We start from the raw sequence: 62,284 nt of genomic DNA, 5'->3' as shown, positions 1-62,284 counted from the left end.
GGACATCACTGCCGCCCCGTCATAACGCTGCCCTATACATGTGTTCTTATCAATAACACACTGGGCGAGTGTCTGTTCAATGCTTTTAAGAAGCGACTCTGTGTCCAACTCTTCTGCTGGAGTGAAGTGCAAGAATTCTTCAAGCACTGTTTTGTTATTCAAATACCGCACCACCACTGATATTTGCTCCTTTTTACTCAAGTCTTTACTTTCATCCACCATGATGGCAAAATGTCCAGCCTCCTTGATTTCTGCACTTATTTGTTGTCTGACCATATCTGCCATAATACCCATAATTTCATTTTGGATATCGTGATGGGTGTTTTTTGCATTTCCAGGATTGTCCTCTATTTTTTAAGCTACAGTCTTATCACACTGTCCAATTACAATGAGCAACTCAACAAAGTTTCCCCTATTGCCAAATCCATCATCCTCCTGGTGTTCTCGCTGGGCAATGCCTTGTCACGCAGTATAGCGTAGATACTCAACCACTGCTCTCATATACTCACTATTTTCTAGGACAATCTTTGCATGTCCTTTGTCTAGCATATTTCCCAATCTTGAACCGTCTTGTTTTCTCAGTCTGAATTCGGCCCATGCCTCCATCGCAAACTTATGAGCTGCACTTCCATGCTGGGTTTTGAAAGCTGTTGTAGCTTTCCGCCAGTTGCGGTAACCGGTGACAGTGAAAGTAGACTCAGAATGGAAGCCATGTCCCCCACACAGGAAATGCCTGCATGCGAAGCAGAACGTAGCATATTTCGTGATGGAATATTCCAGCCAGGAGTACAGGTCAAACCAGCCACGAATAAAACTCCTTTGCTGACTGCCAAACTGTTGCGAAGGGTACTTTTTCACTGCTGGCCGACGGAGTCCTTCTTCAGGCTGCTGGCTGACACTAACAGTATTCCCACTCGCACCAAGGGCAGCTTCATCCACCTTCTCTTCCGAATCCCGCTCCATTTCTTGTTCCTCTACTTCGCCCTCACACTCCTTCGATGAACTGCTGTCGTCCTCATCCCCACTTACTCCTTTCTGCATGTCACATTCAATTAAGACAGGCTCAGGCTGAGACACCACTGATTCCTCTGGATGAGGTCGTTTTCTGACTAAAAATCGATCTGTTCTTCACGCCGACAAAATAATGCACGTGTCAGACCAACGCTCGCTTGTAAAAGCACTACGTGCACGTGTGGCATCCGTTCGTCTCGCGAGACCTCGGATCTGCGCCTGGATGTACTCCCGCGTGAGTGAGAGTGAGTGACGTCACCACCTTACGTGATCTTAGTTCAGTTTAACTGATCTGAGGATGGCAACGGCAAGACATTGACAATGAACGAAGTGTAGAGTGGATCTGACAGAGTTTATAACTTTTTTGCTGCGTGGGTGCTATGGTAATTGGGAGCGCTGTTTCACTAAATCAACTGGAGAAACAAGCTGTATTCAAAACTATACAGAGAAAGCAAAGCAGATGCAGTTAATTTCTTGGTGGGGCTATTGCAATTTCTGCTGGGGCTATAGCCCCACCTAGCACCACCTTAGCGCCGCCCCTTATACTGACTGACAAACAAAACCTCATTTAAAAAAATGATCCTGGTTGTGACTGAGCCCATTCTTCTATTGCCGGCTCCTGGTGGTTGAGGGTGACCAGGGTGAAGCCGATGTAAATTAGTAATCCGATCAGGATCCAAGATACCCCGGAGTGGAACCCAACCCGTTTCCTCCGGACCATACCCTCGCAATGTACTAAGCACTGTAACTGCCCCTTAATTTACCGGGAGTCAAGCTATTTGTATACAGTGTAAACAGGTGCTCCGTCTGTGTTCCTAGGAGGAAGGGGAGATTTTGGAGAAGGGGCTAAAGGACTACTGAGTAGGAGTTTAAGTTTAGATGTGAAAGGTCGGATGGATTCGGAGAGACCAGGGAAACTGTAATCTATAAATTACAGGATTGATCCTTTTAACAATCCTATGCGGAGCTAGCTTCTGGGTTAGTCTTGCGTAGCGAGCCAAACCCGCTGACTCACGCTGAAAGAAGGACCCAAACGCCGCCTACTGTTAGGAACTGCTACCACCCGGAAGCAAGTTTCAAACTCTCTTGGCGTGAAGCCATCGCTGTCCGCAGCACTAGGCAAATTGTTTAGCGGACAGAACACCGACCTTCACTTTCTGCTCAGAAATCAAGACAACGAAGAGTGGGTTCCAAATGCTTGTTAGTCCTCTCGCTCTGTCCCTACGTTTGGAGATGTAAACCAGAAGAAAGGCTAGAAGTAGCTCCAATAAGTTACAATATGCTTGCCAAAAAAAAATGGACGTAAATTGTGGACTCCTGTCAGACAAAACATCGGAACGAAATCCATGTACCCCAAAGTCATGTTGCAATAGAAGTTCCGTCGTTTGTTTCACGAGCTACGGGCAATTTAGTGAGCGGAAAAATAACAAGCCCAGGAAAATCGATCAACCACGACTAAAATAAAATTAAAGGGGTGTGAAGGGGGCAAGCCGGTGGTAAAATGCAACGAGAGAGATGGGACCAGCGGTGGAAGGGGCGGAGAACACCCTGAGAAGGATAATTGGAATCAGTGGAACGGGCACAAACATCACAGGCTTGAAGACATCCCTTTTAGTACCAGGCCAGTAATACGTCCTTTTATGAATTCTAGCGTCCGTGAAATCACAAGTTGTGCTGCCCCCATTTGAGGACTTACAACCTGAGTTCGGTTGGCACAAAAAGATGACGTGAGGGAACATTACTGGGAATTAGATCGCTCCCTTCGAGTGTTTGTCTGACTTGGGAATCAATATCCCAAGTGACAGGAGTGGCCAAACTGTATTCTCCGCAAGTATCGACTCCGGCCCGTCCATCATCTCTAGCCTCTAGCCTCAAGCCCTAAGACTCCAGTCTCCTGCCTCCTGCCAATCCTCGTCTCTAGCCTCTAGCCTCAAGCCTGAAGACTCCAGCCTCCTGCCTCCTGCCAAGCCTCGCCTCTAGCCTCAAGCCTAAAGAATCCAGCCTTCTGCCTCCTGCCAAGCCTCATCTCTAGCCTCTAGCCTCTAGCCTCAAGCCTGAAGACTCCAGCCTCCTGCCTCCTGCTAAGCCTCGCCTCTAGCCTCAAGCCTGAAGACTCCAGCCTCCTGCCTCCTGCCGAGCCTCGTCTCTAGCCTCAAGCCTGAAGACCCCAGCCTCCTGCCAAGCCTTGTCTCTAGCCTCTAGCCTCTAGCCTCAAGCCCAAGACTCCAGCCTCCTGCCAAGCCTCGTCTCTAGCCTCGAGACTCAAGCCTGAAGACTCCAGCCTCCTGCCTCCTGCCAAGCCTTGCCTCTAGCCTCAAGCCTGAAGACTCCAGCCTCGTCCTGCCTGCCTGCCAAGCCTCGTCCTTGCCTAGTTCTGGGGTCCAAGCCAAAGGCAAGACCCAGGCACTGGGTCCTTGTCCAGTCTCTGGCTCAGAGTCCAAGCCTGGGCTCCTAGCTCTCTTGTCCAGTCCTGTTCCGGGTTCCCAGTTTTTGTGTCCATGTCCTTGCTCTCACCCTGTATCCTAGTCCTGTCCCTAGTCCTTCAGTGTCTGTGTCTTGCACTTGGGTTCCATTCCCAGCCACTGCCGTATAACAGGGAAAGAAATGAAAGAGGTGAGAAATGGGTAGAATGGTGCAAGATGAATAATCAGGTCATTATGAATACCCACTTTAAAAACCATCCTAGACGCTTTTGGACCTGGAAAAATCCAGGTGATAACACTAGAAATCAAATTGACTTTATTACTATAAACCAAAGATTTAGAAACTCAGTGACTCAACGCAAAGCATATCCAGGTGCAGACTGTAATAGTGACCATAATCCAGTAGTATATCATGTAAAAGTAAAACTTTAAAAACTAAAGAAGCAAAAACCTGAACAATCCCTTGACTACTTGCAATTAATTAAAGAAGAAAACTTAAGAAAAAAATTTACAATTGAAGTAAGGAATAGATTTCAAAGTCTAAAAATAGAATCTGTTGAAGATGATAGCAATCATGTAGAAATGAAATTTAACTCTCTAAAGGATGCCTCGGTAGTATCAGCAAAGACAGTGATTCCTAAAAAAGAAAAAAAGTACAAAGAATAAATAGATGACAGATGAAATCAAAAATCTAATGGAAGAAAGGAGACGGAAGAAAGCAAATCCTATAGAATATAAGTCCTTAGATAAAAAAGTTAAAAGCTTACGTCAAAAAGCCAAAGAAGAATGGTTAAACCAGGAATGTGAGCAAATAGAAAGAATCCCTATTACTGATCCAAAAAGGTTACATCAACAAATCAAGAATATCACTGGTAAAAAGCTCTTCTGTTCTTCAGGTGGATGTTTGAAAGCAAAAGACGGTACTGTTATCATGGAAAAAGATGAGATTATGAACAGATAGACTGAGTATATTCAGGAATTGTTTGAAGATGATCGAGGTGAAAAACTAGAAATTAACAAAAACATTGAAGGTCCAAGTATTTTAAAATCTGAATTTCGTAGTGCAATAAATAAGATGAAGAAAGGAAAAGCAGCAGGTCCTGGTGAATTAGTAATAGAACAAATTATCGCCCTTGAAGATTATGGAATTGAAAAACTTACTGATTTAATCAATGACATTTATGAGACTGGAATAATACCAGAAGAGATGAAAAAATCAGTATTTATCACTCTTCCTAAGAAAGGTGGAGCAGTAGAATGTGAATTACATAGGACCATAAGTTTAATGAGTCATATCACCAAGATACTTCTAAGAATTTTGGTGACAAGAGCTAAAAGTAAAATACAAGCTGAAATAGGCAAAGAACAATGTGGTTTTGTGAGAGACAAAGGTACAAGAAATGCAATATTGATGTTAAGCATACTATCAGAAGGAACTATTCAAGTGCAAAAAGACTTGTTTGTTTGTTTTATCGACTACACAAAAGCATTTGATAAAGTGAAGCACAATAAGTTATTTGAAATATTACAGAAAACTCTAGATCTAGATTCGAAAGACCTCCGCCTAATCAGAAATCTGTACTGAGAACAAACTGCTGCTGTAAGAATAGATGGGGAGGGAGTCAGTTTACGAAAATCAAGAGAGGTGTTAGACAAGGGTGTGTTTTCTCCCCTGATTTATTTAAATGCGTACAGTGAAACAATAGTACAAAAAATAAGAGATATCTTGGGAATCAAAGTTGGCGGTGAAAACATCAATAATTTCAGATATGCAGATGACACTGTGTTAATTGCAAATAAATGGGGAAGACATAAAACAAGTACAGAACTTTTGCTACCTAGGAAGCTGGGTGACATCAGATGGCAGGTGCAACTTGGACATCAAAAGAAGAATAGGGATGGCAAAAGACACCTTTACGAGAATGAAGAGTATACTGACCAATACTAAACTAGGCATGACAACCCGCCTCAGAGTACTAAAATGTTATGTTTATCCAGTTATGTTATATGGCTCAGAATGTGGGACAATATCTAGTAACATGAGGAAACGAATTGTGGCAGCAGAGATGTGGTTTTTGAGGAGGATGCAAAGAATATCATGGATGAAACGAATATCTAACATGGATATCATGAACAGAGCAAATACAAAAAGAGAAATAATGAGATCATGAAAAGGAAAAGTAACTTCATTGGACATATGATTAGGAAAGAGCAGTTAGAATGCATGGTAATTATGGGAAAGATTGAAGGGAAGAAAGCAAGAGGAAGACAAAGACAAATGACGATGGGGACAGCAGCCAGAGAACTGGAGATGAATACCAATGAATTGATCCACTTGACCCAAAACAGGAGTGTGTGGGCCATTCCAGTCAAAGCTCAAACTGGGCATGGCACCTGATGATGATGATGATGATGATGATGGTGATGATGATCTCAATGGAGTGGCCAGCAATGTTCAGTGGAGAGTGGTCGCTCTGTGCTCTCCTGAAGTCAACAACCATCTCTTTTGTTTTGTTCACATTCAGAGACAGGTTGTTGGCTCTGCACCAGTCTGTTAGCCGCTGCACCTTCTCTCTGTATGCTGACTCATCAATCTTGCTGATGAGACCCACCACGGTTGTGTCATTGGCGAACTTGATGATGTGATTCGAGCTGTGTATTGCTGCACAGTCGTGGGTCAGCAGAGTGAACAGCAGTGGAATGAGCACACAGCCCTGGGGGGGCCCGTGTTCCATGTGATGGTGTTGGAGGTGCTGCTTCCAATCCAGACTGACTGAGGTCTCCCAGTCACAAAGTCCAGGATCCAGTTGCAGAGGGAGATGTTCAGGCCCAGCAGATTCAGCTTTCCAATCAAGTACTGAGGAATGATTGTGTTGAATGCTGAACTGAAGTCTATGAACAGATGGAGGGTGGTGGCAATGACGGCCTCTGTTGAGCAGTTGGGACGATACGCGAACTGCAGAGGGTCCCGTGAGGGGGGAAGCAGGGTCCTTATGTGCCTCATGACGAGCCTCTTGAAACATTTCATGATGATGGGTGTGAGAGCAACAGGACGGTAGTGGTTGAGGCAAGACACTGAAGACTTCTTCGGCACGGGGACGATGGTGGTGGCCTTGAAGCACGTTGGAATGATGGCGCTGCTCCGGGAGGTGTTGAAGATGTCAGTGAGAACATCTGCCAGCTGGTCTGCACATCCTCTAAGCACTCTGCCAGGAATATTGTCTGGTCCAGCAGCCTTCCGTGGGTTGACCCTGCATAGAATTTTCCTCACATCAGCCATGGTAAGACACAGGCACAGCACCTGGTCATTGAGAGGAGGAGTGGTCTTCCTCGCCACCACGTCATTCTCCACCTCGAAACGAACGTAGAAGTTGTTCAACGCATCTGGGAGGGAGGCATCACTAAGACAGGTAGGTGATGTTGTCCTGTAGTTGGTGATGTCCTGAATGCCCTTCCACATGTGCCACATGTCGCTGCTGTCCTGGAAGTGGCTGTGGATTCACTGTGCGTGTGCACGCTATGCCTCTCTGATGGCCTGGGACAGTTTGGCCTTCGCTGTTGTTAGGGCTGCCTTGTCGCCTGCTCTGATGGCGGAGTCACGGGTTCTCAGCAGCCCAAGCACCTCCGTGGTCATTCATGACCTCTGGTTAGAGTGTGTAATGGTGGTCTTGGACACAGTGACGTCATTGATCCACTTGCTGCCGGATTTATCCGGATCCATTGATCAGCCTCTCTGGGAAATAACAAATCCTAAAAAGAAACATGAAATTCACACTTCTCTAGCTGGACAAATAAGTTGTTTTCTAATAAACCCTGAAGAACCTGACGAAGATGGAATTTATGTTCCTGATATGAACTTGAAAAATCAAAATATCGTCTATATACACAAATACAAATCTCCGCCTGCCTTGGAAGCCACCAAACACGGTGAGCTCTTTCTCCTAGCGTTGGGGTTTTTCTTATAAACAGTAGCCAGTGCGCAGGCCTGGCCAACAGCAGTGGCATCGGCGGCAGCAGAAGGCATGTGGAGCCACCTAATGTTCTTTCTCCTTGCCTGGGGATTTTGCTTATTTTTTTAAACTATAAAAGAGAGATCGGGTCTAGCAGACCGGCCACTGTTGAATTGGGTGCTACAGATGGAGTGGCTTAGAATTAGAGGCTTTGACTTAAGAGACTGTTCCTGTGGCCTTTCCCATCAACAATAAGTATACTGTTTTGGATACTGTTGGTGGGGATGACCTACCAGGGACAAGTTGTAGTGGTCGCGTCTCTGGCACCGACCACTACAATTCAGAAAGGGAGGAGGGAAAAGAGGAGAGCAGTAGTGATAGGGGATTCGATAGTTAGGGGGACAGTTAGGAGGTTCTTGGGAGAGATTGAGAATCCCGGATGGTCTGTTGCCTCCCTGGTGCCAGGGTCCGCGATATCTCGGGTGGAGTTCTTGGTATTCTCAAGAGGGAGGGTGAGCAGCCGGAAGTCGTGGTCCACTTGGGGACCAATGACATAGATAGGAGTAGGGATCAGGTCCTGAAGAAGGAATATTGGGAGTTAGGAAAGAAGTTACAAAGCAGGACCTGAAGTGTGGTAATCTCAGGACTGCTGCCTGTGCCATGAGACAGAGAGGGTAGGAACAGGAAGTTATGGCTGACGAGTTGGTGCAGGGGGCAGGGGTTCAGATTTCTGGATCATTAGGATCTCTTCTGCGGAAGGTCTGACCTGTACAAAACGGACGGCTGCACCTGAACCGGAAAGGGACCAATATCCTGGCGGGCAGGTTTGCTAGAGCTGTCGGGGAGGGTTTAAATTATTTTGGCAGGGGGGTGGGAATCAGAATGTGAGTGCAGAGATTAGGGTAGAAGGACAAAGGCATGATGCTATGTGTTCTGAGTTGCTGAGGAAGGACAGGCAGGAGACAAAACATAAATGTAGCCAGTTAGAGGGGATGAAATGTGTCTATTTCAACGCTAGGAGTATTAGGAATAAAGGGGATGAACTTAGAGCATGGATCAGTACGTGGAACTACGATGTTGTGGCTGTTACTGAAACTTGGCTGGAGGAAGAGCAGGATTGGCTGATGCAGGTACCAGGGTTTAGGTGTTTTAAAAGGAATAGGATGGGAGGTAGAAAAGGGTGGGGGGGAGGTAGCATTACTGGTCGGGGATAGTATCATGGCTATAGAAAGGGAGGACGCTGCAGAGGGAGTGTCCACTGAGTCGGTGTGGGTGGACGTCAGAAATAGGAAGGGATCAATCACCGTGCTGGGAGTTGTCTATAGGCCCCCAAATAGCCCTCGGGACACCGAGGAGCAGATAAGCAGGCAGATTTTAGAATGGCGCAGGAAATACAGGGTTGTAGTTATGGGTGATTTCAACTTCCCTCATATTGACTGGCACCTCCTGACTGCAAGGGAGATAGATGGGACTGAATTTGCCAGGTGTGTTCAAGAAGGATTCCTGACACAGTATGTGGACTAGCCGACGAGAGGATAGGCCATACTGGATCTAGATCTGGGTAATGAACCTGGTCAGGTGGCGGACCTCTTGGTGGGGGAGCATTTTGCTGAGAGTGACCACAACTCCCTTAGCTTCAGCATAGCTATGGAAAAGGATAAAAACAGACAAAATGGGAAAGTGCTTAACTGGGGAAGGGCTAACTACGAAGGGAAGAGGCAGGAACGAGCAGGAGTAAATTAGAAACAGATGTTCAAGGGTGAAAGCACAGAAGTAATGTGGAGGAAGTTTAGTGACCACTTGTGCTGGGTTCAGGATAGGTTTGTCCCACTCAGACAAGGAAAAATGGTAGGAAAAGGGAATCATGGCTGACGAAACACGTGAGGTAACTCGTCAAGAGGAAGAAGGAAGCATATGTTCGATATAAGAAGCAGGAAGCAGGAGGGGCTCATGAGAAATATAGGATAGCCAGGAAGGAGTTTAAGAAAGGACTTAGGAGAGCTCGAAGAGGGCATGAGAAGGCTTTGGCATGTAGGATTAAGGAGAACCCCAAGGCGTTCTATGTGTACGTGAAGAACAGAAGGATGACAAAAATGAAGATGGGGCCGCTAAAGGATAAAGAAGGCAACATGTGCCTGGAGGCAGAGGAGTTTGGGGAGGTCCTAAACGAATACTTTGCTTCAGTATTCACAAGTGAAAAGGACCTTGATCAGGGTGAGGTTGAAATAGAACAGGCCTGTGTGCTGGACAATGTGGAGATTAAGGAAGAAGAAGTGTTGGATCTTCTTAAAAACATCAAGATTAATAAGTCCCCAGTGATATACCCTAGGGTGCTGAGGGAAGTGAGGGGAGAGATTGCTGGAGCAATAGCTATGATCTTTGAATCCTCTTTGGCTGCAGCGGAGGTGCCGGAGGATTGGAGAATGGCAAATGTAGTTCCCTTGTTTAAAAAAGGTAATAGGGAGAATCTTGGGAACTATAGACCAGTGAGTCTTACGTCGGTGGTCTGCAAACTATTGGAAAGGATTCTTAATAGGATCTATGAACAGTTGGAGAAGTACAGTCCACTCAAGAATAGTCAATATGGCTTTGTGAAGGGTAGGTCGTGCCTCACGAGCCTAATTGAGTTTTTTGAAGAGGTAACAAAAGAAACTGATGAGGGTAGGGCAGTAGATATGGTCTACATGCTAGGCAGTTGACAAGGTCCCCCACGAGAGACTCATCCAGAAAGTCATGAGGCATGGGATCAGTGGAACCTTGGCTGTTTGGATAAAAAATTGGCTTAAAGGAAGAAAGCAGAGGGTAGTGGTGGAAGGAAAGTATTCTGCCTGGAGGTCGGTGACTAGTGGAGTGCCACAAGGATTTGTCCTTGGACCCCTGCTCTTTGTGATTTTTATAAGTGACCTGGAAAAAGAGGCGGAAGGATGGGTGAGTAAGTTTGTGGATGACACGGAGATTGGAGGAGTTGTGGATGGAGCTGTAGGTTGTCGAAGGTTACAAGAGGATATAGACAGGATGCAGAGTTGGGCAGAAAAGTGGCAGATGAAATTCAATCTGGATAAGTGTGAGGTGATGCATTTTGGAAGGACAAACCAGAAGGCTGAGTACAGGGTTAATGGTCAGTTACTTAAGGAAGTGGATGAACAGCGGGACCTTGGGGTTCAAATCCATATATCCCTCAAAGTCGCTGCACAGGTTGATAGGATAGTTGAGAAGGCCTATGGGAAGCTGGGCTTCATTAATAGGGGGATTGAGTTCAAGAGTAGAGATGTCATGTTGCAACTCTACAAATCTCTGGTGAGACCACACTTAGAGTATTGTGTTCAGTTTTGGTCACCTCATTATAGGAAGGATGTGGAAGCTATGGAGAGGGTGCAGAGAAGATTTACCAGGATGTTGCCTGGATTGGAAAACAAGTCTTATGAGGAAAGGTTAGCAGGGCTGGGACTTTTCTCTTTGGAGCGTAGAAGGATGAGAGGAGACTTGATAGAGGTCTACAAGATTATGAGAGCATAGATAGGGTGGATAGCCAGTACCTGTTTCCCAGGGCAGGAATAACAAACACCAGAGGGCATATGTACAAAGTTAAGTGAGGGAAGTTTAGGGGAGACATCAGTGGTAAGTTTTTTACACAGAGGGTTGTGGGTGCCTGGAATGACTTGCCAGGGATGGTGGTGGAAGTTAAAACATTAGGGGTATTTAAGAGCCTCTTGGACAGGCACATGGATGAAAGAAAAATAGAGGGTTACGTGGTAGTGTGGGGTTTAGTAAGTTTTTTAAGGAATACATGGGTCGGCACAACATCGAGGGCCAAAGGGCCTGTACTGTGCTGTAGTATTCTAGTGTCTAGGCTTCGACAGGAAGAGGCAGAGGTCAAAGAAACGGGTAAGAAGGGTAGATTTTTCATAGAAACATAGAAAACCTACAGCACAATACAGGCCCTTCGGCCCACAAAGCTGTGCTGAACATGTCTTTACCTTAGAAATTACCTAGAGTTACCCATAGCCCTCTATTTTTCTAAGCTCCATGTACCTATCCAGGAGTCTCTTAAAAGACCCTATCATAACTGCCTTCACCACTGTCACTGGCAGCCCATTCCACGCACTCACCACTCTCTACGTAAAAAAACTTATCCCTGACGTCTCCTCTGTACCTACTTCCAAGCACCTTTTCTTTTCGTTTTTCCTTTCATTATTCCCGATTTGGTCTTGATTTCTCACAGTAACGTGCAGGTGGGATAGCAGACATGGCAGTAGAATACTCTTCCCGTAGCATGTGGGAATTCATTGAACCTGATAGTCTCCCTGATTTTTGCACCTGCAGGAAGTGCAGCCAACTCCAGCTCCTGAAAGACTGCATTAAGGAGCTGGAGCTGAAGTTGGATAAACTAAGGATCATTCAGGAGGCAGAGCAATTGATAGATAAGAATATTGAGCGGGTGGTTACACCCAGAGTGCAGAATTCAGGGAGTAGATGGGTGACCACCGAGAGAGGTAACGGGAGAAAGAAGTCAGTGCAGGGTCACTGTGTGGCCATTCCCCTTAGCTGCAGGTATACCCCTTTGGATACTGATGATGGGGATGATCTATCTGGGCAAGGCAGGAATTGTCATGGTCCAATCCGTGAACTCCAGATTCCGGTTCACGGTCTGGTCCATGGTTCCTTATTCCAGGTTTTCTGGTTTTCCCTTTTCTGTTGGGTGCTTTAATTGAGGCAGCTGATTCACATTTTGGGCTGGCTACATAAATAGCTCCTTGGTTCAGCTTCAGTTGCTGGATTGTTCCTGTCCAAACCTCCTGTTGCTGCCCTTGCCTTGCCACATTTGCCTGCACTGCTGTCAAGTTCAACTGCTGGAGCAAGATAAGGAACTGTTGACTGTTGTTTTGAACTGTCTCTGTGTCCATGCCTTCACTAGGTAGGTCTGGCCTTTTTGCTGCTACTTTGTGTTGGGAACAGTCTCTTTGTGCCCTCGCCTCTGCTGGGTAGGTCTGGCTGTTTGTTCCTACCTTGTGTTGGGAACAGTCTGTTTGTGCCCTCGCCTCTGCTGGGAAGGTCTGGCTGTTTGCTGCTACCTTGTGTTGGGAACAGTCTCTTTGTGCCCTTGCCTCTGCTGGGTAGGTCTGGCTGTTTGCTGCTACCTTGAATGGAGATCTGTCTCTCAGTGTTCTGTGTATGAGTCCTGGCCCTAAGTCCCATTTCCAAGGAGTGGTCCTGGCTCTGTGTTCTAGGTTCCTGCCTCTCCCTTGACCAAGGCTCTGTGTACCTGCCTTTCCCTCGACCAAGCCTAGGCTTTGGGTTCCCGTCCTGTCCATGTGCCTTGTCTTGCCCAGGAGTGTCTCATTCTGTCCTGTAGCCTCACATAGTCCTGTCTCCCAAGACCACGTTATGTCTTTGCCTTGTTCTGGAGTCTGAGCCCAAGTCAAGACCCTGGTTCTGGGTCCTTGTCCAGTCTCTTGCTTGGAGTGTGAACCCAGGCCTTGTCATGTGCTAGCCATGAAGAACCCAAACCATGTCCAGTCCTGTAGCCACGTCATGTCCTCGCCTGATTCTGGGTTCCGAGCCTGAGTCAAGACCCAGGTTCTGGGTCCTTGTCCAGTCTCCGGCTCGGAGTCCAAGCCCAGGCTCCTAGTTCCCAGTTCCTTGTCCTGGTCCCACCTGCCTAGCCAATGCCCTAGCCCAAGTCTGTGTTCTTTTCCCAGCTCTCTAGTCAAGTCCTGTTCCTAGTTCTTCAGTGTCTGTCTTGCATTTGGGCCTGTTCCCTGTGTCCCCCTTTATGACAGGAATAGCCAGACCAAGGTCGGCTCTGAGCCTCAGAAGGGTAGGGTGAAGTCAGCAAGAGGAATAGTCATAGGAGACTTGATAGTTAGAGGGACAGATAGGAGATTCTGCAAAAGAGACACCAGGATAGTGTGTTGCCTCTCAGGTGCTAGGGTCCAGGACGTCACTGAGCAGTTGCAGATATTCCTGGAGGATGAGCAGTCAGAGGTTTTGGAACATATTGGTACCAATGGCACTGGCAGGAGAGGGGTAGAGGTTCTGTGCAGTAAGTTTAGGGAGTTAGGAAAGAGGCTGAAGAGCTGGATCTCCAACGTGGTCATCTCCAGATTACTCCTGGTGCAACAAGCTAGGGAAGGTGACAACAGAAAGATGGTGCAGACCAATGAGTAACTGAGGAGATGGCGCAGGTGGGAAGGTTTCAAGTTCTTGGATCATTGGAACTTTTCTGGGGAAGGAGTGACCTTCACAAGTGGGATGTGTTGCATCTGAACTGGAGGGGAACCAATATCCTGGGTGGGAGGTTTGCTAATGCTATTTGGGGATGGTTTAAACTAGATTTTCAGGGGGCTGGGGACCAAATTGAAGAGGCAGAGGATGGGGTAGTTGGCACACAAGTAGAGACTGCTTGTAGGGAGTTTGTGAGGAAGGATAAGCAGATGATAGAGCGAAGATACACTGAGCCAGATGGTTTGAGATGTCTTTTTTAATGCAAGGAGGATGAACTTGGAGCATGGATCGATATGTGGAACAATGATGATGTGGCCAGTAGAGACTTGGCTGTCTCGAGGACAGGAATGGCTGCTGAGTGTGCTGGGCTATAGATGTTTCAAAAAGGACATGGAGGGAGGCAAAATAGGTGGGGACGTGGCATTGTTAATCAGGGATAGTATCACAGCTGTGGAAAAGGAAGTCATGAAGGGATTGTCTACTGAGTCAGTGTGGGTGGAAGTCAGAAACAGGAAGAGGGCAATAATTCTACTGGGTGTTTTTATAGACCCCCCCCCAATAGTAAGACATCGAGGAGCAGATAGGGAGCCAGATTCTGGAACAATGCAATAATAATAGGTTTGTGATGGGTGATTTTAACTTTTGAATGGCATTTTCTCAGATCAAAGGGTTTGGATGGTGTAGAGTTTGTTAGGTGTGTTCAGGAAGGTTTCCTGATGCAATATGTAGATAAGCCAACTAGAGGAGAGGCTGTACTTGATCTGGTATTCAGAAATGAACTTGGTCAGTTGTCGGATCTCTCGGTGGGAGAGCATTTTTGGGGTAGTAATCACAACTCTATCTCCTTTACCATAGCACTGGAGAGGGATAGGAGCAGACGATTTGGGAGAACATTTAATTGGAGTAGTGGGAGATATGATGCTGTTAGGCAGGAACTTGGGAACATAAACTGGGAGCAGATGTTATCAGGGAAATGCATGGCAGAAATGCGGCAAATGTTCAGGGAACATTTTGCATAGCATTCTGCATAGGAATGTTCCATTGAGTCAGGGAAAGGATGGTAGGGTAAAAGAACCATGATGTACAACATCATTAGGAAAATTAACCTGGTAACTTGCAAGTTACTATTTCCCCGCTCTGAGAATTTATCCCACCTTTCACATATCCACGTTGCTCCCTTTACTTTGTAGTCCCTTGGCCCCGATTCCAGAGCCACCACTCCCAGCAAGGATCATAGATGGTGAAACTGTTCACACAGTCCGCAGACTGCTCTATTCACGAAATTAAGGAGATGGCTACAATACTTGGTGGACTGGGAGGGATAGGGTCCAGAGGATCGGTGTTGAGTTCCTTCCAAGGATATTTTGAATTATGACCTTATTTCAGAATTCCATCATTTGCATTCAAATAATCCTGGGCAGTCAGGTGCCGACTGTAGGGGGAGAGATTCTGTCAAGGCCTCGGATCATTGTTAGAGTATTCTGAGGGCTCTGAGTTGTTGCCTGATATTCTTCTGTATTTTCTGCATTTGGTTATTATAAGTTATCTGTATTGTTCCCCTTTGGGTTTTTATGTGTTAAGTTTTATCTGCATTTAAGTTGCAATAATCCGTGATTACTTCCATTTAATTCTCTGAGACTTTTTAGGTGTCAAATTAAATATCCTTGGATTTTTTTCTCTTATTAGAATAGCTCAAAGTTCAAAGTAAAATTTATCATCAGAGTATATACATGTCTCTACTTGAAAGAATGAGACTCAAAGGAAAAACTCCACTGGTTTGGAAAAAGAACTGTTGATTTTAATTAGAATTCTGGGATTCTTTTTCTGCCAGCATACTTAATGAATCTATAGAACAGTAACCATAAACATCAGAAACTGTAAACAAACTGTGCAAATGCAGAAATGAATCAACAGTAATAAATAATGAGCATGAAATAACAAGTGAAAAGAGTACCTGAATGAGTGCAGCTATCCCCTTTGGTTCAAGAGCCTGATGGTTGAAGGGTAGTAGCTGCTCTTGTGCCTGGTGGTGCAAGACCTGAGATAAGATGAGGACTCTCTGATCTACGGGCTGTTCCCGGGGACGCACACGGAGACCAACATCCGGTGCTGCTGGCAGATCATCAACTCGGTGAAAGACGCTCTTTGGTCTGCCCGAAACTTGACAATCTACCAGCACATGGAGATGTCCGTGGGAGAATGCAGCCGACTGGCACATTCTCGGCTGCAGGAGTACGTGCTGAGGGACGCACTGAAACTCGGTGCAGCCACCGCAAGGGCCCGGTGGGGAAGGACCAATGTATAGGTTTCTCCACCCATGGGAGTGGGAGGGGTCAGGGGGGCAGGGAGTATACCCCTCAACTGAACTGAACTACTGGAGTGCCACGTGGGTGGCTATAAATACGGATATGTACTGACTATAATGGAAACGTATGTAAAGGATGGAAAGGTATTGAATGCTTTATTGTATATATTTATTTTTGAATAAAGTATATTTTGAAATAAAAAAAACCTGTATCTTCCACCTGATGGCAGCAGTAAGAAAAGAACATGGCCTGGGTAGTGAGGATTTTGATGATGAATGCTATTTTTTTACAGCAACGTTTCATGTAGATGTGCTCAGTGGTTGAGAAGGTTTTACCTGTGATGTAGTGGGCTGAATCCAATACCTTTTGTAGAATTTTCCACACAAAAGCATTGGTGTTCCCATACCAGCAGTAATGAAGCCAGTCAGCACATTTTCCACCACACATCCATAGAAGTGTGCCAAGGTTTTTGATGACATGCTGAATCTCAGCAGACTGCTGAGGAAGTGAAGGTGCTGTTGTGCTTTCTTCACGATTTTATTTTTATATATATAAAATTTATATATATCAACCTGCGCAGGTTGACTGTGTGGTTAAGAAGGTATACGGTGCATTAGCCTCTATCAACTGTGGGGTTTGTTCAAGAGCTGAGAGGTAATGTTACAGCTATATAGGACCCTGGTTAAACACTACTTGGAGTACTGTGCTCAGTTCTAGTCACCTCACTACAGGAAAGACATGGAAACCATAGAAAGGATGCAGAGGAGATTTACAAGGATGTTGCCTGGATTTGGGAGCATGCCTTGTGAGAATAGGTGAGTGAACTTGGCATTTTCTCCTTGGACCAACAGAGGATGAGACGTGACCTGATAGTGTATAAGATGATTTGAGGCATTGATTGTGTGAATAGTCAGGGGCTTTTTCTCAGGGCAGAAATGGCTAACATAAGAAAGCACAGTTTTAAGTTGCTTGGAAGTAGGTGCAGAGGAGATGTCAGGGGTAAGTTTTTTACGCAGAGAGTGCTGAGTACGTGGAATGGGCTGCCAGCGATGGTGGTGGAGGTGGATACGATAGGGTCTTTTAAGAGACTCCTGGATAGGACTATGGGTAACCCTAGGTAATTTCTGAAGTAAGCACATGCTCGGCATAGCATTGTGAGCCAAGGGCCTATATTGTACTGTAGGTTTTCTTTGTAAGTTTGTCAAACAGTACCTGCTTTTGCTGAATTCATACTGCGTCTGCCTGATGCATCCATTTCTTTCCAGATATCTCACTATTTCTTCTTTTATGATAGCTCCAAACATGCTCCCAACCACAGATGTTAAACTAACTGGCCTATAGTTACCTGTCTTTTGACTGCATCCTTTTTTGAACAGTGGCACGACATTCATTATTTTCGAATCTGCCAGGACCTGCTCAGTCCAGAGAATTCTGCTAAATCATCACCAAAGCCTCAACTATAACTTCTGCTATTTCTTTCAGTACCCTGGGATGTATTCCATCAGGACCAAGGGATTTATCTCTCTTCAGACCCACAAGTTTACTCAGCACTACCTCTTCAGTGATAGCTATTGTATCGAGGTCCTCACCTCCCATTGCATCCATAACATCTCTTTGGCATGTTAGATGTGTCCTCCACCATGAAGACCAACACAAAATAGTCTTTCAAAAGCTTGGCCATTTCTACATTACCCAATATCCATTCCCTCCTCTTGTCATCCAAGGGACCTACATTTACTTTAGCCAACCTTTTTCACTTTACATAATTATAAAAATGGATTGTAAAACTTTTTATATTTTGTGCCAGTTTATCTTCATAATCTAACTCTCTAATCTTCTTGATCCTATGCCAATTTGCATGTGGCTTGGGTAGTAATCCAGAGATTACTCCCTACTTGGTTCTGCTTTTTAATTTAGTCCCTAGCTGCTCAAATTCCCTCTGAAGAACCTCATTTACTCATTCTACCTATATGTTGTTGGTACCCACATGGACCACAACAGCTGGATCTTTCCCCTCCCACTGCAAGTTCCTCTGCAGGTCAGATAAGATGTCCTGAACCCGGGCACCAGGCAGGCAACACAGTCGTCAGGACGCTCTATCCCTGCGACAGAGAACTCTTGTCTATTCCCCTGACTATATTATCCCCAATTACCACTACATTTCTCTTCACTCCCTCCTCTTGAATGGCTCCCCGAACTAGAGTGCCACAGTTAGTTTGCCCATCCTTCCTACGGCCCCCACTCTCACCCACATGGGGAGCAAGACTCTCAGACCTGTTGGACATGCTCAAGGGCTGAGGCTTCTCCAGCACTGTCTCTTGGAGTCTGTAGGAGGCAAAGAAATTATTGTTGAGGGTGAGGAGCAGTTCTGCCAGATGGAGGATAGTAGTCGTATCGGGGAGCTGGTTAGTTCTTTTGTGGAGAAAGAAGTGGAGAGCTTTGAGACCTTCTTGATGAGGATAGAAGTGTACAGGGACTGGACATACATGGTGAAAATGTTGTGGTCAGGGCCAGGGAACTGAGAGCTAGTGAGTAAATCAAGAGCATGAAAAGTGTCATGGATGCAGGTGGGAAGGAACCAAACCAAGGGGAACAGAATGGAGTCAAGGTCTGAGGACTTGTGTTCATTGAGGCAGGAGCAGGCAGAGACAACGGGTCGACGTGAACTGTTAGGTTTGTGGATCATGGGTAGGAGGTAGAAGTGAGCAGTGCAGAGTAAGGGAACTAGAGCTTGGTGACAGTGAATAGGAGTTCTCCAGAGTTGATGCGCTTGATAGTGGAATGCTCCTCTTGCACGATGTGGGGAGGCAGGGAGACCTCCAGTGTCTCTGACAACCACACCTCCAATAAGTACATCCATCTGCAGTTTCTTTCAGACCATGTTAAGGAACTGGAGCAGGAATTGGATGATGATTCTGGGGGCTGAGAGGTTGACTGACAGGACACAGAGGGAAATATTTATACCCAAGGTTCAGGTCACAGGTAACAGGGTGACTGTCAAGAGGGGGAAAGGAGATAAGCAGGCAGTGGAGAGTACCTCTGTCTGTTCCCCTCAACAACAGGTACACCACCGTGGATACTGAGGGATAACTAGCAGAGGATAGTCAGTGGTTTGGTCTCTGAGACTGCATCTGGTTCTGTGGCTCAGTAGGTCGGGGAGGAGAGGAGTGCAGAAATGACAGGGCAGTTTGATATTTGGAGGACCGGACAGGAGATTTTGTGGACATGAAAGAGACACCCAGATGTTGCCACTCAGGTGCCAGCATCAGGGATATCTTGGATCAGGTCCAGAGCATTCTTAAGGGAGAGGGTTCCCAGCCAGAATCATGGTACATATTGCTAAGAATGACATACAAGGGGTGATTGATAAGTTTGTGCCTAAGCTAGCAAGAGTCAATTTTTGAAAACCTAGCACATTTATTTTTCAACATAGTCCCCTCCTACATTTGCACACTTAGTCCAGCGGTCGTGGAGCATACAGACCTCCAGAAAGTGTCCACAGTGGGGGTGATTGATAAGTTTGTGTCCTAAGGTAGAAGGAGATGAGTTACTCTGAGTGATTATGCAGAAAGTTTGAAGTTAATAACTCATCAGGGATGATTGATAAGTTCGTGGCCTAGGGTAGAAGGAGATGAGGGGATATGTTGAAAAATAAATATGCTAGGTTTTCTAAAATGGACTCCTTCTACCTTAGGCCACAAGCTTACCAATCACCCCTCGTATGTTTTGTATGTTGTCTGAATCTACATGCCTGTGATATTGCTGCAACTTTTTCATTGTATCTGTAATTCACAATACTTAAGCATATGACAATAAACTTGACCTGGAATCAGTATGTAGGCCACAGTGTCATGTAGTTTACCTACTGACTTTGAAGGGTTGAATGTCAGATGAGTAAACAATAGAAACGACATGAGTGAGTGGTATAATGTTGAGTTATTCCCACCGTCTCTCTCTTTGATTATCAGTTTGGTCAGGAGATTTGGATGAGGCTTTTGCTCTGTCAGGTTTTACTGTATCTAGACATATGCCAAAGACCAAGAATTGTTTGCAAAATTGACAAACAGTTGGTTGAATTGATTTTTGAACAGACAAGAGGTTTTCATGTAATTGTGTAAAGGTATTTATGGGCCCATTTCTTCTTCTGCAGACTAGTCAGTTTTGTAAAATTTCATTCCCTGCAACTATTCCAGTGTATCCACCCCACATCCTTTACTTCACTCCCATGTGCGGTGGTCTGGACCCAACACACCAGGTGTAGATGAAGTGAAAGTTAATCTATGCCGAATTCTCCTCAGTTCAGCACTAAGTACAGTGATGAGTAGGAAGCAACACGAAGGCTACTGGAAACTGGACTCACACAGTAACAAAAACACAGCTCAGGATGTAATTCTCTTTATTATTGGCTGAGAAACTAAACGGTACAGTCACCACATACACCGAGTGCAACAAAGAAGAAATCATGGCACTGAATCCATCGCTGGAAAGGATGAGTGGATGGTTCTGGAGTCTTCTAAATACAGTGAAGTTTGTAGGCACAAATAAAACCTTCTTCCATATTACAGGCAGAATCATTCCACTCTGGAGAACCTTGAAGCAGAGAAAAGGAATCCAACATTGACCTGTTAGTCTACAAGTATAATGTTGCAGATGCCAAAAATCTGAAAATAATTCTGGAAATACTCAGTAGGTTAGGCTGCAGGTGTGGAGAGAGAAATGGGAAGGTCATTAATGGAAACTTAATCTCGGTTTCTCTCTCCACAGATGCTGCCTCATCTTCTGAGGATTTCCAGCATTTTCTCTTTTCTGTTTAATCTAAATGTTTCCTCTTCTTGAGTCACTGTCTGTGAGCCATGGATAATTCCTGTCCTTGATACATGAGTTCGCCTTGTAAATAAAGGAAGTCACTTCCTGTTGTGGTCCATGTGCAGTCAGTGTGTCCTGCTGAAACTTGACATCTCACTAAATTCACTGAGAATTTGGATTGTTTAAGACTAAAGTGGCTGGGCTCATCCTGGGCTGGATCTCCCTGTGAACTGAGCAACAAGCCTGTCCCATCAGACATACACTAAGCCCTCACCATTTCATAAACCTCCAACTGTAAGCAGAATGAGGAAACTCTGGAATGTAGAAGATGAATGTAGTATATCTAGTTTCAATTTCACTGTGAAAAGTTTTATTTTTCATTTATGTTATCAGAAGGAAACTAGAGGCTCCTGACCCAGTCTTCATCAGGCGATCAGAGGTGGAGAACTTTATATTCTTGGTGTTATCTTTTCAAAGAATGTGTCCTGTAAGCTAGCAAATAAATGCCATTATAAAGAAGGTATGGCAGGACCTCTGCTTTCTTTGAAGTTTGTGACAATTCAGTGTATCATCTAAAAATATGACAAACTTCAAAAGATGCCCAATAGGGAGTATACTGACTGGTTGCATCACAGCCTGGGATAGAAACACCAGTGCCCTTGAACGAAAACCATCAAATCGTAGTGGATACAGCCCAGTCCATCACACGTAATGCTCCCTCCACCACTGAGCACAGTTACAAGGAGTGCTGTTGCAGGAAAACAGCTTCTATTATTAAGGACCTCCACATGCTCTCTTCTTGCTGCTGCCATCAGGAAAAAGATACAGGAACCTTGGGTCTCACACCATCAGGAACAGTTATTACTCCTCAACCATCAGGCTCCTGAACCAGAATCAATAACTTCACTCAGCCCAACAGTGAACTGATACCAAAACCCATAAAATCACTTTCAAGGACTCTACAACTCGTGTCTCAATATTATTTATTAGTTATTTACCTACCATTATTATTTGCTTCTTTCTTTTGTATTTACACAATTCATTGTCTTTTGCACATTGGTTGTTTGTCCATGTTTCTGGGTATTTTTCACTGATGCTATTGGCTTTATTTGTATTTACTGTGAACGCCCAAGCAAATGTATCTCAGGATACTTTATTGTAACATAACTGTGCATTGATATTAAGTTTACTTTGACCTTTACTTTGTTTCTTTATCTGCAGTGACACAAACCTGATATGCATCCCTTGTATGTTGTTCCACCTACAAGCTCACATTGAGATGAACCTGACCAAGGGTTTTCACTGTGAAATATTAACTCTGTTGCTCTCTCGGTAGATACTGCCTGAGCTGTTGAGAGTTTTGAGAAATTGTCTGTCTTTTTTCATCTTCATACACTGTCTGTTCCCCTGTCTCTGCATTACATCCCATTAATCTCCTCTGACTGCTGGGCAATGAGTCCAGTTCAGCTGAGCATGGGGCTGGTTCATTCCTTCCGTTGTGACAGGCCTCTTCAATACTGTGTCTGAAATGGATTGCAAAGAAAATAACATTTCTCTCACTGTTACACTTACCTGGAATATGATGAATGTTCACACAGTCTTCATTGCCATGGTAACTATTAGGTTCATCTGCAGCCCATCCTCCATAAGTGTAGGAAGTTCCATCAATCCATGTGAAAGTCCCTTCCTGTGGGATATAAATCAGTGATTATTTTTGTGGGAACACTGAGTAACCTGTCACTTACTGGTACAGGGAGGAGCTAGACCTGATCCAGAGTGAGACCGGAATATGAGCAGCCAGGACAAACAGGGCAGTGAATGACCTTTTAACTGACAGACTGTCAGGGTGGGGGAAATCTCATGGAAGTAACAGAATCCTTGGAACAAAAGAAACCGGATCTGAGAGTAAAAGTCAGGGAGAAGGAATAATGACAACTCTGACAATGAGTCATTGAGCACAAATACACAGACTGATCTCATAAACACCAGAAGGACTTGCACAGCACATGAATGGACACAGACTACAAAACCAAATGGGAATTGGAGATGGGACTTTAAAAGGGAGCTGAGGACAACATAATTGCACAAAGGGTAGTGGTATGTGGAACTAGCTGCCAGAGGAAGTAGTTGAGGACAGTACAATTGTGTCTTTTAAGAAGAACTTGAACAAGAACAGGCAGGGATGGAGCTTGGAGGAAATTGGGAGCAGCTGGCTCGGCACCATGTTTGACATGGACTAGTTGAGTTGTAGAGCCTGGTTCCATGCAGTCGTCGTCATCATCATCATCAGGTGCCATGCCCAGTTTGAGCTTTGACTTCCATGGCCCACACACTCCTGTTTCAGGTCAAGTGGATCAATTCATTGGTATTCATTCATGAGGAAATCTGCAGATTCTGGCATTTCAAGCAACACACAAAAGTTGCTGGTGAACAGGCCAGGCAGCATCTCTAGGAAGAGGTACAGTCAATGTTTCGGTCTGAGACCCTTCGTCAGGACTAACTGAAAGGAGAGCCAGTAAGAGATTTGAAAGTGGGAGGGGGAGGTGGAGATCCGAAATGATAGGAGAAGACAGGAGGGGGAGGGATGGCACCAAGGGCTGGACAGTTGATTGGCAAAATGGATACGAGAGGATTATGGCACAGGAGGCCTAGGGAGAAAGAAAAGGGGGAGGGGGAAGCCCAATGGTTGGGCAAGGGGTATAGTGAGAGGGACAGAGGGAGAAAAAGGAGAGAGAGAAAAAGAATGTGTGTGTATATAAATAAATAACGGTTGGGGTACGAGGGGGGGGATGTGGGGCATCAGCGGAAGTTTGAGAAGTCAATGTTCATGCCACCAGGTTGGAGGCTACCCAGATGGAATATAACGTAAACACGAGGAAATCTGCAGATGCTGGAAATTCAAGCAACACACATCAAATTTGCTGGGGAACGCAGCAGGCCAGTCAGCATCTCTAGGAAGAGGTACAGTCGATGTTTCGGGCTGAGACCCTTCGTCAGACGAAGGGTCTCAGCCCAAAATGTCAACTGTACCTCTTCCTAGAGATGCTGCCTGGCCTGCTGCGTTCCCCAGCAAATTTGATGTGTGCTGCTCAGATGGAATATAAGGTGTTTTTCCTCCAACCTGAGTGTGGCTTCATCTTTACAGCAGAGGAGGCCATAGATAGACATATCAGAATGGGAATGGGACGTGGAATTAAAATGTGTGGCCACTGGGAGATCCTGCTTTCTCTAGTGAACAGCGCTATGTCATTTGTCTTTGTCTTCCTCTTGCTTTCTTCCCTTCAATCTTTCCCATAATTGCCATGCATTCTAACTCCTCTTTTCCTAATCACATGTCCAATTAAGTTACATTGCCCTTTCATGATCTCATACATTATTTCTCTTTTTGTTTGCTCTGTTCATGACATCCTCATTAAATATTTGTTTCGTCCATGATATTCTTTGTATCCTCCTCAAAAACCACATCTCTGCTGCTTCAATTCGATTCCTCATGTTACTAGATATTGTCCAACATTGAGTCATATAACATAACTTGATAAACGTAACCTTTCAGTACTCTGAGATGGGTTGTCATGCCTAGTTTAGTATTGGTCAGTGTACTCTTCGTTCTCATAAAGGTGTCTTTTGCCATCCCTATTCTTTTGATGTCCATGTCGCACCTGCCATCTGATCTCACCCAGCTTCCTAAGTAGCAAAAATTCTGTACTTGTTTTGTGTCTTCCCCATTTATTCTCAGCCTGCAGATAAGATTCTCCTTCTTTTTGGATATCACTGTAGATTCTGTCTTTTTGCAATTGATAGATAGACCCATTTTTCGCACTTCCTTCAACAATTATATCAATTAAGTTTTGTAGTTCTTCCTCCGTACTTGCAATTAACACAGTGTGATCTGCATATCTGAAATTACTGATGTTTTCGCCGCCAACTTTGATTCCCAAGATGGTTCTTGTTTTTTATAATATTGTTTCACTGTACACATTACATAAATCAGGGGAGAGAAAACACCCTTGTCTAATGCCTCTTGATTTTTGTAAACTGACTCACTTCTCCATCTATTCTTACAGCGGCAATTTCTTCCCAGTACAGATTTCCGATTAGGCAGAGGTCTTTCGAATCTAGATCTAGTTTTCTGTAATATTTAAAATAACTTATTGTGCTTCATTTTATCAAATGCTTTTGCATAGTTGATAAAACAAACAAATCTTTTTGCACTTGAATAGCTCCTAATAGTATGCTTAACATCAATATTGCATTTCTTACACCTTTGTCTTTCACAAAACCACATTGTTCTGTACCTATTTCAGCTTGTATCTTACTTTTAGCTCTTGTCATTAGTGTCCATGCAGTATTGTTCTCCAATCCTATAACTCTGTAATCCTGGTCTGACCAGACCTGCTGTACGGTGAATTGTTCCATTTTACTGTTACATAAAGAACTGAGAGGGTTTGGAGCAGTGAACTGATCACAAAACAGAGGTAAGGAAAATTCAACAGGCCGAGGCTTTTTCTCCACAAGAGAGGAGATTGCGGTGTGAGCAGCCGAGGGTCATCCTCACTATGAAGAATTTATTGGGTGGATGTGAAGAGGATATTTTCTCGTGTGTGAAACCAGGTTTACTGTCTCCCCGGGAGGGGGGAGAAGATGGCGGCACAACAGCAGCGCGCGCGGCCACTTCAGTGATGATATCTGTTATCTGTCAAGTAGGGGACCATGCACAATTCTGATTTGTTGGAGACGGATGTGAGAGCACGGAGGAACATCTGGAAAACTTCTGAAATGCCCACTTCGCTGCCGCTGCTACTGTGTGGTAACCGGAACCTCCAGAGCTGAAGGCCCCGAAATCCTCGGCTTTGCGTGTTTCAGCGGCCGGGGAGAGGTTGAAGGCGCTTGGCAGAGGATGGCGCTCGGGAGGCTGTATGGGAGGGGCTGGTCGGAAGCTCGAAGTTTTCGGATGGATGGACTCGGGGTTGGCTGCTTCCAAGGTATCGGCAAGTTGATGGTGCCTGGAGGTTTATGGCAGGGAGTTTTTCCCTTTCGCCGCCTGCTATCAGGGACTTGGGAGTCGATCGACTCGGGACTTTGAGACTCTTTTGTTACTGTGCCCATGGTCTGTTCTTCATCAAATTATGGTATTGCTGTGCACTGCTGTAACTATATGTTATAATTATGTGGGTCTGTCAGTTTTAGTCTTTGGTCAGTCCTGTTTTCTGTGATATCATTCCGGAGAAACATTGTATTATTTCTTAATACATGTATGCATTTTTAAATGACAAAGAGGACTGAGTGTTCTCATAATCTTAAATAAATAAAAATAAGTCAAAGAGAAAACAGATGTAAATCTTCTTGACTTGATTTTGGTGGGCATGTGGAGCGCTGGACCACAAGTAATTAAAGCAGAGAGCACAGAGGCACTTAAGAGAGGGTAGGTAGAGAAAGGAACAGATGGAAGTGTTGATGGGTTTGGATGGGGGGGGGGAGGCTCCTGAGGAGCAGCAACATTACCACAGGTCCCGTGGGCCAAGTGTCCTGTTTCTGTACTCCACATGCAGGGGACACCCTCATTCCACAAACACTACAGGTATCAGAATACACAGTGGTGTACAATTCCCAGGTTCTGGAATTAAAACAGTTATGGAAGTCCAGCTCCAGAGATTCTGGATTCTGTCCCCATTGTCTACGGAATGGGAAGGGTTTAGTTTATCTCTGATGGTACAGGCATGTTGTCCAGTCCACATGGGGAGTTCCATTCAGAGTGAGCCCAGACAGTTCAGTCTGGAACTGTACAAATGTCCTGTGAACATTGAGGTGTCAGGTTTCAGCAACACACTCTGACTGCACATGGACCACAACAGGAAGTGACTCCCTTTATTTACAAAGCAAATTGCCTGATCATAGTCGGGGAAAATTCATGGCTCACAGACACGGACTGAAAATGATGACACATTTAGATTGAACAAAAAAATGCTGGAAACACTCAGGTTTAGTTTGCCAAGTATCTTATCGCTTTGATTAATCTTTTTTCATTGATTTACAATTACTAAGTTTCCCGGTGATTTAATGTTAAAGGGTTCCTTGCATTCTTAGGTCTTTTTTTGGGGTAAGGTGATTCATGAGATTTATTTCAATTTCATATCCCCACAATCTCTGAATTCTCAAGTTCTATATTCAGTGAACAGAGGCATCACTCTGCACACCAGCATTGTCCATTTTGGGAACAAAAATGCATTTGCTACAGGGAAAGGTTTAATTAAAACCTAAACATTGAGAATCAGACAGAATGAAGGGAAATGAGAGTTGTGTTAATCTGAGATCATACCATCACAGTAGAAGAACAGGATAGATAACAGATCAGGTACATCAGTGAGGAGATCAGGGTTCTCACCAGGTACCCAGCACAGCCACATTGTCTGTCTACATATTGAATTTCCATATGCAGAGCATACGGCACTGATTCCATAAGGCCCCTGCATGGGAACACATCCTAACTCTAAAATGAGTTTCTAACATATAGAACAGTGACCCTCAGAATCACTAGTTTCAATAACTGTAAGGCACAACTACAATTAATATTCAGATGTTAGAACCAGATGGTTGTGTCTAGGGTGGCCAAGGAGATCATTTGGATTATGGAGGATCACTTGACTCGGCATAGAGAAATATTTCTATTTGTGGAAAAAGCAGGGGGAAGTTACTGATCAATCTAGTTGATGCCTGATAGGAAACACTCTTCTCCTGAGTCACTGATAAATCCAGCAGCTACCTGGAGAGAAATCCTTTCCTCCAAAGTGTTTAAGATGTGACTCACAGGGCTTGTTTAAGAACATTTAAGGAACAACAGAGATACTCATGAGGGAGAAAGGAAAGTCACACTAATCCTGTCAGATGCAGGATGGAGAGAGGAGTCTCATGTGGAGATAAAGAATGACATAAACATGTGGGATTTATTTGTTCACAGGACGTGGTGACACCGGTCAGACCAGCATTTATTGTTCTACCCTGATCATCCTCTGACCATTTCAGAGGGCAGGGAAGAGTCAACACATTGATGGATCTCTGGAGTCACAGTGAGGCCAGACTGGGGAAGGATGGCAGATTCCTCATCCTGAAGAACAACAATGAACCAGATGAATTTTTACAATAGTTAGGTAGTTCCATTGTCATTATTTATGATTGCATTTTATTTACTTGGATCCAAATTCCCTGGCTGCTGGGATGGAATTCAAATTCATGTCCCAGGATCATTAGGATATATGCAATAACTTAACCACTACACAGTCTCACTCTTGTTACTCTGCAGGATGTCCGGTGTAATTCTTTCTGTGGTGGTAATGTAACATGTCATATTAATCTCACCTCTAATCTGTCATTCATGCCAATCCATGCCCTTGGCTTGCTTTCATCCACAGCACTGACCACATCAGAAGTGAAGTTGTTATGGATGCTTGACATCACTGATGCCAGATGTCCAGAATGTGGGAGCTGATTGCAGAAATCCTTTAAACAAAATAAATACTTTCTTTTGTTGCTGAGAATCACCATTCTTCACTCTCCGAGACATCCCTCTGTAAATCAACCAGCCTGATGTTGGAAATACAACAACTTTGTTCACATGAAACAAAGTTCTTTGTTGTCAAACCCACATTGTGTAAACTCCTGGATGTGGAGTTTCCCCTAAAATCCAAATATTTCGCCCATTAACCAACTGATAGAAACCAGCGCCCACAGCTGCAGTGAAACACCCTGGAACACAGGGACTCATCATGGACAATTCAACTAGAGGCTGCGCTGTGAGTTCATGGGAATGAACCAGCAGAGCCCAATATTCACCAGGCCTCCCACAGAAATCACTTATTCCAGGGACTTACCTCAGCTGCCATCCATGCCTTTTTGTCACTGAAAAACCGGTAACAGGAGTTTAAAGGAGGAAAATAAAACCAGTTTTCATCACAGGGTCCTCTGGATAGTCTATAGTTTTGAAGGTCCCGCTGAGTCCTCTTCAGAACCAAAGAATTGTTTGTCCCTTTCAGTGAAAGAGAATTAGAATTTAAACCAACTACAATCACCAAAGTGCCAGTTACAAACAGTCACAGATTTTGCTGTTTCACAGCACCAGACCTTGACGGACACACAGAAGGTCAGGGTTCAAGGGGAGGAAGGAGCACCGGCTGTAGACCTAATGTGATCTCCCCCAGTCCACCTCTTGCAAAAGGGGAAAGGGACAGATGGAGGAACTGCAGGCTGATCGGCCTGACACAGGGAGTGGACAAGGTGTTGGGAAATGATCTGAGTGACAGCACAACTCGTCATTTAGAGCGGTGTAGTTAATCAAGGTCAGACACACAGAGATGTGAAAGCAAGGTTGTATTTGACTAACAAATGAACAGGCAGTGTTCATGTGCTGTGCTGTTTACTGCATTCCAACTGGATCTACGGAAATGTTGTCCAAAGTCCACAAGGTTTTGCATTCAGATTAATGAGAGCCTTGGGATCCAACAGAGAGTGACATGTTGGATTATAAAGCAAAATACTGCAGATGCAGGAAATCAAAAATAAAATCAAACTTCTGGAGCTAAAAGGTGACGCAGAGAGAGGGCAAAGAGGGAGATCAGTCAGATTGTGGGCTGTGCAGGAGGGAACACAGCACAAGGCACTGGCTTGGTTTTATTGAGGGAGCAACTCACTGAGGGTGTGTGTCCAGGGAAGATGTGTGGAGATCTGAGACATGCAGGGTAAAGGCAGCCTCAGGACTGGTGACAATTGTGCATTGGTCTGTGTGTGAGCGTGTCATACTGGGGAGAGGTGCTCGGAGCTGGGAGACACAGGCTGCATCTCTCTCCACACTCCCTGTTTACGAAGGTGAAATCTTGTAGAAGTTACAGAGCTGAAAGAGCCTTGTGGGCACAACTCCTCCATGTGGCTCCTTTCACTCCCCCTGTTCTTTACCTTATCTCACCCTGTAATCCCCGGTTGACCGGCTCACTGGCTGCAGTAAATTGCCCCCAGTGTGGGAGGGTGCAGGGGAGTCAGAGTGGTCAGAGAGAGGATGGACTGTGGAGAGACTGGAGGCTTTGTGGCCAGGTTTGTGGACAATGTGAAGATAGCAGAAGGAGCAGGAAGTGTTGAACAAGCAGGGCATCTGCAGAAAGATTTAGACATTCGGAGAATGGGTGAAGAAGCGGTAGATGGAATAGAGTATAGTCACGGTGTATACTCATGCACTCTGGGAGAAGGACTAAAGGCATAGATCATTTTCTATTCAAAAATCAGAGGTGCAAAGGGACTTGGGAGTCCTCGTGCAGTATTCCCTTGAACAATAACTTACAGCTTGAGTCTATGGTCAGGAAGGAAATTGAATGTTAACATTTATTCTGATAGGACTAGAATAAAAGCCGAGGAAGTAAGTCTGCGGCTTTATAAGGCATTATTCAAATTGTACTTTGAGTATTGTGAGCAGCTTTGACTCCTTGTCTTAGAAAAGAGGCCTCTATTTCACACTCCAATTCAATAACTTTGAGACAAAGTGTCAGACAAAAGACATTCCCTGCTGCTGCCATCCACAAATTCCCAGATTCTATCATCTATCCCACAGCCGTACACTCATTCTGATCAGCTATTTATATCTGAAAACAATAGAAGCATCAGCCGAGCCTACCTTCACCGTCACTGTTGGCCAATTTGCTCAGCAACAGAAACAGCAGCAGCAGCATCTCCACAGTGGAGTTCCGTTTCTCCGGCTCGAAGCACAAAAGGTTCAAAATCAGAGCAACAGTTCCAAAGGGATTCTGCTGCCTTCCCTCCTCTCTCTCCCACTGAGCTGACCAAAGATGTGTGTCTGATATATATACATATACGTGTATAGATCCCAGATTGTGGTGACATTTGCAACCTGGAAATTTGATTCCTTCAGCCTTACCAAAATCTATGCAAAACATTTGCTTTGAGGTGCAACTGATACATAGAGTAAAATCAGATGAAATGCAACTCATTAATTAAAAGGATTATTACAGCATCCCCTGGAGTGGAGTGGAAACCAGGGCAACACTTTGTGAGCTCTTTGTCAGTCAGGACATCGTGTGGGGTAACTGGCCACTGAGAAATGCTTCGTAACCTATTGGCCAGCCAGTGAGGAATATATAACACCGAGATCAATGAATATTATCAGTAAGAATATTGTGATGACTGTGTTTCTGGGGTGCAGATCCCAACTCCATTTTTGCAACATCCAACTTCCAGGTCTATGAGTTGCTGCCCTTCCTCCAGTTTCTGTGTTTGATTGGACTGGTTCAGCAGCAGGAAACACACAATGAGCTCCACATATTCACAGGGTGTGTATTGCAATGCAGCGGAATTGATGCAGGAATCTGGAACACCGGGAGCACTGTGTCTTCCCATTTCTGCACACACATTCCTTCACCGAGGAACCTTGTGAGAAAGATCTGGGAAATGAAGCTTAACATGTGAGCAGCATATAATGGCTCTGGGCCTGTGCTCACGAGAGTTTAGAAGTAGGAGGTGGGAATCTAATTGAATCCTACTGAATATTAAAGGCCTACATAGAGTGGATGTGGTGAGGATGCCTCTAATCGTGGGAGAGTCAAGAACGAGGACACAATTGAAGGAATTCCCTTCAGAACAGAAATGAGGGAAATTTGTTTAGTTTTGGGGTGGTGAGTTTATGGAATTCATTGCTACTGATAGCTGTGCAGACCAATCATTGGGGTATATTTAAAGGGGAGGATGATAGATTCTTAAGTAGACCATAGACCATCTGCCCATTAAGTGTGATCTGCCATTCAATCCTGGCTGATCCTTTTTTCCCTCCACCTCAACCCCAGTTCCCGGGCTTCTCCTGTAACCTTTGATGCCGTGTCCAATCAAGAACCTATCAATCTCTGCCTTAAATACACCCAACGACCTGGCCTCCACAGCTGCATGTGGCAACAAATTCCATAGATTCACTAACCTTTAACTAAAGAAATTTCTCCGCATCTCTGTTTTGAAGGGGCGCCCCTCTATCCTGAGGCTGTGCCCTTTTGTCCTAGACTCTTCCATCATGGGAAACATCCTTTCCACATCTACTCTGTCTAGGCCTTTCAACATTCGCAAGGTTACAATGAGATTCCCCTCATCCTTCTGAATTCCAGCGAGTACAGAACCAGAGCCACCAAATGTTCCTCGTATGATAACCCTTTCATTCCTGAAATCATCCTTGTGAAACTCCTCTGGACCCTCTCCAGTGCCAGTACATTTTTTCTAAGATGAGGGGAACAAAACCGTTCACAATACTCAAGGAGAGGCCTCGCCAGTGCCTTATAAAGCTTCAGCCTCACATCCTTGATCTTATATACTAGACCTCTTGAAATGAATGCTAACGTGACATTTGCCTTCCTCACCATCTACTCAACCTCCAAGTTAACCTTCAGGGTGTTCTGCACAAGGACTCCTAAGTCCCTCTGCATCTCAGATTCCTGGATTTTCTCCCGGTTTTGAAAATAGTCCATACATTTACTTCTACTACCAAAGTGCATGACCATGCTTTTTCCAACATTGTATTTCATTTGCCACTTTCTTGCCCATTCTCCTAATCTGTCTAAGCCCTTCTGCATCCTACCTGTTTCCTCAACACTACCAGAAAAGGATCCGTTAATTCCCACTCACTGCCTCTTACCAATCAGCCAATGCTCTAACAATGTTAGTAATTTTCCTGTCGTACCATGGGCTCTTAACCTGGTACACAGCCTCATATCTGGCACCTTGTCAAAGGCCTTCTGAAAGTCCAAATATACAACATCAACAGCATCCCCTTTATCTATCCCACATGTAATCTCCCCAAAGAATTCCAATAGGTTCATCAGGCAGGATTTTCTCTGAAGATAACAATGCTGACTTTGTACTACCTTGACCTTTGTCACCAAGTAGTCTCTCACCTCATGCTTAACAATTGATTCTAACATCTTCCCAACCACTGAGGTCAGGCTAACTGATCTATAACTTCATTTCTGCTGCCTTTCTCCTTTCCTAAAGAGTGGAGTGACATTTGCAATTTTCCAGTCCTCTGGCACTATGCCAGAGTCCAATGATTTTTGAAAGATCATTTCTAATGCCACCACAATCTCTAACGCTACTGCTAGGATGCAGTTCATCTGGTCCGGGTGAATTATGTACCTGTAGGTACATAATTGCCATTTGAGCACCTTTTTTTTTTCTTTTTCAATCTTTTTATTAAATTTCAGATTAATGTACATAACAATACTAATGATGCAAAGAGATCGGTGTAACATTGAAAATGGTTAACATTTACAAACATAATTCGAGTAAAATATATCATTCAAGCCTCCCAATCTCTGAGTAATTGAATATGAAAAAGAGTTTATAAAGAACCCCCAAACCAAAAAAAAACAAAGACGGGGATGTCCTATTCCCTCAGATAAGAACATAATTTGTCATTAACTCCACTCCTCCATAAATAAACAAAAAATTATTTTTAAAAATGGAGTTCTGAAAGGGACAGCTTACATCATATGAAAATGTTGAATAAACGGCCTCCAGGTTTCTTCAAATTTAACTGAAGAATCAACCATTCCACTCCTAATTTTTTCCAGGTTTAAACATAGTATAGTTTGAGAAAACCATTGAAAAGTTGTAGGAGGATCAGAATCTTTCCATTTAAGTAAGATAGATCTTTTAGCTATTAATGTAACAAATGCAATCAAACGACAAGCTGAAAAGGGTAAATGACCAACATCCATCACTGGTAATCCAAAAAACTGCAGTAATAGGGTGAGGTTTTAAATTAATATGCAAAACTGTTGAAATAATATCAAAAATATCTTTCCAATATTTATCTAAAAGAGGGCAAGAACAAAACATATGTGTCAGAGAGGTCACGTCAGAGTTACATCTGTCACACACAGGATTTATATGTCGGTAAAAACGAGCTAATTTATCCTTAGACATATGAGCCCTATGGACTATTTTAAATTGTATCAGTGTATGTCTAGCACACATTGAGGAAGTATTAACTAATTGAAGAATTTTCTCCCATTTCTCTGTAGGTAAAGATACCTGAAGTTCTCTTTCCCATTCATTTTTTATCTTATCAGATGTACCTAGATGTATTTTCGTAATTAAATCATACAAAACTGCTATTAAGGGCTTCTGATAGGGATTTAAACCTACATTTTTTTCTGTTATATTAGTTGGATGAAATATTGGAAAGTTAGGTAAAATAACATTCAAAAAACTTCTAATCTGCAGATATCTGAAAAAATGTGAACTTGGCAACTTATATTTATTAGATAATTGTTCAAACAACCTGAAACAATTATCCATGGATAAATCACGAAAGCACGCTATTCCCCTTGTTTTCCATAAAGAAAAGGCTTGATCAATTCTAGGAGGTTGAAAGAAAAAATTAGGTATAATAAGACTAGAAAAAATAAATTCGTTCAATCCAAAAAATTTGCAAAATTGAAACCATATTCATATTGTATGTTTAGTTATCGGATTAATTATTTGTTTATTCAGTTTGGTTAATGCAAAGGGGAGTGAAGCTCCTAAAATAGAAGCTAATGAGAAGCCCTGCACAGACTCACCCTCCAGGTTCACCCATCGTGGACAACGAGTTTCATCCCAATCTTGCGTCCAAAACATTAAATATCGGATATTAATTGCCCAATAATAAAATCTAAAATTCGGCAATGCTAAACCATCATCCTTTTTTGATTTCTGTAGGTATTTCTTACTCAATCTAGGTTTTTTATTCTGTCATATATATGAAGACATTTTAGAATCAATAATATCAAAAAAGGATTTAGAGATAAAAATTGGTACCATTTGAAATAAATACAGAAATTTAGGTAAAACAGTCATTTTAATAACATTAATTCAACCAATCAATGATAAGGACAGTGGGGACCATTTAGTAAATAATTGTTTAACATGGTCAATTAAAATTACTAAAAAAATATAAAGATCTATTTAAAGTTAACTTTTTACCTTTGACACCCAAATAAGTGAAATAATTTTTGCGATGAATACTGGAAAAGCACCAGGTTTGGATGGATTTACAGTAGAATTTTATAAATCTTCTTCAAATTTACTTTCATCATGGCTATGTAAAATTTTTAAGGATGCTTTACTTGTAGGTAAATTACCACAATCCTTTTATGAAGCATCCATTTCTTTAATTCCTAAAAAAGATAAAAGACCTTACTGATAGTACATCATACAGACCTATACCCCTGTTGAATGTAGATTACAAAGTTTTTCTAAAATAATAGCAAATAGATTGGAAAAGTTACTGCCACAAATTATTTCTGATAATCAGACAGGATTTATTAAAAATCTTTTTTCGTATTTCAATGTTAGGAGGTTAATGAACATTGTATATACTCCTTCATCTAAAATTCTGGAATATGTTATTTCTCTCGACGCCGAGAAGGCATTTGACAGAGTTGAATGGAAGTATATATTTAGTGTGCTTGAGAGATTCAATTTTAGCCCAAAATTTATTTCTTGGATTGAATTGATATATCATTCACCTTTGGCTTCCGTATATACCAATAATCAGAGATCCCCCTTTTTCAGGCTTTTCAGAGGTACTAGACAGGGTTGTCCGTTAAGTCCTTTGTTACTTGATATAGCTTTGGAACCCTTGGCGATTGCCTTTCATGATTCACTCAACATATTTGGAATTACTCGTGGGAATGAGATGCATAAGGTATCATTATATGTAGATGATTTGTTACTATATATATCTAACCCTGAGCACCTTTTCTATTGTAATAGTAACTGCACCTACTTCTCTTCCTTCACACACTACAACATCAGGTATACTACCCGTGTCTTCCACAGTGAAGACTGATGCAAAATACTCATTTAGTTCATCAGCCGTCTTCTTGTCCCCCGTTATTATTTCTTCTGCCTCATTTTCTAGCAGTCCTATATCCACTCTCATTTCTCTTTTATTTTCAACATACTTGAAAAAACTTTTACTATCCTCTTTGATATTATTTGCTAGCTTGCTTTCATATTTCATCTTTTCCCTTCGAATGACTTTTTGTTGCTCTCTGTAGGTTTTAAAAACTTCTCAATCTTCTATCTTCCCACTAATTTTTGCTTTGTTGTATGTCCTTTCTGTTGCTTTTACAATAGCTTTGACTGCTCTTGTTGTACCATTTTACCATTTGAGTATTTCTTCAGTTTTGGAATACACATGTCCTGCACCTTCCTCATTTTTCCCAGAAATTCACACCATTGCTGCTCTGCTGACATCCCTGCCAGCAGCTCCTTCCAATTTACTTTGGCCAACTCCTCTCTCATTCCACTGTAATGTCCCTTACTCCACTGAAATACTGCTACATCAGACTTTACTTTCTCCCTCTCAAATTTCAAGTTGAATTAAATCAGAATCAGAATCAGGTTTTTTATCAGTGGCATGTGATGTGAAATTTGTTAACTTAGCAGCCGCAGTTCAATGCAATACATAATCTAGCAGAGAGAGAAAAAAAATAAAATAAAACATAATAATAAATGAACAAGTAAATCAATTATGTACATTGAATAGATTTAAAAGAATGTGCAAAAACAGAAATGCTGTATATTAAAAAAGTGAGGTAGTGTCCAAAGCTTCAATGTCCATTTCGAAGTCGGATAGCAAAGGGGAAGAAGCTGTTCCTGAATCGCTGAGTGTGTGCCTTCAGGCTGCTGTATCTCCTACCTGATGGTAACAGTGAGAAAAGGGCATGCCCTGGGTGCTGGAAGTCCTTATTAATGGACGCTGCCTTTCTCAGACACCACTCCCTAAAGATGTACTGGGTACTTTGTAGGCTCGTGCCCAAGATGGAACTGACTAGATTTACAACCTTTCATCCCAGACAGTGATGCAGCTTGTGATCACTGGTTCTAAGGGTTCTTTTACCTTAAGCTCACTAATCACCTCTGGTTCATTTCATAACACCCAATCTAGTATAGCTGAACCCCTAGTAGGCTCAACGACAAACTGCTCAAAAACCTATCTCTTCAGCATTCAAGAAACTCACTCTCTTGAGATCAATTATCAACCTGATTTTCCCAATCGACCTGCATGTTAAAATCTCCCATGACTACCATGACATTGACCTTTTGACTCGCCTTTTCTATTTCCTGTTGTAACCTGTGGTCCACCTCCCAGCCACTGTTGGGAGGCCTGTATATAACTCTAATCAACGTCCTTTTATCCTTGCAGTTTCTTAACTCAACCCACAAGAATTCAAAATCTTCCGATCTTATGTCACATCTTTCAACTGATTTGATGCCATTCTTTAAAAGTAGAGCCATCACCACCAACCCCTCTGCCTACCTTCCTATTCCTCCAATGTAACGATTAACCTTGGACATTCAGCTCCCAACTACAACCATCTTTTAGCCATGATTCACTGATGGCCACAACACTATACCTGTCAATCTGTAATTTTGCAACAAGATCATCCACCTTATTCTTATTGATTTGATACTCAATCTGTTGGCTGCAATCACCTCCATCACCTGCCTGTCCTTCCTGACAGTCTGACTGCACGCTCTCTTTACTTTTTTACCATCTGCCCTACTAGTAAAGGCATTAAAGGTTATTGGGAGAAGCAGGAGAAAGTATAATAAATCAGAAATGATGGAATGAAGGAACATGCTAAATGGGCTGAATGGCCTAATTCTGCTCTTATGCCTTATGGTCTTAATACTTGGTCAATGCAAACTTTAGACTGAAACACAAGGAGGTATCAGGAGCTCTACATGTTCTGCTGACTCAACCTCCAACACTGTACGTGTGTGCAAAGCTGCATGTAGATGACATGGGTTTACATTTCCAGCATTGCTTTACACTTTCTGAAAAATAGTTTTGTGTTCCTATCATTCAGAGATTTCAGCTGTCCATGGAGTTACCATAAGACCAGAAGACATAGGAGCAGAATTAGGACCATCTGACCCATCGAACCTACTCCGCTGTTCAATCATGGCTGATACTTCTTTCCCATCTCCTCCTCAACTCCATTTTGGGACCTGTGCAATCAAGAACCTATCAACCTCTGCCTGAAATAAACCAAATGAACTGGCCTCCACAGCTGTACATGGCAACAAATTCCACAAATTCACCATGCTTGACTATGAAATTTCTTGGCATTTTTGTTTTGAACGGGCGCCCCTCTATCCTGAGGGTATGCCCTCTTGTCCTAGACTCTCCCACCATGGGAAACATCCTGTTTACATCTACACTGTCTAGACCATTTACTGGGTCTCTTTGACCTACTCAGGGGAAATGGTCCAGTTTAGGTTGCATTCACCACTTGACTTGAGGAAGGTTTCACTTCTAAACTTTATTCTATGGAACTGTTTGCAATTTGTTCCACAGTCACCATTGGATTTATCTATGGAATACACTCAGAAACACTGTGACAATGATAATGGCCTTGAGATTTCTCCTTGATGCAGGTTTCACCTACATTCTTAACTGAATTAGCAGAGTGAGGGACATGCCCGGCTGTAGGGAAACCTATGGTGGTAGACTACACTTCTGCTGTTTCTCATCATCCACTGGGTCTCATGGATGCAGAGTGTTGATCTGCCAGATCTGTTCTCAGTCCATCCTATAGAGCAGAATTGTACCCCATAACACAACAGGGGTTGTCCTTGGTGTGAAGACAGGACTTTGCCTCTACAAGAACTGTGTGCTGGCCACTCCTGCTAACACTGCCATGGATGCACGTATCTGCCATTCGGTCAGGTGGTGAGGACAAAGTCTCACAGAGTTCTCCCTGTGTTGGAGTTGTCACCACCTGCGATGGACACCACTGGCAGCTGTTTCCTTTACGTCTTAGCTCAGTCATCAGTGGTGTTTCTGATCTATTGTTGGTAATGAACACTGAAGCCCCCACCCAGAATACATTCCATTCCCTCACTTCGATTAGTGCTTCTTTTGTCTATTACAATATCATCAAACTTTGAGGAAGGAGAATAGTTCCTCATCAGGAGCAGATTTCCTTGTCCATGTTTCACCTGGTGCCTTGATATTTCACGGAGTTGGGAGTCAATGTTGTGGATTCCCAGCACTATTTCCTCTCACCTGTAAACTAGCAGGATTGGCCCGTGTTCCTGCAGATATGGTCCGGGAAGTCAAACTGCATCAACAAAGTGTCATCAACAACACAGAGCAACGATGGGAAATAAGCTCTGAACTTATCAAATACTGATATGCATAAAGCAACAGTATACAAATAATTATCTAACTGATAAGATTGTGTCTAGGGAAGTAACAAAATGTTATCACCATTGCACATCAAAAGGTTATGTAAATCAGTGATTGCTACATTTCCAGTGTAATTGACGGATCAGCTACAATAATCCTTTTAACTCAGGTGCTGCTTTTCATCTGATTTTACTGTATATTTCCCATTCAAGACATTGGTCTATTAAAGATATCTACTTGAACCTGTGAAAATGAGATACAAGACCAAAAGACCACAAGACAGAGGAACAGAATTAGGCTATTTGACCCATTCAGTTTGTTCCATCATTCCATCATGTCTGATTTATTATCCCTCTCAACCTCTTTCTCCTGCATTTTCCCTGTAACCTTTAGCACTCTTACTGATCACCGCTGTTTTAAATATACCCAATATCTTGTTCATTCCCTGGTATTGGTGTATGTTGTACATTGTGAGATGGTGATAATTCCAGTGGGAGACTTCCTCCATGAGAAAGAGAGGAAGGAGACAGGAGGGCCAACAGGCTTCTGGCTGAAAGATCCTAACCCCTTCCTTCTCAGAGCATTTATTGGTATGAATTTCTCCATGCTCTGCACTTGAAGGCCATCGATGAAGAAAAATCATTGGACTCTGGCATGGTCACCCCACTCTTTAGGAAAAGAGGAAGGCAGCAGAAAGGAAATTATAGACCAGTTAGCCTGATCTCAGTGGCTGGGAAGATTTTAGTGTCAATTATTAAGAATGAGGTGATGGAGTGCCTGGTGACACAGGACAAGATAGTAGAAAGTCAGCATGGTGTCCTTCAGGGAAAATCCTGCCTGGCAAACACTTACACATGAGACTACTTCGCAAATTAAGAACCCATGGTATGACAGGAAAGTTTCTAACATGGTTAGAGCATTGGCTGATAGGTTGGAGGTAGCGAGTGGGAATTGAAAGATCCTTTTCTGATTGGCTGCTAATGACTTGTTGTGCTCCAGGGGTGTTGGTGTTGGGACCACTTCTTTTTATGCTGTATATAAGTGATTTAGATGATGGGATAGATCAGTTTGTTGCCAAGTTTGCAGAAGATAGAACAATTGGTGGAGGGACAAGTAGTATTGAGGAAACAGGTAGGATGCAGAAGGATTTAGACACATTAGGAGTATGGGCGAGAAAGTTGCAAATGACATACAATGTTGGAAAATTCATGGTCATGCACTTTGGTAATAGAAATAAATGTGTGGCCTATTTTCATAAAACACAGAGAAAATCCAGGAATCTGAGATGCAGAGGGACTTGAAAGTCTTTGTGCAGATCACACTCAAATTTAACTTGCAGGTTGAGTCAGTGGTGAGGAAGGCAAGTACCATGTTAGCATTCATTTCAAGAGCTCTAGAATACAAGAGCAAGGATGTAATGCTGAGGCTTTATAAGGTACTGGTGAGGTCTCACCTTGAGTATTGTGAACAGTTTTGGGCTCCTCATTTTAGAAAAGATGTGCTGGCATTGGAGAGGGTCCAGAGGAGATTCGTAAGGATGATTCCAAGAATGAAAGGTTTATCATACGTGGAACATTTGATGTCTCTGGTGATGGTGCTGGAATTCAGAAGGATGAGGGGGATTTCACTGAAGCCTTTCAAATGTTGAAAGTCCGAGACAGAGTAGATGTGGAAAGGATGTTTCCCATGGTTGGAGAGTTTTGGACAAGAGGGCACAGCCTCAGGATAGAGGGGCCCCCTTTCAAAACAGAAATGCCAAGAAATTTCATTAGCCAAAGGATGGTGAATTTGTGGAATTTGTTGCCACATGCAGCTGTGGAGGCCAGGTCATTGGGTTTATTTAAGGCACAGATTGATAAATTCTTGACTGGACATGGCGTCAAAGGTTACGAGGAGAGGCAGGGGACTGATGTTGAGGAGGAGAAAAAAAGAATCAGCCATGATTGAATGGCGGATCAGACTCGATGGGCCAGATGGCACAATTCTGCTCCTGTGTCTTATGATCCTATGGTCACGCTCATGGTCATGTCATGACAGCAGGGGTATGGTAGGAGACTCCTCCAAATCTTCATGAGCCGGTTTTAGATGATCTACCAAAATACATTCAGGTTTATCCCTCTTATCTATGATAAGAGTGTTGTCTCTCTGTTTCCAAATGCAGAAATGGCCATCGTAAGGGGCCTAAAGGAACGTTGGTGTGCTCATGCAAGACAAAAACAAATGAGGTGGAATGTAGGTCAACTGTAACCCTGGAGTGTTGTACACCATGATGGGAGTTTGGAATAGGTGCAAAGGAATTGAATTTACTGAGGAGAATGAAACAATGTTGAGAGGCTGACAAGGCAGTCGCGACATTCGGAATAAGATTACTTGGCACTAGTAATACCAGCCTGTATACCTACTCAGCCACAGAGAACTGCAGGTCCACTTTTGGAGCTGTTTTGAGCCCCAGCAGGACCCACGGGAGATGATCATCCATTAGGGAAGCCCTCAGAGCAGTTGTTCAGGAGTGGTCAGAGGAAATATCAGATGGGGTGCCAAACCAAGCAACCCAAGTGCAATGAATGCCCGAGCCATGTCTGCTGACATCGCTGATGCTAGAGGGATGACCACTGTCCACTTGGTGGTACAGTCCACCATGGTATTTTGGCCATTACACATTTCAGAGATTTGTGGTTAACAAACGCTGTAAAATGGCAACCCTCTGGAAGAAAATTAAAATGGCAGACAGCCAGATAGAGACCACAAATGGGGGGACAGAGCTGCTGGATGAAGACAGCGAGCGGCTGCTACACACATCCGACTAACTGTTCATACACAGCATCCCCGCATTGTCCGATGCATCAGTTATAGGTGCATTGGGGAATTGAATTGAATTGACTTGATTCCTTACATCCTTCATATACACGATGAATAAAAATGCTTACATTACACCTCTGTCTAAATATGCAATGTGCAATTTATAGTAAATTATAATAAATAATATGTACAACAGGACAGTCAATACAACATAGAACTACAGTTGTGTCAGAATGAATTAATCAGTCTGATAGCCTGGTGGAAGAAGCTGTCCCGGAGCCTGTTGGTCCTTGCTTTTATGCTGCCATACTGTTTCCAGGATGATAGCAGCTGGAACAGATCGAGGTTGGGGTGATTCGGGTCCCCAATGATCCTTTGGGCTCTTTTTACACACAGGTCTTTGTAAACATCCTGAATAGTGGGAAGTTCACATCTACAGGTGTGCAGGGCTATCTACACCACTCTCTGAAGGGACCTGCGATTGAGGGAAGTACAGTTCCCATACCAGGCAGTGATACAGCCTGTCAGGATGCTCTCAATTGTTCCCCTGTGGGAGACCATGCCTGTCTGCAAATGGAGTAGCAGCAATCTTGTGCTGTTCTTGGTTTTGTTTCTCTCCCCCGAGTTTAAACTTCAAATTTAAAATTTTTATTTGCTGATTCTTGAGGGGGAACAATATGTCTATGTCTACGAGGAGTGGGAAGAACTTGTCTGAACCTAGTGATAAAGGTAATGGGAAAGGAAAGATACAAAAGGAAAGATCTGATGAAACGCCACCATGGGCTGAAGATACCGTTCAGACACTGAATACAATTAAAAATCAGAATGGGTTAATTAAAGACCAACTGGAAAAGAATAGTAATGAAATGAAGTCATTTCTTGGAAAACTTAAAGATTTGGAAACTAATGTTATTACACACAAAGAGGAATTGAAGATAACTAAGCAAAAGTTGTTTGAAGCTACAACCCATTTGGAAAGATATCAAAATAAGATTATAGACCTGGAAACTAGGTCTCGCTAAAGGAATATACGAATTGTTGGGCTGCAAAAAAGAGCTGAAGATGGAGAGTTAACTTCTTATTTTGGTAAGTTTTTTTATACTTTATTTCCTACCATAGTATCACAGCTGCCTACACACAGAAAGAGCACACAGAGCATTTACTTCGAAATTTAAAGATCCAAATAAACCAAGATATGTTTTGGTTTGATTTCATCTCTTTAAAATTAAGATCAAGTAATGCAACATGCAAGAAAACAGAGAGTTTTTAGATTTAAGGAATCCAAGCTCCGTTTTTATTAAAGCAACACACATCAAAGTCGCTGGTGAACACAGGAGGCCAGGCAGCATCTCTAGGAAGAGGTACAGTCGACATTTCAGGCTGAGACCCTTCGTCAGGACTAACTGAAGGAAAAGTTAGTAAGAGATTTGAAAGTGGGAGGGGGAGGAGGAGATGCAAAATGATAGGAGAAGACAGGAGGGGGAGGGATGGAGCCAAAAGCTGGACAGGTGATTGGCAAAGGGGATATGAGAGGATGATGTTTCCGTCTTTATTATGATTATCCGAAGGAGGTAATGGAACAAAGATCAAGATTTGCTCTGGTAATGAAACAGGCATATGATAAGAAATTGTTTCCTTCTTTGCATTACCCGACAAGAATTAAAGTTTTTCCTCCGAATTCTTCTCCTCGTATATTTTTTGATCTAAAAGCTGCACCGGACTTCGTTCAAACCATACTTGCCGCCACTACTGACACGGCTGCCGAATGAACTACCTGAAAGGTTGTTTGGTTATCTATATATCATTCACATTTCGGAAAGAAGATTTATGAAGGTTACTTGGATATTCCATTGAGAGACTAATAAAAGAAGATAAGGAGATTTGTTCATTATTGCATATTATTGGTTTTCTTTTGAAAAGATTTATGGATCAAGTATGACTGTTTAAATGATTACTCGGAATTCGACTGAGAAAAGAAGATAAAGGGATTTGTTTCTTTAACCTAATATCTGGTTTGATGTTCTTTTTTGCTGCTTTATCATAGTGTCTTATAACTGATTTAATGTTCAGGGATTTAATATTAAACTTAAAAATGGCGCTAGTTTTTCTTTTTAAGAGATAACATTATTTTGGTTCTTTCTTGTTTAATAGATACTGGAATGTAAGCACTTCCCTTGGTTGAGACTTCATTGTTTTTCTTACAAGGTCACTCAGTTTTTTTACTAACAAGGGGGAGGGAAAGAAAATCCTTTAAAAAAATTTTCTATACAGACAGAGTGGTCCCTGGCTTTGTATTCCATCATAGGTTGCTTGCCTTTCCTTTCGGCTTTTGGGGAGGGGGTGGTGTTGGACTTTGGAGTTTTTTCCCATTGGGTGGTTCCGAAGCATGTGTGTTTTCTATGTGGTTGTATTCTTCATTGCTGCCGTTTTTGGTCATCCCATATTGGTATGTGTTCTGCGCATGTATTAAGTAGAATAAAATTATAATATTGTATTTAAATGGAGTAATGTAATAAATTGGAATGTACGTGGTTGGAATCATCCTATCAAACGAAAAAACACTTAAAAAATTTTTGATCGATTCCAACCTGATATAATTTTTGCTCAAGAGACACATATCAGGGCGGGAGATCAAAATAGATTTTTTGGATGGTGGAGAGGTTTGCAGTTTCACTCTACTTCTCAGAGTAAAAATAAAGGCGTGTCCATCTTTATTAATTCCAATTTATTCATTCAAGAGGATATTGAGTCAGATTCTGATGGTAGATTTTTAATTGTTAAAGGAGTGATCTGTAACAGAAAGGTTGTTTTGGTCAATCTGTATGGTCCTAACTTAGATGATCCTTTTTTAAAAAGGGTATTTGCTTTACTGCCTGATTTAAATGAATATATGTTGATAATGGGTGCGGATTTTAACTGTTGTTTAATTCCAATGATTGACAACAGCTCAACCAATCCGTGACTTCTAAATCGCTCCGCTCACTTATTAACTCCTTTTTGATCGACTTTGGGTTGATCGAATTATGGAGGTACCTGCACCCCAATATCAGAGAATATTCTTTCTTTTCACATGTTTATAAAAAATATTCGCGGATTGATTATATTGTAATCGATCCCCACTTCTTATCTAGTGTTAAAATTGTGAATGTGACGCTATTGCTATATCAGATCATGCACCTTTGAGTTTGTCTTTTGAATTTGATGATGTCATTCTTACCCGTCCACCATGGCGCATGTCTCAGATATTATTGCAAAACGCTGACTTCGTCAGTTTCATTGAATTTCATTGTATTTTTTCTTTTTAATGATGTAGGTGGCACGTCCAAATTAATTGTATGGGATACATTTACAGCATTTTTACGTAGTCAGATCATTTCTTATTCAGCTAAGCTTAAAAAACAGACTAAAGCAGAATTAGATAAGATTTCAAAACGAATTAAAGACTTAGATAATACTTATGCAATTTCCCCTAATATTGATTTATTCAAACAAAGGGTGGAACTTCAATCACAATATAACCTATTATTAACTCATCCCATTGAAGGCTATTTGCTTAAGTTAAAGAGCCAATTTTATATGTTTAGAGATAAAAATAACAAACTGCTTGCATCTCAATTAAAAACTGCTAGAGCCAAAAGGCAAATTTTGAAAATTCGTAGGAAAGATGGTACCTTGGCTTGGGAATATGAAGAAATTAATTAGATTTTTCAAGATTTTTATACTGAAGTTTATAAATCTCAATGTCCAGTAGATTCTTCCGAAATGAATGCTCTCTTACGAAAGATTGCTTTTCCTAAAATTTCTGTTGAGGATCAAAAAAGGCTTGATGCCCAAATTACTGAAGCCGAAATTCATAAAGCTATTTTTTCAATGCAATCTGGTAAGGCCCCTGGACTTGATGGCTATCCTGTAGAATTTTATAAAAAATTTGGAAAATTGCTTTCTCCGTATATGTTGGAAATGTTTAACAATTCTTTTGTGAAATGTGACTTACCCTCTACTTTCTATGAGGCTTCGATTTCTTTAATTCTTAAAAAGGATAAAGATCCTACTGACTGTGCCTCATATAGACCTATTTCATTATTGAATTTTGATGCTAAGACTCTGTCAAAGATAATGGCCAAACGGCTGAAGGATATTTTGGGTAAAATTATTTTTAAAGATCAAACAGGCTTTATAAAGGGTTGTTATTCTTTATCAAATGTTCGGAGACTATTTAACATTATATATTCATCCTCTTTTAAAACTCCACAATGCGTCGTCCAAGACCAAGAATTAGTAAATGTCATTTACAAAAGTTGAAAAGGGATGGAAGCCTTGCTTTGCCTAATTTAAGAATGTATTACTGGGCTGTTAATGTGTGATACATGTCCTTTTGGTTATATTGGGTTGATAAGTACGATCGGCCAATTTGGGTAGACCTGGAATTGAAAGCTGTGAAACAGTTTTACCTAACTCATTATTGGGAGTTGCTTTACCTATACAATTAGCTAAAGTTGCTAATTTAAACCTGTACCCTGTGATTAAGCATTCTTTACAAATTTGGCTCCAGTTCCACAATTTTTTTAATCTTAAAAAGTTTAATTTATCGAAATTACTGTTTAAAGCCTTCTTTGAGTGATCCAATTTTTTTACTTTAGAAAAATAAAGGTATTAATTCTTTTTTGGATTTATTTAAAGAAGATTGATGTCTTTTGAACAATTAGTTGATAAATATTCTCTTTCATACTCACACTTTTTACAATACCTTCAAGTTAGACATTTCTTACAAAAGTATTTAAGTAATTTTCCTTATATATTGGAGGCTGACCTGTTAGATACTATTATGAGTATGAACCCTTCGATGAAGGGTTCTATTGAAAGAATTTATAATTATTACAATGGGATAAGCTTCCTTTATTTAAGATTAAACAAGATTGGGAAAAGGAACTCAATTTGACTTTTATGATGGAGGAGTGGACGCGGATTCTGAAGCTGGTTAACTCTTCTTCGATCTGTGCTAGTCATCCACTGATTCAATTTAGAATTGTACATTGTTAACATCTTATGAAGGAGAGACGGTCTAAAATATTTCCTAATGTTGATAGTTATTGTGATAGATGTAAAATTAAGACAGCTACACTGACATACACGTTTTGGTCTTGTTCTATACTGGAACAGTTCTGGAAGTCAGATTTTTCAACAATTTCTAAAGCACTTAAAATTAATTTACAACCTAACAAATTAACTGTGCTTTTTAGAATAATTCCTCAAAATATCCATGGTATCTCTGTGTCTGACCAACATGTTATTGCATTTGTTACATTGATGGCTAGGAGGGCCATTTTGTTGAAGTGGAAGGATACATCAGCTCCCACTTTCTCACAATGGTTCTCTCAAGTGATGCTATGTCTTAGTTTGGAGAAAATTAGAAGTTGAACCTTTGAACCTTTATTTGATTTTGAGAAAAGATGGGGCTCATTTGCTCATTATTATCATTTGAGTTAATTGATAGATTTTCTCCACGATCTAATTGTAAATTTCTGGTATTTTTTTTTCTTGCTGGTGGTTTGATATTTATCTTTAGAAACTTTTTGTATGATGTATGGTTCCGGGGTTGTGCACCTAATGGGTTCCCCCCACTTTTCTGCTTAGTAGGGTTTTTTTTATTATCACAATAATTTTTCAATCTTTAAAATAATGTTTTTTTTCCTTGAGACATTGAAAGTGTTGTTTACTTCGATGTACTCGTGTTATTTTTTGAATAATGATAATAATAATAAAAGACTTGAAAAGAAAAGAATTGTGCCTCTGTAGAAAGTTCTTGGGATTTGGGGCCCATACCAAACTTCTTCAACCATCTGAGGTGAAAGAGGCGCTATTGTGCCTTTTTCACCACACCACCGGGATGTACAGTTTCTCCTCGGTGATATTTATGCCAAGGAATTTAAAGCTGTTCACTCTCTCAACCCCAGATCCATTGATGTCAATAGGAGGTAGCCTGTTTCCATTCCTCCTATAGTCCACAACCAGCTGCTTTGCTTTTGTGGCATTGATTGAGAGGTTGTTTTCTTGCAGCACTGTGTCAGGGTGATGACTACTTCCCTGTAGGCTACCTCATTATTATTTGACATTATGCCTATCGGTGTAGTACTGTCAGCAAATTTAATTAGCAGATTGGAGCTGTGGGTGGTGACACAGTCATAAGTATACAGAGATTAAAGGAGGGGGCTTAGGACACAGCCCTGAAGGGCACCTGTGTTGAGGATCAGAGGGTCAGAGGTGAGAGAGCTCACTCTTACCACCTACCAGTAATCTGACAGGAAGTCCAGGATCCAGCTGCACAAGGCAGGTCTGAGGTCTCTGAGCATCTTGTCAAGTCTGGAGGGAATTATGGTGTTGAATGCTGAACTGTAGTCCAAGAACAGCATTCTCACATAAGCGTCTATCTTCTCCAGATGTATAAGGATGGTGGCTATTGCTTCATCTGTCAGTCGGTTGTGTTGGTAGGTGAATTGTAGGGGTTCCAGTGCGCGTAAAAAAGTTTTAGCACCCTAGGAGAGAGGCAGTGATGTTGGAAGCACCATCCCCTATAGCTTGGAAGTCTGCAATGGTGTGCAGATTTTAAATCAGGCAGTAAAGCAAATACATTTTTAAAAAAAGAAGGATCATCTAAGTTAGGACTAAACAGATTGACCAAAACAACTTTTCTGTTACAGATCACTCCTTTAGCAATTAAAAATCTACCATTAGAATCTGACTCAATATCCTCTTGAATAAATATATTGGATTTAATAAGGATGGACTCATCTTTAGTTTTACTCTGAAAAGTAGAGTGGAACTGCAAACCTCTCCACCATCCAAAAATCTATTTTAATCTTCCGCCCTGATATGTGTCTCCTGAGCAAAAATTATATCAGGTTGGAATCGATTAATAATTTTAAAAGCCTTTTTTTGTTTGATAGGATGATTCCAACCACGTACATTCCAACTTATTACATTAATCCATTTAAATACCATATTATAATTATATTCTACTTAATACATGCGCAGAACACATACCAATACGGGATGATCAAAAATGGCGGCGATGAAGAATACAACCACATAGAAAACACGCATGCTCCAGAACCACCCAATGGGAAAAGAACTCCTAACTCTAACCCCACCCCTTCACTGAAAGCCCAAAGGAAAGGCAAGCAACCAATGATAGAATACAAAGTCAAGGACCGCTCTGTCTGTATAGAAACATTTTTTTAAAGGATTTTCTTTCCCTCTCCATAGTTAGTAAAAAACTGAGTGACCTTGTAAGAAAAACAATAAAGTCTCAACCAAGAAAAGTATTTACATTCCAGCATCTATTAAACAAGAAAGAACCAAAATAATGTTATCTCTTAAAAAGAAAAACCAGCGCTACATTTAAGTTTAACATTAAATCCCTGAACATTAAATCCGTTATGAGACGCTATAATAAAGCAGCAAAAAATAACATCAAACCAGATAGTAAGTTTCTGTGTGCAGGCGGCTGTGATACTATGGTAGGAAATAAAGTATAAAAAAGCTTAGCAAAGTAAGCAGTTAACTCTCCATCTTCAGCTCTGCCTTGCAACCCAACAATTCGTATATTCCTTTGGTGAGACCTAGTTTCCAGGTCTATAATCTTATTTTGATATCTTTCCAAATGGGTTGTAGCCTTAAACAATTTTTGCTTAGTGATCTTCAATTCCTCTTCATGTGTAATAACTTGAGTTTCCAAATCTCTAAGTTTTCCCATAAATGACTTCATTTCATTACTATTCTTTTCCAGTTGGTCTTTAATAGACCCATTCTGATCTTTAATTGTATTCAGTGTCTGAACAATACCTTCAGCCCATGGTGGCATTTCATCAGATCTTTCCTTTTGCAACTTTCCTTTCCCATTACCTTTGTCACTAGGTTCAGACAAGTTCTTCCCACTCCTCGTAGACAGACACATTGTTCCCCCTCAAAAATCAGCAAATAAAAATTTTTTATTTGAAGTTTAAACTAGGGGGAGAGAAACAAAACTAAGAACAGCACAAGATTGCTGCTACTCCATTTGCAGAGGCGCAGTCTCCCCATGGTGTGCAGATTTTGCCATAAGCTGCGTGTGTTGTTGGTGGAGAGTTGTGTCTGGATCTTGTCCCTGTATTGTCATTTCACTGCCTCAATGACTTTGTGTAGATCATAGCTGCATTTCTTGAGTTCCCGTTGGTCACCGCCAACATTAGCTCTCTCTCAAGCGGTACGTGCAGCACGCAAGGAACTGTCGTTCCAGCGTTTCTGATTTAGATAAACTCTGACTGATATTTGGGAGACAACACCCTCAATGCACTTCTCGATGAAGCTTTTGACCCTTTTCGTAAGCTCAGAGACATCCCCATCTGTCATGGTCCGGATCGTGGTCTCTTTAAATTTACTTTGTTTATGTTACGATCCGGACCATTGACTCCCTGTTTCCCTTTGGTTCCCTGTTTTCCCGTGTCCCTCGGCCTTGGTGATTAGAGGCAATTTACTCTCGGCTGAACTGGTAGTTTATAGTCTCCGGCTTTCAGCTGTTTGGCGCGAGAACGTCTGCAAAGTCACTAAAGGTACGGCGTGCCAATGTCATCTGGCCGGAGCAAGCCTAGTCTCCGCCCGAAGCGAGTGCCGGTAATTCACCTTTCCTCACCGGAGCAACCCTGTCAGGTTACCTCACCAAAGCTAGCCTGCAAAGTTTCCTCACCGAGGTGGGTCCGTCAGGTAACCCGCCGGAGGGAATCAAGAACCGCTATCTACTGTTCCCGGGTCGAGTCGAGAGCTCGCCACTACCCGGAGGCTCCAAGTCAAGTCCTGGCTCCGGGGGCATTCAAGTACCAAGTCAAGTCCTGGCCTTGGCGGCATCCACGTACTGAGTTAAGTCCTGGCCCTGGCGGTCTGTGATTCCTGTCCTACCCACCCACCCCCCGTCTGAATCCCTTCTCTGCTCCTCTCGCCTCTAGCCCTCATCTGCCGCCCTCGCCTGCACCTCGGTCTAGTTCTATCACTGGAGCTAGATAGGTACTGTCTGGTGTTCTTTCGTGTTGGTCTTGTCTTGTCCTCACCTCCGTGGGGTAAGTCAGCCATCTTGCTGTTGCCCCGCTGGGGTTCTTGAGTCCTGGCCCTATGTCCTGTACCCAAGGAGGGGTCCTGGCTCTCTGTTCTGTGTATGTGTTTATGGTTCCATGTACCTGCTCTCCTGAGACCAGGGCTCTGTTTTTCCATGTTCCTCCTCTCCCTAGCCCATGTCATGTCCATACCTGGTTCTGGGGTCCGAGCCCAAGGCAAGACCCAGGTACTGGGTCCTTGCCCAGTCCCTGGCTCGGAGTCCATACTGCAGACTCTTCATGTCGCCGCTAGTTCTGGGATCCAATTCCGAGTCCAAGCCCAGACCCTAGTCTCAGCCTAGTCGTAGTCCTGAGTCCCTGTCCAGTTCGCCATTCCTGCTTCTGCTTTGCTCTCCTGGTATCGAACAATAAACTCAATTTAATTAACCTCACAAGATGTGTCTTGCATTTGGGTCCACCCTTGCACCCAATGCCCCCCCCCATTGTGACATCATCATAAAGGACATTGCAGTTGACGTCATCAAAGCAGTCCTGTAGCATGGAGACCAAATTGGTCGGACCAACAGTAGACCTTTCTAATCTAGCCAGGCTTTTTAGGCTCAAAAAATTTCTTTGAGATCCCCATTCATCCTCCATACTCTATGAAGCACAGGTCCAGGGATATCAAATATTCCTCTTCCGTTAATCCTTTTGTTCCTGGGATTATTCTTGTGTACTTTGTCTTGACCCACTGTAGGGTCTACACACAACCTTGGATACATGACTGGATTATGGTTCACAAAGTTGCTTTCCTTACTCCACTGAAACTTTGTTAAATTTGAAAATGTAGTTTTCAGGTAGAACAATGGAAATATCTCGGACAAGATGAAATCAGAGGAGATATCTGGAGATAACTATGAAAGAAAGAGATGTGTCTAAGTTCGTAGAGTTGGGAGGAAGATGAATTGTCTGTCTGTAGATGGAGGATTATTTGGGTTACTTGCACAGAGCTGGTACAGACTTCACAGGGTGAATAGCATCCTTTACAGCTGCAACCATTCTGTGAATCTGTGACCAACTTGGGTAGAACTGAGGAATCAGAAAGCTACAATCACCCAGACAGATTGGACTTCAGGTCCCCAAATGCTCAGCAGTTTTAGGAGTTGGTCACAATTGGATTTGGATGTGGTAAGACATTAAGCAAAGAGGTTTCTCTCCCAGTGTATCAACCCCGTTCCAGTACAGTCTTTCAGGTCCACTGAGATACCTCAGTATGGTGGAGATGAAGGTGAATGTAAATATTTCAAAGTAAATGTTTTACAAACTGTATTTGTCCTGCAATCCTTACACTGCTTCATTGTAGATTTGTTTTCTGAAAAGGGTTGATTGATCAAAAGCTGAGCCAGTTTAATTAAACCAAGACCGTGAGACACAAAATGTGTTAATTTCCATCATCTGATGTGATATTGCTGATAAAACCAGAAATTGCTAATCTCAAAGTTTTGAGACGTAACTGTTTTCCTCCAACGACAATTGATGAAGGTACAAGCATTTGGTGAAGGACATAGTCACACAGAGGCCAGAGGGTGAATGATCGATGGGTTCCATCTCAAAGGTGTTCACTTGAGAGTTGGGTGTTTACTGCAGGGTGACCGTTCCACATACAGTACTGAGATGTCCCACATTATAATAATGGGGATTTGTACAGTCTGATGATTGAAGTGCTCTAAGACGCAACTTTTAAAAGATTTTCAACCATCTGTACAAGTGGAATTCTTCTTTCTAGATCCTGAAATGCTATTGTATGCTAGTGCTAGATTCTCCATTGTGAGCAAATAACATTTCATTATCCACCCCTCAGTTCCTCTCAGAATCCGAAACTCTCAATGAGGTCATTTTTAGTTTTTTTGTTCTAAATTCTAGTGAGTTTATTCAATGTCCCTCATTCTCTCTTCAGGGAATACTTCACTCATTCCAAACATCCATCTGATGGATCAAAGCTGCACTGACTCCAAGGCCTGGATTTCCTGCCTTGGGTATGGAGTCCAAAACAACCCCCGATCACCAGATGAAGTCTCATTGTAACATTCTGGAATATCATCAAGACTTCCTTGAATTTGTTCTCCAAAGTTCTTACAATAACAGACAATATATTATTTCAATCACAACACGCTGGAGGAACTCAGCAGGTCGGGCAGCATCCGTGGAAACAATCAGTCAACGTTTCGGGCCAGAACTCTTCATCAGGACTGAAGAGGGAAGGGGCAGAGGCCCTAGAAAGAAGGTGGGGGAGAGTGGGAAGGAGAAGGCTGGTAGGTTACTTCATTGTACCTGCAGATTAACATTTTGCATCAAATTCAGAATCAGATTCAGACTTATCATCACTGAGATAAGACCATAAGATATTGGAGCAGAATTCGGGAATGTAGCCCATCAAGTCTGCTCTATTTCACCATGGCTGATCTATTTATCCCTCTCAGCCCCAATCTCTTGTCTTCCCCCTGTTAAAGGGATTTTTGGTTTTCGCACATTTAGCAGATAACTTTGGCTATCAGTCTTCCGATCTGAATTGCCGATAGAGTTTAATACAGCTCTGAACAATAGGTGCGCAGACCAGGAAACAAGACACTTGTCCGATTGGTTACATGTGCATGAGTCCAGTCAAAGTTCCATTGTGTGGATGCAACAGCATTAACACGTGTTTTGGGTGTGATGGTGGGAAGATTGTAAATATTGATTTGTTTGACTTCTCCTGAATTTTCTTTGACCTTTAGCACATAAAATATGTAGTTCTGGGCACTGGCAGACTTTTTGACCGAAAGCGTCTCCATCTGACACCTGCTGTATCTTGTTTTCTCGAATAAAGAAGCTGCTTCGTATCTACCAGTACTTTTCTCCAGTGACTTCATTCATACAACAAGACCCAGTATCGCTTCATGCCCAGACCAATCAAGAATCTATCAACCTCTGCCTTAAATATAAAGACTGACTCCAACCTGCCTATGGCAAAAAATTCCACAAATTCACCGCTAGCTGGCTGAAGAAATTCATCCTCATATCCATCTAAAGAACACTGCTCTATTTTGAAGCTGTGTCCTCTCATCCTAGACTCTCCCACAATAGGAAACATCCTCTCCACATCTACTCTTTTAAGGCCTTTCACCATTCAATAGGTTTCAATTAGGTCATCCCTCATTCTTCTGAATTCCAATAGATACAGGCCCTGAGCCATCAAACACTCTTCATAAGACAAGCAGTTCAAACCCAGAATAATTTTCTTGAGCCTCATTTGAACCCTCTCCTGTTTCAGCACATTCCTTCTAAGATAAGGAGCACAAACCTGCTCACAGTACTCCAAGTGAGGCCTCACCAGTGTTTCATAAAGTCTCAACATTATACCCTTGCTTGTATATTCTAGTCCTCTTGAAATGAATGCTAACATCACATTTGCCTTCCTGACCACAGACCCACAGACTCAACCTAATAATTTTCCTTTAGGGAATGCTGCATAATGACGCTCAAGTCCCTAAGAGCCTCAGATTTTCGTATTTTCTCTCCATTTAGAAAATAATCAATCCTTTCATTCCTTCTACCAGCATACGTGACCATACGCTTCCCAACACTGGACACCTTCTTACAATTCTTTACCTATTCTCCTCATCTAAGTCCTTCCATAGCCTTTATACTTCCTCGGAACTATCTGCCACTCCACATATCTTCATGTCATCTGCAAGCTTTGCAAAAAAGCCATCAATTCCATCATCCAAATCATTGATATACAGCATAAAAAGAATTGGTCCCAATACAGACCCCAGTGGAACATCACTAGTCAATGGCTGCCAAACAGAAAAGGCTCCCTTATTCCCACTCTTTGTCACCTGCCAATCAGCTACTGCTTTATCCATGCCAGGATCTTTCCTGTAATACCATGGGCTCGTAGCTTGATTATCAGCCTCATGTGTCCACCTTAACAAAGGCCTCCTGAAAATCCAAGTACACAACATCCACCGATTATCCTTTGTCTACCCTGCTTGTTATCTCTTGAAAGATTTCCAACAGATTTGTCAGGCAAAATGTTCCCTTGAGGAAGCCAGGTGACCATGTCCTATTTTATCATGTGCCGCCAGGTACCCTGAAACCACATCCTCAACAATCAGCTCCAACATCTTCCCAACCACTGAGGTCAGATTAACTGGCCTATAATTTCCTTCCTTCTGTCTCTCTCCCTTCTTGTAAAGTGTAGTGTTATTTTTAATTTTCCATTATTCTGGAACCATACCAGAATCTAGTGATTCTTAAAATGATCATTAATAATGCCTCCACAATCTCTTGAGTCACCTCTTTCAGTACCCTGGGGTAAACACCATCTGGTCCAGGTGACTAATCTACACTCAGACCTTTCAGTTTCCCAAGAAATTTCTCCCTAGTCATGATAACTTCACACACTTCATGACCCCGACACCAGCAATTTCACCACACTGCTAGTGTCTTCCACAGTGAAGACTGGTGCAAAATACTTATTCAGTTCATCAGCCATTTCATTGTCCCCCAATACTATCTCTCCGGTATCATTTTCCAGCAGTCTGATATCCACCCTTGCCTCTCTTTTACACTTTACGTATCTGAAGAAATTTTTGGTATCTTCTTTTATATTATTGGCTAGTTTACCTTTGTATTCCATCCTGACCTTCTTTATTTCTTTAGTTGCCTTCTGTTGATATGTAAAAGCTCCCAATTCTCTAACTTTCCAGTAATTTTTGCTCTATTAAACACCCTCTCTTAGGCTTTTATGTTGGCTTTGACTTCTCTTGTTAGGCATGGCTGAGTCATTTTGCCATCAGAATAATTTTTTTCTCTTTGGGATTGATATATCCTGTGCCTTCTGATTTGCTTCCAGAAATTCCAGCCATTGCTGCTCTGCTGTCACTCTGTCAGTGTTCTTTTCCAATCAATTTTGGTCCACTGCTCTCTCATGCCTCTGTGATTCCCTTTACTCCACTGTAATAGTGATACTTCTGACTTTAGCTTCTCCTTCTCAAATTTCTGGGTGAATTCAATCATGTTATGATCACTTACGCCTAAGGGTTCTTTTACCTTAAACTCTCTAATCAATTCTGGTTCATTGCACAACACTCAATCCAGAATAGCTGATCCCCTAGTGCGCTCAACCATGAGATGCTCTTAAAAGCCATCTTCTGGGCATTCTAGAAATCCCCTCTTTTGGAATCTAGCACCGACCTGACTTTCCCAATTTACCTGCATATTGAAATCCTCCATGACTATTGTACCATTGCCCTTTTGCCATGCATTTTCTATCTCCCATGCAAATTTGTAGATCCTTCCTAATGATTGGGGAACTGTATATAACTCCCATTATAGTCTTTTCACTCTTGCCATTTTTGTTTTATCGACAACAATTCAACACTTTTGTCACTTCTTTCTAATGACTTGATTTCATTTTTTACTAACAGAGCAATGCTGCTCCCTCTGCTTTCCTGCCAGTCCCTTTGATACAATGTGCATCCTTGGACATGATGATCCCATCTGTAATCTTCTTTCGGCCATGATTCAGCAATGCCTACAACATCATACATGCCAATCTGTAACTCTGCTACAAGTTCATTTACTTGACGATGTGACCTGAAATGTGCTGATTTTCAGCAGCTGTACAGTGACATTTCCGGACAGAGGTTGTGTTTGAGCCCTCAGGACTTCAACTGAAACTGCCCATCCTCAGAACTGCACAGCAGGTGAACACTGAGGCACCATGAACCCACAAATCATGTCTGTTATTTGTGGGTCCAGATAGGTGGCAGGTGATGTTTAATCCACTGAGTATGCGAGTCTTCAAATACCAACAGTTCAGCTGTTCTTATTCTACATAATTAACTGTCAGTCTCTCTATCTGGAAACAGCCACTGTAGGAATATTCTCACCAATTTGCCCCCTTGATCACTCTGCACACGTCCCCAACCTGGTGATTTTAATGACCATCTTCTCCTTCAGTTTCATGCACCAAATCCCATTTATTGTCAGAGAATTTAGGAAGGTAATGCCCAGTAAAATGAAGCTGTGGAGAAATTGAACAGTTCGATGTTTTTTAAGAGGAAATTGTTTATTCACATTTGGTACTTATAGAAGTGAACTTAAAAAAACTTATATCTGAATATCATTTGTGTTATGCTGCTTAACCTGAGATTTAATATACATTGACATAAGATGGTGTTGTTGCTAGAAATGTTCTCCCTGTAATGATGGACACATTTGTTATCAATGAGAAGACAATGGTTGCTACTTAACCAGTCACCTCAAGTCCTGGACTAATGGTCCAGGGAACAAAGTCTGAACCCATCACAGCAGCTGAGAAGTAAATAGTCTGGAAAAAGGAGCTGCCATCAGCAATGACGATCATCAAACATCCCAACAGGTTCCATGATATCCTTCAGTAAACATATGTACAGAATTCATGCTGAACATCAACCATTGAACTCTGCTTCTTGGAGTACATTTCCTTTTTGACTTCCCCTTACAATCCTTTCCCTATTCAATATTGATGTTATGATCACTGTTACCTAGATGCTCCCCTCAATGATACCCATGTAGGGTAATGTAATTGGTGGAAGTGTACATAATTAACAACCACCATCATTGATTTGGGGTTCACATTAAGCGGCTGGTCTTACGTGATGACGTAATTACGTGAAGTTTGATTACTACGTTTTGTGTTCAGGTTTTGGAGAACATTAACTGAATTGTTACAGTTTTTTCTAAGCATAAAATGCCTGGGTTTTATTTTTGAAAACCCACGTCGGTAACTATGATGCTATTGGGCAATTCCTGAGTTATTGAACATGTCGGCCAATGCAGCTGTTTTGAATTTGTTGGAGTTTTGGGAGAAAGACTCTGTCAATTTTTTATACAAGCCGAGGCCCCCACTTGGTGAGAAAACACCGACAACACCAAATATTTCTATGTGTTAGTACATTCAGCAACTCCATGGCTGCAAGAGTGGTGAGTCTACTTGAACACCCACCTGAACATGATAAATACCAATTGCTGAAAACTTACCTTTCACCTTTTTGGACTATCGGAGTCTGAGTGTGTTGAACAGCTGCTCTCCTTGCCCATCCTCTGTTATGCTAAGCTGTTGGAGTGAATGGACCACACGCTTTCTCTCCTGAGAAATCACCATCCTTGCTTTATTTTAAAGAACTCTTCATGTAGCAAATGCCTGATCAAGTTTGCATAGTCCTTGCTAATGCAACCTTGAGAGGCTCAAGGGAGGCTTGTTAAAATGGTGGACAGTCTGCACTCAGCCCTGCAGAGGTGCATAATTCCTCCTCCTTTCCTTGCCTCAATAAAACCGGTCAGCAAGGCCTCCAAACAGACAATCCCTGACTGTATTTTTACCACGCTGGCTTTGGTATGAATACTCGGACGTGCTGACTGCCGTGAAGCTTCGACAGTGCCACCACATTGGGACATCAGAGATCTGTGAACACGATGGGTTTTAGCTTTCAGTTGTCTGTATTGTTCATTACAGACACCCTTTCAGGGCGACACTTCCTCTGTGACATGGGTGTTCCAGTGAGTGTGCTGCCTGTATCGCCTACTGATGAGAAGCAAATAGCGACAAATCCTCGCTGGAGGCTGCTAACGGCAGCAAGATCCAGACTTACGGGATGCGATGGGTCGGTGGGCGACATTACACATGGGACCATCCTGGCTGAAGTGGCTAGGGCTCTGCTCAGTACAGATTTCCTGTGTGCCCAAGGACTGTTAGTCAACCTTGAGAGCTGCCAGCATGTAGATGGACTTTGGTCAATATCCTCCATCAAGGACTTTGGGTCAATATCCTGCGCCCCAATTAAGTTCTCCACAACAACTTTGTCAAGCGCATGCATCACCACTTGTGAGTTTACTGGACTATTGGGTCAATTCCCAAACCTCACCAAGCCCACTTTATCCACTGCAGTCACGAAACATGGGGTCGAGTACCACATTTCCACAACTCCTCACCAGGCCAAGTCCACGTGCATAGATTGGACCCAGAAAGGCTGGCAACTGCAAAGGCTGAAATTTCCAACAAGGAAAGACCTGATATTGTACGCCGGTTGAATAGCTCCCGGGTTTCTCGCAGTCACAGGCCTGCGGTTGGCTGACACTAAGTTGCAGAAACTGGGGTTTCTCTCCTGCGCAACGCCTCAACCAGTCTCTCTTGCCCTATAGTGTTTGTAAACCGGAGGCAGACTGTTTTCAACACCTTTCATGGCCCCTTGCATCCAGTCCAGAAGGCCTCACAGAAACAAGTTGCACTGGCGTTAGTGAGGCACAGCATTAGAAAAGATGTGCGTGATTGGACCACAGCCCGTGTGGAATGCCAGCAGGCAAAAATTAACTTTCATGTTCAGACAACATTGGCACCTTTTAAAGGCCCTGAGTGACGGTTTGACCATGTCAATGTGAATCTTATTGGTCCTCTTCCCCAGAACTTGCAGAATATACAACAAAGCAAATCACATACAAAGAGCGTGTTGGGCAGACAAAAATAAATGCACTGCCCAGGGAAGAGAAAAAGTTAAAATGTCAATTTGTAGTTTCAAAAAGAGCGCTAATCTCCATAATGTTGATGAAAAAATCAGATAACTACGAGAATGGCACTGGACCATGAAGCCTTGAAAACACAACAACCAACCAGCCACATTGAGCTTGTCTGTGGAAATAACAGGACCAGCATAATTTACATATTACTATTTAATTATTTATGGTTTTATTACTATTTAATTATTTATGGTGCAACTGTAATGAAAACCAATTTCCCCCAGGATCAATAAAGTATGACTATGACTGTGACTATGACTATGGGGATGTGAAAAGCTGAGGCAAGTATAACTTCATGGAAGATTAATTCACTGTTTGCATGTCACATCTCTTACACTAAAGCCAACTTAAAGAAACGTACAGGATGATGCCACAACTTTCTCCATGCTGAACACCATGAACCATTGCCCAACAAGTGTTGGTGCCATCCTCTGTGCCTCTGGTTGGAAAACACGTTGGATCAAAGGAGGACCGTGCTACTTAGAGGAACTGTTAAAATGATGAAATCAGTTGTCGGACTACAACAGTTTTTGTAGGCTACATATCTGACAAAGTTTCTGATATGTTAATCAGGCAGTTACTCGCGAAGTGTGGCTTCGTTTTAAGCTTGAAGAGCATTCAAGGAGTTTTTGGAAAGTTGCAAGCATTTGGCTTTTGTGAGTAGAAGGAATCAGAATCTACTTTGTATACATTAAGGTTATTGACTTCAAGTGGGGAGACAAAATACTGCTTGTAAAGGTAGATAAAAAGACCAAAGCCCACCTGGATGAATGGAAGGCCAAAAAGAAAGGAGTTAATGGAGATACAAAAACAAAGAGTTCGTCAGATGATGTTGTGGATGTGGAAGCTGAAAGGAGAGATCAGATCATAAAGGGAGCAATAAAACGATTAATAAGAGAAAACTCCAGTGAACTGAATGCACCTCCCCAAGATCAAGATAACAAACTGGAAGAAGAAAAAGGAGGGAAGGGATAGAGAGAACAAATGTGATTGAGAAAGAGAGAAGGAATGTGAGAAAGAAAAAGGAAGGGATTGAGGTAGATCCAGAGAAAGAAAAGGACAAGAAAGTTGTCCAGAACTCTTAGAACCACTTCCTGCAACTTCAGAATCAACTCCTAAAACCACCATGGAGGAGGCCCCAAAAACTGAGAGTTTTTTCAGCCGCAATTCTCACCTGTCAAACAGAGTGATCCCCCTTGTTGGGAAGATGTTATCCCACGAGAGTAAGAAATTCTCCACAGCATTTAAATATTTAAGTTAGAATGAGACAATTTAAAATTTAGTTAGCTGTGGATATCTGTATATAATGGTTGCATTGTGTAATATACTGTGTATATTATATAGTGTACTGTATTATATATTATATAGTATATTGTGTATAATCATTGAGTTGCATTCTATTGAACTGGAATTTATAATTAAGCAGGGAGGAGTGTTGTATATTTGATATTTCAATAATATTTTGTAATCTTGTACATATTGGTTGATTAAGCTTTTTTGTTCCTTAAGAAAGTTAGTTTAGGGATATATGTAAAATATGTTAAATAGAAACATCATCATGCTACCACCTGATACAGATACACCTCGCTTAATGTAAACTCCAGCAACCCTATACTTTCAGATTCCCGCGAATTTTTCTGAATTAGTTTAATGTTTTGAAGCTACAAAACTTAACAGATGACACAATTATTTCAGTTCAGGAGTTAGTACTGGTTATGTTCATGTTTCATGAGTGGTTATGAACTCCATACTCTCTCTCTCTCTCTTTCTCTCTCTCTCCGTCTAGTTTTACAGCGGTTGGCACCCAGCTTCATGGTGCATTATCGCCACCTTCTGCTCTGGAGTGTCCAATAGACTTACATTCTAAATCCCTTCACCCAAACACACACACACACACACACACAGACTAACCTACACTTTATCCTCCCATCTTTGGCCATCCTAGTATCCTATTCCTGCTTATCCATCATATCCTATAAAAAAAACTCCTGTACCCCTTAAGAAAGCTAAAAATATCTGAACCTGTGCTCTCTCTCCCATGCCCAGCAACCCTTTTAATGTGAATTCCTGCACCCAATTCCTTTAGTTTAATTCTCATCATCTCTCTCTGTATCCCATTCTTCCTGCAACACAGAACTACATGTTCTACTGACTCCTCTTCCTGACATTCCTCACACAATCCTGTCTGGTGTTTCCATATCATTTTCAATGTTTTGTTTAATGCACAGTGTCCCAGCCTTAACCTAGTCCACAGTTTCCTCTCTTCTGTATCCACTACCTACCCTAGTACCTGCAACACTCTTTTGTATTTGATATAAATGCCTGCCTTTCCCCTCCCTGTCCCATCTTTCATGTCACATTTGGTTGATTTTTTTCCCAGATTATACACTTAACCTCTGCTTTACTGATACTAATGTGCATTTCTATATTTCTTTAATGCCCTCTTTGCCAACTCATCCACCCTCTCATTCCCTTTCACCCCTACATGTACTGAAACCCATAGAAATTTTACCTGACCTCCCTGATTTGCAATTCTTGTGACTAACTGAAGGACTTCATAAAGTACATCTTGCCAACTGTTTGAGTGAAAAGATCTTAAACTTGCTAGAACTGAGAATGAATCTGAGCATATCAACACTTTGAATTGTCTAGCGTTCTCCACCCACCGCAATGCAACCAACATTGCCAGCATCTCCACTGTATACACCCCTAACTTATTACATGTTCTTCTGCCAATTCCAATTTCTTTTGCTGGTATAGCCACCCCAAACCCTGTCACTCCTGTTTCAGGTTCCTTCGCACCGTCCCTATAAATGTGAGTGTAATCACTATACTTTTCCATCACATGACAGTTAAATGCATTTACCAAATCTGTTTTATA

At 42.4% G+C, this 62,284-nt stretch overlaps 1 protein-coding gene across 1 annotated transcript; it reads right to left on the bottom strand.

Moving 5' to 3' along the window:
- Positions 1-20,300: 20,300 nt before the first annotated feature.
- LOC134359227 (C-type lectin mannose-binding isoform-like) lies at positions 20,301-30,507 on the bottom strand. Its single transcript, XM_063072184.1, has 5 exons — positions 30,374-30,507; positions 28,587-28,741; positions 28,075-28,215; positions 22,294-22,408; positions 20,301-20,505 (listed from the first exon to the last, which is right to left on the bottom strand). Exons 1-5 carry the CDS (start codon positions 30,426-30,428, stop codon positions 20,429-20,431), a joined length of 543 nt encoding a protein of 180 aa, XP_062928254.1. The 5' UTR covers positions 30,429-30,507; the 3' UTR covers positions 20,301-20,428.
- Positions 30,508-62,284: the final 31,777 nt, after the last annotated feature.

This window comes from Mobula hypostoma, chromosome 20 (assembly GCF_963921235.1).
Source record: "Mobula hypostoma chromosome 20, sMobHyp1.1, whole genome shotgun sequence".
NCBI classification, from domain to species: Eukaryota; Metazoa; Chordata; class Chondrichthyes; order Myliobatiformes; family Myliobatidae; genus Mobula; species Mobula hypostoma.
This window is presented reverse-complemented; position numbering and strand designations above follow the sequence as displayed.

Excerpts from the sequence above, each read along its gene's own strand:
- LOC134359227 (XM_063072184.1), bottom strand. The coding sequence starts at position 30,428 with ATGCTGCTGCTGCTGTTTCTGTTGCTGAGCAAATTGGCCAACAGTGAC. Across the intron at positions 28,742-30,373 it reads GGCCAACAGTGACGGTGAAG|GGACAAACAATTCTTTGGTT; the intron begins GTAGGCTCGGCT and ends TTTCACTGAAAG. Across the intron at positions 22,409-28,074 it reads GCATGAATGACAGATTAGAG|GAAGGGACTTTCACATGGAT; the intron begins GTGAGATTAATA and ends TATATCCCACAG.